This window comes from Lacerta agilis, chromosome 14 (assembly GCF_009819535.1).
Source record: "Lacerta agilis isolate rLacAgi1 chromosome 14, rLacAgi1.pri, whole genome shotgun sequence".
NCBI lineage: Eukaryota > Metazoa > Chordata > Lepidosauria > Squamata > Lacertidae > Lacerta > Lacerta agilis.
This window is the reverse complement of record NC_046325.1, coordinates 6,159,329-6,229,425: the sequence shown is the minus strand read 5'-3', so window position 1 is coordinate 6,229,425 and position 70,097 is coordinate 6,159,329. Positions and strand designations below refer to the sequence as shown.

Here is a 70,097-nt window from a genome sequence, read left to right as displayed (position 1 = left end):
AAGAACAGCTTACTTTATGAACGACTTGGATTAAGAACGCTGCAAACCTGGAAGTAGCTGTTTTGGTTTGTGAACTTTGCCTTGGAATTAGAACATGTTCTGCTTCTTGTTGAGTGTGTTCCATTTGTAAATTGAGTCTCCCGCTGCTATGGGAAAGCACGCCTTGGTTTAAGAACGCCTTGGTTTAAGAACGGACTCCCGAAACGGATTAAGTTCGTAAACCAAGGTACCACTGTAAATAAAATCTCCTTCTGTTTAGAGCCTTAGACCTTTGGCCTTCCGATTGTTCCCTGCTGAGTGAAATTAGCTTAGGTGGGGCTTACAGGAAATTTTTGAGCGGCCTGACTTCTTCTGCATCGCCGTGTCCTTTTTTCCTGTTCGCACTCAAGTCCCTCTCAATTGCTTCCTCTCCTGCACGCACACACTTTCCTTCGGATGCCGTCCTCCAGAATGCGTGTGTTTATGTGTTAATCTGGAGCAAGGAGGAACAGATTTATCACGTCGGCGACAGCCGGCGACATGCCTGTCCAGCTGCCTTGCAAGCCAAGCCTTGCGGCGTGTGCCTAAAGAGCAGCCCTTGAAGGCTCTAAGCACAGAATCATAGATTTCTAGAGTTGGAAGGGGTCCCAAGGGTCATCTAGCCCAACCCCCGGCAATGCAGGAATCACAGCTCAAGAACCCATGGCATGTGGCCATGTATGCCCGGTATTTATTTGAGAACAGGATGCTGGAACTAGACAGGCCTTTCTCTGAGAGCAGCTGAGGCAACTGGCAGAAATAGTAAGCCAGCCGTCCCAGATTCGATTCCATGTATTGCCAGTTGAAAGGATCCAGTAGCAGCGGAGGGAAATAAATAAATTTTTTTTTGCTTGAGGCCTTGGAGGGAGGGAGGTGCCTATAGGAAGTCCTGTGTTAACTCCACTTGTAGCCACCAGAGGCCCTTGCAGCCCTGACCCAAGTCTGAGGCTCAATGGCTGTTGGTTTGATGCTTGAAGGCCTAACATTTCACACTGTATTTTGCAGCGGTTTTCAAACAGTGTCCTGGGGTCCCTGGAAACATATCAGATTATTTTAAACGTGTTTGGCCTGGGGCATTTTGCTGGCCTGAGGCAAAGGACAAGATGGCTTCTCCCCACCCCCACGCCCGAAACCAACCCCAAATTCCATTACAGATTGGTAACTTCCTCTTCCTTGAACTGGGGGTCTCCTGCGCTTCGAGGGGATCTCGGACCTTCTCCCCGCAGGGACCACTAGAGAAGGATGGAAATTACTGAGGCCCGCTTGTCACAAAATGGTTTGACATAGCCAGTTTGCAATGACTGTCATCACTCTCTGCTAACACCTAATCCGTCTCTGGAAATCACTAAGTCCTTTGCGACAGCGTTTTCCTTGTGGCAAGGAGTTCCACAGCTCAGCTTTTCCTCAAGACAAGTACAGAAACTACTGTATTGTCTGTTCTGGAGGCATTGTGTCTCTCAGCCTCCCCAATTTAGGCAGAATTTGCTGTTCCAGAGTCTCCTAAGTAGAGAAGGTTTTTTTCTTTTTCCTCTTCCTATCCTCCCTCGTGTCTCTCATAGTAGATATTTTCTTTTTACCTATCTCTTGTGATTTCTTTTCACGCTAAACTTATATCTTCCTGTTCCCCTGCCCTCCACTCCCAAAACCCTCCTCTGCCAGATTATTTCATCCCTCTTCTCTGGAGGCAAGAAGTTTTGGAAAAACATCTGTGGCAGATCACTTCTGTGGTACCGGTATTTCTACTCCGCATTAAGGGCCAATCCCTTAATTTCCCCCCTTTTTTGTCCCGCTTCATTCCCTGGGAAAACCCGCTGTTTACTGCTGAATCGGAACAAGCGCCATTCTGCAGAAAACCTGATTGATGTTTCTTCTGATTTGCCCCTAAATCTTGCGTTTTTCAGGAAAAAGTGGCTGGTGGGAACCTCTTGAACCCGTGACTTGAAGCCTACCTGAGAATGAACCAGTTTTCCATTTAATTTAATTTAATTTAATTTAAGACATTGAGAGTTATGAGATCCCCATTCCCCTCCTAGAGCTGCAATATTCCCAGAGTGGTTTGACAATAAATCCCTCATGATGGAGAAATCTGAGAATTGTAGCTTTGTGAGGGGGAATAGGGGGTCTTTTAACAACCCTCAGCACCCTTAACAAACCACAGCTCCCGGAATTCTCTGGCAGACCCTCCAAGTGTCCCTATTTTCCAGGGACATCCCTGAATCAGAGAAGCCGACCCGGTTTGATTTGACCCCGGAATGTCCCGCTTTTCCTTAGGATGTCCCTGTTTTTATTGGAGAAGTGTTGGAGGGTATGGAGTTACCCAACCTCCAAGCTGTCTGAAGGCAATCTAGTACAGTGGAACCTCGGTTTTTGCATGTAATCCGAAACGTTCGAAAACCGAAAACTGAAAGCGGATGCCTCAATACAATAGGAAACTCAAAACGGAAGCCGCGTGGCACGTTCGGTTTCTGAAAATCGTTCAAAAACCGAAGCAGTTATTTCTGGGTTTTCAGTGTTTGAAAGCCAAAAGGTTCGTCAATGGAGACATTAAAAAGTGAGGTCCCACTGTATAGGGAAGTTTTTTTAAAAAAAAATTTAATGTCTTATTATGTTTATTATGTTTTTTATACATTTTGGAAGTTGCCCAGAGTGGCTGGGGCAAACCATCAAGTTATGTGGGGTAAAAGGTAAAGGTACCCCTGACCGTTAGGTCCAGTCACGGACGACTCTGTGGTTGTGGCGCTCATCTCGTTTTACTGGCCGAGGGAGCCAACGTTTGTCCGCACACAGCTTCCGGGTCATGTGGCCAGCATGACTAAGCCGCTTCTGGCGAACCAGAGCAGCGCATGGAAACGCCGTTTACCTTCCTGCTGGAGTGGTACCTATTTATCTACTTGCACTTATATGTGGGGTATAAATAGTAAAATTATCATGATGGAATGGGACGCCCCTATTTTCATCGGAGAAATGTCGTAACGGCTTCTCCCCTCTCCCTCCCATTCCCCTTTAAACACTTCAGGAGAGGAGTTTCGCAAACCCGGCCGGTTGCAATGAGCCTCGCCTGGGGGTGGGGGAGACCTCAACGGTGTGGAAAGAAGGAAGGTGTCGGGTAGGGGGCCATTGCACCTTCCAGGAGGGTTGCACTTCTACCGTGGGCCCTGTCTCGGACGGTCGGGGAGAGCTGGTTTTGAGGGTGGCGCTCTGTCTTTCCGCTTGGGGCTCCCTGTTCTAGCCTGGGTTGGAGGGGGGGACACCCTTGCGAGGTTGAGTTGGGGGGTGTTTGTAGCAGGATGGGGGAGCAGAGCAGCTTGTGGTTTGTGGCAGAGTTCCTTCTCCTTCTTGGTGGTGTAACAGGTTATTTCACAAGATGACGCAAGGCTTACCTTGAGGCCGGCTCCTTTGCACCCCTGCCTGGATGGGGACAGTGAGCGCTTTTGGGATTCGAGGAGCCGAACTCTTGGCGAAGAGGGTGCTGAGAAAACCCCAAATCCTGAATACCGGGGGCTTCCGCTAGGTGCAGGGGGGTCTCTTTTGAGATGCACGAGCCCAGGGGAGAGGCAGGGTGGCTAGCAACTTCGCTTCACCTCCATCCAGAAAGCTGCTCTCCAGAGGTTGTAACATCAACCACCGGCTTGTGCAACCCTTGCCTTTGTGTGTGTGTGTGTCTGAGAGAAAGAGAGAAAAATGAGCACAAATCAAGGGGCCCAGGATTCCCACAAGGCAAAGAAGAATCTTAAGCCAGCGGCCATCACCACACCACGAGGCATAGCGAGCTCTGTAAGCGACTGTCAACAAGTTTCAACCTGATGGCTCTTGAGTTTCAGGGTCGTAAGAGATAGGGAAAGCTTCTCTCCGTCCAGTTTCAACGCAAGAGATGAAGATGAGCCCTCACAGACCAGGAGCAAAGGCCTATCTAGTCCAGCCTCTGGCTGCTACGCAGCGGGGCCAACAAAATGCCTCTGGGGAACCCTTCGGAGCAGATTGTGAGAACACCCCCTTTCCTCCTGCTGCTATTCCAAGCACCGAGTGTCAGAGACAGACCTTGGTAGAATCATAGAATCATAGAGTTGGAAGAGACCACAAGGGCCATCCAGTCCAACCCCCTGCCAAGCAGGAAACGCCATCAAAGCATTCCTGACAGATGGCTGTCAAGCCTCCGCTTAAAGACCTCCAAAGAAGGAGACTCCACCACACTCCTTGGTAGCAAATTCCACAACAGCTCTCACTGTCAGGAAGTTCTTCCTAATGTTTAGGTGGAATCTTCTTTCTTGTAGTTTGAATCCATTGCTCCGTGTCCGCTTCTCTGGAGCAGCAGAAAACAACCTTTCACCCTCCTCTATATGACATCCTTTGATATGTTTGAACATGGCTATCATATCACCCCTTCACCTTCTCTTCTCCAGGCTAAACATACCCAGCTCCCTAAGCCGTTCCTCATAAGGCATTGTTTCCAGGCCTTTGACCATTTTGGTTGCCCTCCTCTGGACACATTCCAGCTTGTCAGTATCCTTCTTGAACTGTGGTGCCCAGAACTGGACACAGGATTCCAGGTGAGGTCTGACTAGAGTGGAATACAGTGGTACTATTACTTCCCTTGATCTAGATGCTATACTCCTATTGATGCAGCCCAGAATTGCATTGGCTTTTTTAGCTGCTGCATCACACTGTTGACTCATGTCAAGTTTGTGGTCTACCAAGATTCCTAGATCCTTTTCACATGTACTGCTCTCAAGCCGTACATGTGAAAAAGATCTAGGAGAGATCCTTGGTAATATGGCAACCCCCCCCCCCCAACCCAAAGCCATTAATCTGTTCAATCCTCTTCAAGCACCATGCTGTGGAAGCCATTTCCAAAGTCTGGCTATTTGCTGCGTGAAGGAGTTTATTTTATCCATCCTGCATTTTCCAACACTGAGATGCATTGGATCTCACCGAGTGTTGTGAGAATTGGAGAAAAACTTTTCTCTATGCAGTTTTTCGAGGGCATCCATAATTGTATAAAAAAATTATGTCGTGTCCCCTCTTAGTCGCCTTTTCCCTAAACGAAAAACCCCCAGATGCTGCAGCCTTTCCTCTTAATTATTTTGTTCCAGCCTCTTTGTTATTTTGCTCGCCCTTTTAGTCCAGTGGGCTTGAAAATAAGTTATGGGATTTATCAAATGCCCCAAAATAAACAGGGGGTCTAAAAGTGGGGTTCACTTTGAGCTTGAGGCCCTCTTGCAACTCCTCCCCTTCCCCCCCCTCCCCGATGCCACAAATTGGTTCTGTATAACCCAAGGAGAAGTCTAGGTTTCCACCAGGTGACAAAAAGAAATGGAGGGTCACGTTTTATAGGGAAAGCTTCGCCTACTTGATGCCCCCCCCTGATGTTTTGGACTATCCAGGCTGGAACTGAAGGGAGTTGTAATCTAGAGGGCACCAGGCAAAGGGAGAGGATGCAGCAAAGAGGGTGATCTGAGTTCGAATCCCGGCTCCAGGTTTGAAGGGGCTGTTACGAGGTGTGCCATTTGCACACAAGTCGGCCGTTCTCAGACATCCTGACACCCGTTTTAGGATTTTTAGACATGGAGACCTGGGCGTGTGCCCTGGCAATAGTGCTTTAAGGACTTATAGAGAAGTCGGACTACTCATTGAAATCAATGATCTCATATAACAGGGCTCTGAACTAGCAGCCTCCTCCGTCAGTGGGCCCTGGTGGGCGTACTTGGCAGCAGAGGGCAGCGGCACTCCAAGCTGCCCCATGTGGCTTAGCTCAGCCACCATTTTGATTTTATCACCGCACCCTGGAGCAGGGCTATGCCAGGAGCATCGTGGGAAATTAAAGCTGGGTTTGAAGTGGGTGGCCGAGTAGGCATAAGGAGTGGTCACAGCTGTGGGCCCTGGCAGTTGCCCAAGGATGCCAGCTGCCGGTGCCGTTCCTGCTGCTCCGCCCTGATCTTGTGAAGGATCTTGTGAAGGTCCCAGATCTTGCAAAAGTGGCTCGCTCTTGATTTAAAGTACTTTGCTACTGCAATTTCTGCATGGCAATTGAAGACTAGCTTGGCCTGGCCCTTGTGCTGAGTGCAGAGCAGGGGCCTCTTAGCCATAGAGGCTAGTGTGGCGTGGGGAACCACGGCACCACGTTCTGGAGGGCGCCAGGGAAGAGGCCTGGGGGCCACGTCGGCAGCTCGGTAAGGGCGGCAGCCTGCCCGCCACCAGGGAGATGGCAGGAGGAGGCGATTGGCGGCAGCTAGCCGGGCGCACAGCGATCAGCCCTCCCTCCCTCTGTCCGTCCCTTTCCGGTTGGTGTGCCCAGGAGGCGGGCGCGATCCCCGGCAGCACCCCTCCTCTCAGCACCGCAATTGGTCGCCGGAGCACTTCTCCAGCCTGCCGCTGCGCAGGACTGGAGGAGGGCACGGGGCGGCCGGGAAGGTGCCCGAGGGGTCCCCGTGGAAGGGATCCACGTGGAACGCCCCCGGGCGTGGGGGCACCGGAGGGATCCTTGCACCACGGCGTCAGATAGACTTAAGGCGGCCCTGGTGGAGAGAGTACTGGATTGAAAGTTTGCCGTGTATAAATTGGTCCTTGGGTTGTTGCCGACCCACGCACTCCAGCCTTACACCCTAATTATCTTCCCCACAGCAGCTCAGTGGTTTTGCATATGCTGCCCCAGTTTTGGTCCTTAGCATCTCTAGTGGAAAGAGCGCTGCACCTCTTCCATTAGCGTGGGAGCAGATGGGCCGTGGGTGCAATTCGCGGCGTAGGAAGCTGCCCCATTCCAAGTCAGACCATTGCCCTGTTTAGCTCAGAATTGTCTACATTCCACTGGCAATGGCTGCCCAGGGTCAAAGGCTGAGAAAAATACCTGGAGATGTCAGGGGTGGAATCTACACACACATATAAAAACCGTTCTGAAAAATGCTTTAAAAAAAAACGTTTTTTAAAAATGCATTGAATTTTCCATAAGGCTCGCCATCGCCATCTCGTGTCACATTGTATATTGCACTTGAAACAAACTTGAAACGTTTTATTTGCAGCTGTATGGCTGAGTCCAGAGACCGAAATGGAGGCAAAGTAGACGCTTTGCCAGTGAGCGAAGGATCGTCCCACATTTCCTCCTACAAGGACATAAGAAGTGTCTCCTGGATCAGGCCTGTGGCCCACCTAGTCCAGCATCCTGTTCTCCCAGTTGCCACCTAGATGCCTATGGGAAACCAGCAAGAGGGACCCGAGCAAGAAGCATTACTGCCGCCGACTGTCAAGGCAGAACATAGCCATCACAGCTAGTAGCCAAGCCTTTCTGCCCCATGAATTTGTCCAACTCTCTTTTCAAGCCACCAGCCCACATTGCTGGCCATCACTGCCTGGGTTGCCTAGTTTATGTGCTGCATGTTTACGTACTTCCATTTATCTGCCCTGAACCTTCCCGCGTTCAGCTTCATTGGATAGCCACAAGTTCTACAGTTACGAGAGAGGAAGAAAACCTTTTCTCTCATGCATCTTCTCTGTGCATTATTTTATCGGCTTCTATAATCTCACCTCTTTCTCAGATTTTCTCTGAGCTAAAAGGCCCCCCCAATACTGCAAACTTCCCTCAAAGGGGAGCCTCTTGATCATTTTGCTTGCCCTTTGCCGAACCTTTTTTCCAGTTGGGCTGTTGGTGCAGCTGACTACTGTACACAGGAATCTGTCTCACCCTTCTGGCGGTTCTCTCACCGTGAGAAGCAAAAATACAGGGAACCAGGCAGAGGGCCTTCTCGGTGGTGGCGCCCGTCCTGTGGAACGCCCGCCCATCAGATGTCAAGGAAATAAACAACTACCTGACATTTAGAAAATACCTGAAGGCAGCCCTGTTTAGGGAAGTTTTTAATGTTTGATGTTTTATCGTGTTTATAAATATTCTGTTGGTAACCGCCCAGAGTGGCCGGGGAATCCCGGCCAGATCTTTTTTTCTGGGGGGGGATGCAGAAGTACGCATACCCCTAAACATTTTGTGAATCTAAGTTTGGCCTCATTGAGGGGCAGTATTTCAAGATGAGTTGGAAAATGAAAGTAGCCCTAAACCAGGGGTGGCCAACTCCCAAGAGACTGTGATCTACTTGCAGAGTTAAAAACTGGCAGTGATCTACCCCTTTTGGGGGGGTTCAGGTCAAAGTTGTTGAGCTTTTTTGGGGAGGAGGGAAGCTTTTCTTAGGGGAGCCAAAATTGTTGAGCTTCTTTGGGGGAGCCAGTGATCTACCAGTGATCTACCACAGGTGTCCAGTGATCTACCTGGTGGGCGTGCCTGCCCTAAACTTTTATTTTTTAGGGGGAAAAGCACTGATTACCACCCCAAGTCAGACCGTTGGCCTGTTTAGCTCAGCACTGGCTGCGATGACCAGCAATTGCTTCCCAGGGTCTTGAGCCAAGAAATGTACCCGGAGAAGCCTACAGACTTCTGCATGCAAAGCAGATGTTCTGCCCCGGAGCTACAGCCCTCCCCCAATTCCCTCCTGTGCAACGAAACGACACATCACTCAAGCAAGCGTGTGCCACGAGAGATCCTTTTATTTACACACTCAAAATTGCACCCACCTACCCCAGCCTCTCGATTTAAAGCACCGCCACCTCCTTCCTTGCTCCCCACCCCACCCCCCGGCCGGCTTCAGCTACAGCCCCCGAGCCCTTTGATAAGGCCGGCCGCCTCCGGCATCTGGCGGAAAATGTCACGGAGGGTCTCTGTCTCCTGCACCAGCTGCTCCACCCGGCTGCGCAGCCTCTCGTTCTCGCCCAGGAGCTCCACCATGCGCTGCTGCGTCTCCAGCACCCGGCGCTTGGCCTTGTCGCGGCTCTTGCGCACGGCGATGTTGTTGCGCTCGCGGCGTAGCCGGTACTCCAGGCTGTCTTTGTTGACTGATTTCTTCCCCTTGGGGGTGCAGGGCGGGGACGGGCTGCAAGGGGGGCCCTGTGGAGACACAGAGGGAAGAGCAGGAAGGGCCAGGAGTCAGAGGTTTTATTTGCTTCGTACTCAAAGGGGGGGGGGGACTTAATCAAGTTTGCACGTTTCCGAAACAGCTTGTAAAAGCGAAACGTGACCATCCTTTGGCACTCTCTGAATTTTGCAATGCAGTTCTCCAGGCAATCAGTGTTTACAAAAATGCATGTTAGGGGTAAGGTAATAATCTGTATTAGCAAAAGAGACAAAAAATATAAAAAAATGTATTATATTGGGGAAATCTCTTGCAAAAGGTGTATGGTAGTCAAAACTGCATACAAAACGTGTTTGCTAGGAGGAAATCGCACTAAAACGCCAGTGAATTTTCACGAGGAGTCTTGCTGAAATCTCACACTGTCGCAGAGATGCAAAGAATGGAATTTAATATTGGAAAAAGCAAGAAACCAAGAAAATTGAAATGGATAGATCCTTCCATGGGTTAGGGACAATAGCACAAGCCTCTCTCTCTCTCTCTGTCTCTCTCTCTCTGTCTGTGTGTGTGTGTGTGTGTGAGAGAGAGAGAGAGAGAGAGAGAGAGAGCACATTGGGCCTCAAAACCCACAGCTGGCCAATACTTTTATGAAACCAAATTGTCACGAAAGTGTAGCCTGTTTTAAAACAGTATGAAAATTAATACTTGTTACTGTAAACGGATCATTCAGATATCACTAATAGCTCATTTAAATCAGATTTTAATAATGATGATGATTAATTTATTTGATTTCCCCCCGAAATGGATAAATCCGGGTTAATTGGGGGAAAGATACAGGTTGGCATTTTAATGCCGACAACGTGGGTGGACACTGCGAAACATTTGCCTGTAAGAGCCATCACCCATCCCAGAATATGCACCTGGCTAGAAACGCCCTCCGTGCCAAGATGGAGATTGCCGGCTGTAGGAGGGCCCTCCCAGATGCTCCAGATATCGGCTCCACACCCTTGGATTCTGGGATAAGCAGCGGCAGCTGGTGACCATTGAAACTGGTGGGGCCGTAAGTGGGACCACAGCCAATGGCAGGCAGAGGCACAGCAGATTCTAGTTTCGTCCCCACCTTCCTGCCTGCCGAGCTCTGCAAAGATAACCCTAAGAAGGAGGAAGCTGGCAGGCAGGGCCACTCCTTGGAATGGGTGCATGCAAGAATCAAAGAAATAATCAAATAAATAGCAATAAAATAAGAAGGGGAACAAGGTGGGGCTGGCTGAGGTTGGTGGGGCTGTGCCTCCAGGTGCCCTTATGGGCCCAGCCCTGCTCTAGAGCTACCCATCTCATAGAATCCTAGAATTGTAGAGTTGGTAGGGAGCCCCCAGGGTCACCCAGTCCAACCCCCTGCAAGGCAGGAACCTGGTGCCCCATCCAATCTGAAACCAAACCGGACCCTGCTTAGCTTTCGTACTTGTGCTGGCAGTTTTAATGCTGCACCACCACGAAACCTTGTTTCTGAGAAAGTCTGTGCTCGTAACACAGATCCTTGGTTTAGGTTAAAAGAAGTCAGGAAGTCACTGTGATATACGCATTCTTCCATGTATCTGGAATCCATAGCTGTCAACTTTTCCCTTTTCTTGCGAGGAATCCTATTCGGAATAAGGGAATTTCCCTTTTAAAAAGGGAAAAGTTGACAGCTATGCTGGAATCTCTCAGGTTTTTAATATCCTGTTTGCAGTGTCTTTTAATGGTTGCATTAAATAGTCCTGCAGGTTTTTTTTGTAATATTCTGCTGGTGGCTCATGTGGTCCCTGTGTTTTGCCTAATTTCGCCCGTTCGATCGCTTGTTCCATCATAGGTCCTTGGTTCTCTGCACATCATCTCACAAAATCATCTCTCGTTCACTTGCAGTCATGGAAAGGGCCCTTTAATGGAGCTGTTGAAGGAGGTATACACACACACACACACACACACACACACACACACCTCTGTTAAGCTCACCTCCTTCCCCCTTTTTCTTGGTGTATGTAGGCTATAGCTTATATCATGCATTTATCCCAGTGTTGCAGAGACAGCATTCACAAGGGCTGACGAGGGACAGTGGGGTCCCGGATTAAGAGGGCAGGCATGTCAGGTTTTAGGAACGGAGGCAAACACTTCAGGACTGAGCCCTATAGTTCCAGATAGAAAGGAACTGGGATCCAAAAAGAACCCATTTTTGTCCCCTCTCTTGGCTCCCTTGAAACCTCTTCTTGAAACCCACCTTTTCTGTGCATCCTTTGGCAAAACAGGGCCTTGTCCAGGGCCAGCAAACATGGTGCAGATCTCCAGACCTTGTTTAACTGCATCATCCCTGACTGTTGGGGCTGATGGGGGGCAGGAGCCCAGCAACAGCTGGAGGGCACAACATGGGTTACCCCTTTCTCTTGCCCATGTGCCCGGTCCCTGCTGTAACTAAACCTAAGTATTTGCAAGTGACCTAACTGCATCTTCTTCCCATCTCCCACTGTCTCTCCACTTCCTTCCCCCTCTTCTGCTCTCGCCTGTGCATCAGGTTATAGATTTAAGCCCCAAAAGGGACAGGCTTGCCCCCCCTTTTTTTCTTTTTTACTCTCTAAAGCACTTTCAATAACAATAGTTAACAGTAATAAATACTTGAAGAAGATTGAGGTTTGGGGGGATAGGGTGGCGGAAGGAGCTGTGCCAGTGCGGACAGGGTGTCAGGTTTTGGAGTCACGAGGAGCTCAGAACCTAAGAAGAGCTTGCAGGATCAGGCCAGTGGCCCAGCAAGCCCAGCATCCTGTTCTCACAGGGGCCGACCAGGGGACTGTAGGAACCTCGCAAGTAGGATTTGAGCACCGGATCACTCTCACCTTCCTGTGGCTTCCAGCGACTGGCATTCAGAAGCATCTCCGCCTCCAACAACAACAGGGTGAGTAGCCACCAATAACCTCCAAAGGGGGTCACCATTTTTTAAAATTTGGTTATAGAGTGAGAAAGTCTCCAAGCTGGGTGAGGGTGAAAGCAAAGCTGGGAACAGGGGGAACCGTGCTTCTCCTCCTTACCTTGAGGACTCTCAGCGCTTGTCCAGCCCGCATGCCAGGCTGAGTGAGGGCCACTTGGGCGCAGTGGGCTGGCGAGAAGTGCATGGGGCTGTAGGGGTGGCGCCCGCCTGCGCGACCGGCCTCGCCCCCTCGTGGCTCCTCCTTGACAGCGACCGGCCGCGGGTCGAAGGGACCGAGGACCTTGCGCTCCCCTCCGTAAGACAAGTAGGGGTATGGCTCCCCAGGGAAGAAATTGGAGAAGGGGGTGCTTGGCTTGGGCCCTCTCTGCCCGGCCCCTTGCAGCAGCTCCGAGAGCAGCTGCTCGTCTCCAATGTAGGAGGCCAGCTCCGACTCACAGAGGGGGCCCAGGTCTGTGCCGCTGGGCCTGGCAGGGGGCATCTCCAGGGCCTGGTATTGCCGCTGCTCGCTGCCCTCAAAATACCCTCCTTGGGACATGGCACCAAGTTGAAATCTCAAATTCTGTGACTTCTCTCCTCTGTGTTTTCCGGGTCTGCTAGCGGCCCCAATGCACTCGTTCCTTGCCTTCCTATATTTCAATGGCTCCTCTCCCAGTTTCTTCAGAATTATTATTATTATTAGTTGTTGTTGTTCTTTATGTTGCTTGAGGGTCCCTTCCTCTCCAGCTGATTCTTTGGTTTCCTTCTTTGACACCGATTTGCCCTCCTTGGCTTTTAAAATATTTTGCTCTGTCGTACCTCCTTTTCTCGGAATGTCCAGTTTTCTTCCTTCTTGGTTTCCCCCCTCTACCTTTTCTTTCCGTCACTGTCACATTCCTCCTCTCATCTCTGCTCCTTTCCCCCCTCTGTGCACTGTTCCCTCTTTCTGCGGGTCTGCAGCTTCTTCCCTCTTTCTCTCCGTCTTCTTCCTTCCCTCCTTCGTCTCCCTCCCCCTTCCTTCCTCTTTTTTTCTGAGGTGAACCCCTGCTCCTGCAAAAGAGCAATTCACCTCATCCACCCTGGCAACCTCTCTCCCATGATCCTCATCCACTCCAGGAGGGTCTTCACATTACTGTCATGCAACGTTAATGTGTGATCCTGGGGGCACTTTTCCTCCCCCCCCCCCGCCCCAGCCATAAGCTGTACCCTGCCTCACTCGAACACCACCTATCACCACTTGGGATTGAATCTGTGACCTTCTGCATGCAACAATACAAGTTTTAGAAGACATTTATGAGGAACGGCTTAGGGAGCTGGGTATGTTTAGCCTGGAGAAGAGAAGGTTAAGGGGTGACATGATAGCCATGTTCAAATATATCAAAGGATGTCATATAGAGGAGGGAGAAAGGTTGTTTTCTGCTGCTCCAGAGAAGCGGACACGGGGCAATGGATTCAAACTACAAGAAAGAAGATTCCACCTAAACATTAGGAAGAACTTCCTGACAGTGAGAGCTGTTCGACAGTGGAATTTGCTGCCAAGGAGTGTGGTGGAGTCTCCTTCTTTGGAGGTCTTTAAGCGGAGGCTTGACAGCCATCTGTCAGGAATGCTTTGATGGTGTTTCCTGCTTGGCAGGGGGTTGGACTGGATGGCCCTTGTGGTCTCTTCCAACTCTATGACTCTATGATTCTATCTGAAGGCAGCCCTGTATCAGGAGGTTTTTAATGTTTGATGTTTTATTATATGTGTTGGAAGCTGCCCAGAATGATGGCTGGGGCAACCCAGCAAGATGGGTGGGGTATAAATAATAAAACTATCATCATAATCACTTATTAATTATTATTATTATTATTATTATTATTATCATTATTATTAAGGCAGGTGCTCTACCACTGAGTTATGGAGAGGGCTGAGGAACCTGTGTCCAATCTGGATGTTGCTGAACTTCGGCTCCCATTGCCCCATTGGATGGTAAATGACAGAATTAAATCAAAGAAAGAAATGGGGGGGCACACATGCACAACAGTGTGAAAGTTCTGTTGCAGTTTTGCCAGCGTTTGCACTGGGGGGGGGGGCCTTGCTTCAGGAAGCCCCCCCCCCCCGCCACCTACCGGGACCATATTGAAATTTGCAAAAGCTTGCCGTAGTTTTCCTCTGCGGTGTCTCTGAACACCAGCAGGTGGGGCCCTGAGGCCAGTGATGCAACTGCACTGAGATATGGAGCAATGGAAAGAAAACAAACAAACAAACAAAAGTAGTTGCTTTTGAGGTTGAAAGGGAAGGCTTGCCTTAGAAGCCTTTGGCGGTGTGCCCGCCCACCTGGTGTGTAGAGCTCTTACTAAAGGATGCTTTGGCAGAGACCTCCCAATTAATTTGGTAATGGCCTCCAAAAGTTCCTCCTGCCAGAGGCCCAGGTTGCCCTTGCATAGAAAGTTGTCCAAATCACTTCACTCTGCAGTGAAAGAACCAGCCTCTTTTATAATTGCCACTGCACCATCTAGATCACCATAAGGAAACAAGGGGTAGGGAGATATGGGGATAGACTTCCCGTGTCAGGGAAGACTTAACTTTCACCTGTTTTGTTTCCCTTTCTTATATATTATAGATTGTTTTTCCTTTGGTAACTTTGATGGTGTGTGTGTGTGTGTGTATTCTCCCCCTGCCCTCCATTGCATCCATAGAACCTTGTGAGGTTACCTTAAGATGAGAGTGGCTGGCCCCAAATCAGTCAATGAGCCTTGTAGCTGAGTGGATTCGAACCAGCCACACATTTAAAACACCATGACACCGCTTTAACCATTGTGGCTTCCCCTAGGACTCATGGGAACTGCAGTTGGTTAGGGACGTTCAGAACTCTGAAAATTGTTCCAGTTACAGGTAGGTAGCAGTGTTGGTCTGCCATAGTCAAAACAAAATAAAATAAAATAATTCCTTCCAGGTAGCACCTTAGAGACCAACTAAGTTAGTTCTTGGTATGAGCTTTCGTGTGCACGAAAGCTCATACCAAGAACTAACTTAGTTGGTCTCTAAGGTGCTACTGGAAGGAATTTTTTATTTTATTCTGAAAATTGTAGCCCTGTGAGGGGCATAGAAGCCTTGTCACAACTGTCTCAGCACCTTTAACAAACTACAGTTCCCAAGATTCTTTGTGTGGGAGGGGGGAAAGAAACAAGACTGTTGGGTGGCTTGGCTGTACTCTATAAACATAAGGTGCAGATGTGACCTGAGCCTCCCCAGCTGACACGCACTCTAACCACAGGGGCAAATCAGACCTTTCCCTCCTGTTGTTAGGGGTAAAGCGAACTCTCTTGCTCATCTGACCACCTTCAGTGGTCCTTTGGGGGCTTGGAACCCTGTCAGTCCAGCTGGCTCCAACAGCAACAGGACACAATATTATTCAGGATTGTGCAAACCCCAAAAGCTCTGAAGTGGCATTTCTAAACTGGGTGAATGGGCAGTGTTGTCTTTAGAACTCAGCAGGGAGGAGGATGGGGGCAAAACTATTGAGTTGGCTCTGCCTTTCATTGGCTCTGGCTCCACCTGCCATTGGTCTTTCTGCCTCCGATGCTACCAGGCACCACTGAGACCTGTCAAGGCCTGTTTCCATCCCAGTGAAATATAACTGCTATGTTCTGTTGCCACTACTGTACATCAGGAACCAAGTTGCTGGAGGAGGGTGGCATACTACATGCCCAGCTTACGGGCTTTCTGGGGGTAGATGTCCAATGCGTGAAACTAGGCACACCTTCAATTAAATCTAGTGGGACTCTTCTCATGTTCTTGGAGGACAGGGGTAATTTGTAGATGTGAGGGCAACTCCTGTCCCAATAGCGAAAGTCTTTATGCCTTACCTTCTCACATTGCGGTGCAGGAATTAACCTTTAAACCTGCCTTTCCTCACTCTGTAAGGTCTCTCCGATACTCCTGAGTCAGTTTCTACCAGCATGCTGTGCCAATGAAAATGTTACATCGCCTTCTGGCCAACGTGTTCTGTAAATGGAGGTTTATCTTTCAAAATTTCATTGAGTGGAAAGACTGGCATAGTGCAATACTTGTCAAGGTGGTAGCCCAAGTTCGCTAATCTCTGTGTAGCAATTCCACTGGGAAAGCAAGAGTTAGCACAATGGATGGTGTGTAGAAAGCAGTATTTTACACATCCTAGAATCCAGCATTTAAGGCAACAGGGATGGCAAGTTTAGCTTAATTTATTACATCAAAAAAAGAGAGAGAAAGAGAAAGAGAAAGAGAGAAAAGTGAAAAATACAAGGACACAAAAACCATGGGAGAGGATCGTCTCCCACGAAATGAGGTTCAAACTCAAAGAGAATATTCCCAACAATATAAGGCAACAATAACGAAGGAGCCCCTTCCAGCAGGGTGCGCCGGGGATGTGGGTGTGGGGTCGTTGGCTGTGAGGAGAGCTCCCATCTTTTCCAGCTCCAGCAGGGGGCACTGCTGGTGGGGAGTGGTGTATGTGGGTACTCCAGCCCCAGCAGTGGTTTAGTGCAGGAAACTGGGTGAGGCACTAGTGAGGCATTCCCAGCTATTCCAGTCCCAGCGTGTGGTGCTGTTGGGAGCAAGAAGAGAGCTTTAGCTTTGTAGGGAGCTCCCATTTACTTCAGCGCCCCCAAAGGGTATTGTGCAACCTGTCACTGGCTGCTTCTTCTACCCCCAGCCACCAAGAAGGCTCAGTTCTGAGGATACTTCGAGTCTTCAGTTCCACACATTGGCTCCAGCTGTTCTTTGGTCTCTTTGCTGAGGTTGGTTTTAGGTTTCCCTGAATCCATTTCAGGGTACACAACAACACAAAGCTTCTGTCCTAGCCGAGTCACTACCTCTGCAAGAAAATAAGAGTAAGCGGGTGAGCTTTAAGATAGGAGGAGAAAACCCACAGCGTCATTTTTCAAAATGGAATTTCAAAAAATTCCCACCCAATTATCTGCCCATGACTCACCAACAAATGTGTGGAAGGCAGGTGGTTTGTGCTGCCAATGCACACCTAGGTAGTAGACTGGGACACCCGTCAGCATGATGGCTAGACCAATCCCACACACCACAGGTTCTGACCATAAGCTGAACACCAACAGGAAGGCCCAGAACAGCAGGTAGATTATGGGGAAGAACAGGCTCACCTGGGGAGGAAAGAGATGGGTTGGATCTGGGCAGGAGCATCAGGAAGTGGCATGCAAGGGAAAAGGCTGGGAGAACAGAGGTTTCTCTATTAAGAACAAAGCTAGCAGAGGTGGGATGAATCCTAGCCCAGTGGTAGAGGACATGCCTTGCATGCAGAAGGTCCCAAGGTCAGCCTCCAGTACCTCTAGCAATGAGGATCTGCTGCTGCTAGTCAAAATAGGCCAAAAGTGGACCCACACTCCCAAGACACCCACCAATTTTGTTAGCAGTGGTGGTGCCACGGGGGAATTCTTTGCTGAGTGCTCCAGAAACAAGAAGTGGTAGTCTGCTCTGCTCCAATGTCTCCCAGACCCTCAGCCTTTGCCCTCACTCAGGAAGCACTCAGGTTCTGGATTACGTTCCTGGGTCATATACGATCCTGTGGCCCTTCAGATGCTCTTAAAAGACTCCAGCTCCCATCAGCTCTAGCTAGCAAGGCCAATGGCCAGGAATATTGGGAATGTTCAGCAACAACTGGAGGACTACAGGTTCTGGCATAAAGGTTTGATTCAGCTGGAAACAGGAAATTTAAAACCATGTGTTTTAAATCAGTGGTGTGACTATGATTCAGCTCAATCCATCCTGTGTGGTTCCAAGGGAAGACAACACTGGTGTGAGAAGGTGACAGGGGCTGACACAAATAGAGCAGCAGAAATGTGATGGCAGGCGTCTTACCTTGATGGGACGGTGTCGGTGAGGTTCCCGCCAGCGCAGCACAACTTGCCCAGCCACAGTCACTCCATAGAACAGGTAGTTGATGAAGCCCACATAATTGATCAGGGTATATATATCACTTGTTACTAGCATAAGCAATGTTGAAAGACACTGCCAGAGACAGACAAAAGGAGAGAGAAAATGCAATTATATTGTTTTCAGAGAAATTGCCCAAGGCACTTGGTCTGCCAAACTGACAGCACCTGCCGGCTAATCCCATCAATTCCCAGGAAAATGCCCCTGCCAGGTTCTTCAGTCACTGGCGATTCTAACTCTGTACTGGCAGACACTTTCTCCTCATCCTTCACTGATGCATCAACCGTCCCCCTCCCAACTTTTTTTTTTTTTTTTGATGACTCACAGTGAAAAGTAGGGCAGGTATGGGAGTGCAGCGTTGCACGTGGATCATAGCCAATACGCTGGGCAGGTGGCCTTCCCGGGCTCCAGCAAAAAATAGTCTGTGAATGTTGGAGAGAGAACATGGTAAATGCAAGCAATGTGCTGCAATATTATTTACTTAACTTTGATCAGCACTGAGGAAGGAAGCTGGCTCCACACTGTGAACAGGACTTACTAATGAAAAGAACCTGGGGAAGAATGGGGAAGGGCCAACTTATTTCCCCAGTCCTAATATAGGTGTTAAAGTAGAGCTGAATTAGAGAGGTAGCACTATGAAGACGTGGGTGAGCAATGCAGTTGTGTGTGGAAGGGGAACCGCTGCTATAATGGAACTTGATAGCTGAGGATTTCAGCAGATGGAACCTGTAAATGAGAATACCTCACTGAATGTCTGCAGAAGGCAGTGGGTTGTGTCCACTGGTGCATGTCGGAATACGTTTCACGGATCCGCCATGGATTCATAATTATTTGGTTATTTTATAAGTTTTTCGAGGTCTATTTTTGGTATAATTGCGCGTAAAAGCGAAAGTGAAAGCATGAATGAATAGTGTGGTTCACTTATGAGATTAATCCGCCTTTATTTTGTAGATCCGGTCATGTTCAAAGTTGTTAATGAGCGTTAAACTTGCTTCCCGCCTTTTTGGAGGGCAGCAACAGTGATTTTATTGGTTAAAGTACTAATGATGATGTCACGTTTGTTCCCTAATAAAAGGCAGAGGCACCCCGCTTAGGCAGGAGGAGTAGCACGAGACCGCACGTTCTTCTTATGTTCTTTTAGTTGGGTTTTAGTTGAAGTCAAGTTTAGTTTAAGGGACTAGGAGCGGGCTGGACGGGTTGGATGGGTTTTTCTTTAGTTAGAGTTAGATCGCGGAAGATCATTCGGTTTTAGTTTTAGTTAGGTTTTCTTTTAGGTTAGCCTAGGGTTAGGCCCGCGGAAGATATTTCGGTTTTAGTTTATTTAGTTAGCCTCGCGGAAGATTGGGCGCGCAGGGTCTTTAAGCTTAGGGGAACTTAGCTTAGGGGACGAGCCTATGCGGGTTCTGCCGAAGCCACTAAAGATACAACCGGTGTCTGTCTTCCTTTGGGGTTAAAGGGGGGAGTAAAGTAAAAATTTTAATTTCTTTAATTTGGTCCGCCTATTCAGAGTCAGGGTATATATTTATTTTCACGAGGCAACTGTTCATTAAAGAAGGCAATTAGGAACTCACACTTCATCGGAGTCGTCAATTGGCTTACTCATCATCCTTCAGACTGTGAGGCTTGGCCGGCGACCGTGCTCAAAAGCACGCGGAACGCTGGCCGCTTTCCCCGCAACTGGTACCTCGTGCATAACCAGTCTAAGGCCGTGCACGAGGAGCTCCAGCAACCAAACCCCGACAAGTGGTGCCCTCTCTGAGGCAAAGCGCGGTTGAAAATCGCTTCCACAAAGACTCCGGTTAAAGGCAACATATCGGAAGTGGCTCGGAAACAGACATTGAGAGGTGAGGTATAACGGCCCGGTTTATCCAGGATTTCGCTGCAGTAGCGCGAATCCACCGCTTGCCCAAAGTAGTGTAAATAGAAGTCGCACGCGTATATTTTGCCCCAAGGGGTCCCCGGGTAGAGCGGCAAGGAGTTTAGTGTAAGCCTACGGGCAGAGTAAGGTCTTCCCTAAAGCCTACGGGTGGGAAGGGTTCTGGCAAAAGCCTACGGGTGCCAGGGTCTGGCAAAAGCCTACGGGTGCCAGGGTTTTCGGTCAAAGCCTACGGGTAGGGCCGGTGTCTCCCGAAAAAGCCTACGGGTGGGAGGGAAAGGTTTTCTGGCTAAAGCCTACGGGTGCCAGGTTTTTCGGTCAAAGCCTACGGGTAGGGCCGGTAGCCCCTAGTAGAAGCCCACGGGTGGGGGCGGAGGTTTTCTGGCTAAAGCCTACGGGTGCCAGGTTTTTCGGTTAAAGCCTACGGGTAGAACCGGTGTCCCCTAGTAGAAGCCTACGGGTGGGGGAGGAAAAGTTTTGGAAAAGTGTTTAAAAAAATGGGCTCCTCACTCTCAACTGCTCAAGTAAAATTTTGTGAAGATTTATTGTACCTTTTGAAAGAAATGGTCACCCTGTCTCTGAATCAGAAGTAGAGCTTTTAGTTAAAACCATTGGGGAAATTTGTCCCTGGGTCCCTAAGGAGGGAACGAAAGATTTAGCCTCATGGGAAAGGATCGGGTTAGAATTTATGGCCAACCCGAAAATCGGAATTCCTGTACAATTAGTATGGAGCAAAGTAAGAAACTGCTTTCAACAAATCGCTCCAAGAAATGTTTTGCTTAATGGAACAGTGAATTTAGGAAATACTGCTTTTAATAGTGCCCCTGTGCTGCCGCTTGCGGTTGTGCCATTTTCGGCCCCCTCGCAGCAGCCAGTTCAGGCCCCGTTGTCGTACACGCACTCGCCCTTGTCCAATTTGTCGTTGCCAGATTCATTGCCGCCTGTGCCGGTGCAGCAGACGCCGTCGGCCTTTCAAGCCCCGCCGCGGACTGCCCCACCGCCAGTCGCTCAGCAGTCATCGCAGGCCTTTTACCAGCCAGCGATTTCAAGTCAGCAGCAGCCGCGGACCTCGCTCCAAGCAACGGTCCCGCTTCCTCCATCGCAAGCCGCGCTTTTGCCAGCGATCCAGCAGCAGCAGCAGCAAGCAGCCTTTTTGCCAGCAAACCCTGCTGCCCTGCAGGCCGCGCTCAAGCCAGCAGCTCCAGTTTTGCAGCAAGCTGATTTCCAATCAACAGCAATCCAAGCTTCAATGCAAGCAGCACAACAGCAATTTACCAACCCTTCAGCACCTCCAATGCCAATGCAGATTCCAAGACAAGAGCAAAGCCAAACAATGATGATCCAGATGCCAGGACTTGCAGTACAGAGCCAACAACCTTATGCTCCAACTTCAAGTCAGCCATCTTGTCTTCATCCAACTTCAAGTCAGCCATCTTGTCTTCATCCAACTTCAAGTCAGCCATCTTGTCTTCATAGTCAGCCATCTTCAAGGCATCCAGATGTCAAAGACTCTTTAGCACCATCTAGTGGCTCATCATTTGGAAAGCATCAAGAAGATTTAAACTCACTGATGCCACCTACAGACCCTACAGCAATGCAGCCCATCTGCAGAACCCAAGCTTTGGAAGCAGCTTTGGGACAAATAGACTTTAGTGCTGATCCAATGCACATCTTTCCAGTGATTCGTGCCAATGGAGGACAACCTGCAAGATATCAAGCCATTCCTTTCGAGACACTACGTGAACTGCGAAAAGCCATACGCGAAAATGGACTTCAAGCTCCTTATACTAGAAGTTTACTTGAAGGACTGTCCACTAGTAGACTTCTGCCATCTGATTGGAAGTTGATTCTTCGCACCTTCCTGTCGCCTACAGATGCTCTTCTGTGCCTTCAAGAGTGGAAAGAAGTAGCAGCCAGACGTGCAACGCCACTTGCCACAGAAGATATGCTCACAGGATCAGGACATTACTCCAATCTCAATCAACAGCTAGCCATACCTGATGCTGCACTTGTCACCATAGCAGACATTGTAGTCAAAGCTTGGCGCAGACTACCCAATCGCACAGATGCTAGCTCAGTATCAGGATTCGCTGCAGTTAGGCAAGGTCCAAAAGAACCTTATGGGGACTTCGTGGATCGCCTGATTGTTGCAGTGGAACGCCAGATAGAAGATCGTCATGCCAGAAACATGCTGACAAAACAACTTGCCTTTGAAAATGCCAATGATGACTGCAAGAATGCCCTAACAGCAGTTGCAGCTCGTCCAGATGCCACATTGACTGAGATGCTACGCGTCTGCCAGAATGTCGGTACCCACTCCTACAAAGCACAGCTCTTGGCAGCTGCGGTACAGATGCCACGTCAAGACAGCTCTACGCCAGTCAAGAAGTGCTATGGGTGTGGAGGCGATGGGCATTTCCGGTCGCAGTGCACAACAACGCCAAGGCCTTCTGCCAAGCCGCCAGAGAGATGTCCCATCTGTCAGAAAGGATTTCATTGGGCGAATGATTGTCGCTTGAATCCACAAAACACATCACCTACCTCATCTCCAGTTCAGGGAAACGGTTCTGCGGGCCGCGCCCCGGCCCCGGTAAAACAATAGGGTGCAAGTTCAAGAACATCATGAAGGTCAACCATCCCAGAAAGGTGAACAACGCTACTCCTTATCCAGGTCATCAGGAAAAAAGAGTGATCCAGAGAGATATCCACTCTTCAGATGTCCAGAGAAAAGATGTGACCTCATCAAGCATTCAGGTTCCAGAGGTTTCATCATCTGCCTTACCTATTCAAAGGGTTCCAGTAGAGAACACAGCATTCAGTTCACCTTCTGCTGACCGCCCTTCAGTTCCTGCTGATGTTGATCCTGCTTCACAGCAAGCAATCACAGTCAAGCCTCTGATCGCAGAATTGCCTTCAACGTTGAGAAGACATCCTACTGAGGTCAACCTTGCAGCACCTGAGCTTTATTCATCTTCAAATCAAGGTCAATCTGTCATTGAAGGACATTTGCCCTTGATGAAACAGCAGTGTTCAAGTTGCAACCCAGCTGATGATCACTTTCCATGTGGCCAAAGAATGCAAGTGAGTGGGCCAGCTCCCTCTTGTGGAAGCTTAAGCATCACTCCAGTTAACAATGTCCACACCTTTGTGTCACCTCCAGCTTTTAAGCTCAGCCAGCCACAATCAAATAATTATCATGGACAACAACTTCAACTGCCTTGTGTCAAAGAAGAAGTTCCATCCTGCCACTTTGATGCACGACTGACTGAATGCCAGCAGGTTCAACAGCATCAGCAACTTTTACCAACAGAGGAACCTCAAGTTTGCCAACTCAACGCCAAGCAGCTTCAGAGTTGCCAACTTCAGCAGTGCAAAAAACCCGAAGCCAAAAAGATATCTTCAAACACTGCCAACGAAGAACAAGAAGAATCTTCTGTCCCAGGTATACCACTCTTCTTAACAGAGGACTGTTACTTTTCAAATCCATGGTTTGCTCAGCAATTGCCAACATCCATTCGTGGTCCATTCCCAGACACTTCGATTTGCCTTATCCTGCCTAGGATGGATCGCCTCCCTGCCACAGTCACACTGACTGCAGGCCTAGTTCGAATCACAGATTCATCGCAGTTGCTGATTCCAGGATTTTCAACTGTTCCTTGTGTCCTGACAAAAGGTTTGGAAATTGCCAGACTCTATTTGCTTACTTCTACGCCTACAGCTCCTGTAGACTCTTTGCCTCCTCAGGCAGCAATGGCGCTAATCAAGATTACAGAAGAACGCCCTCATCTCGTCTTAGAAATGGGTGGACGAAAGATCAAGGGTCTTCTTGATACAGGCGCAGATGTCACAGTGATCGCCAGAAAGGATTGGCCTGACCAGTGGGCAACGACTGTCACCCAGGAAGTCTTCGGAGTCGGAGGTTTCGAACCCGCCCACCAGAGCGTGCATCCGATTACCTTCCAGTCAGACTCAGGCTCCATGGTGCAGCTCCGTCCACTTGTTATGGATGTGCCTATCACCCTTTGGGGTAGAGACTTATTGTCTAAAGCAAGAACTGTTGTCCATACACATTTTTGATGTGGGCCTTTGCATCAGCGCCAGTACATGCTCTTCCACTCACATGGAAGGAAGGACCCCCTGTATGGGTCGACCAATGGGCGCTGACGTCAGAAAAGCTCGCTGCAGCAGAGGCCCTAATCAAAGAGCTGCTACACCGGAATCACATGCAACTCTTTACTCTCCATCAGTACCTCATGGATAAAGCTCCACAGTCATTGACTTTAGAGTGTTCCCTTGATAGTCTTCAAACTGTCCCTTGCAGAAAACCTATTGCAAAGTTCTCCTGGAGAATTTCACTGCTTGGTAAGGTGAATTCTCCTGTCTACAAGTTCTGTTCAGCAGCATCTTCAAGCACTCTCACGCCGTTGAAACTTTCCTTTGTCTCAGTGATCCAATCGTCAACCATGGGACGCTCCTTGCTATGTTCCGTGCTGTCTTTTGCATGGGCATTCTGTTGGCTGGTTTTGAATGGTACTCACCGTGCCTACAGATTGCTGCCATCACTTCTTGCAGCATACCTGTTTCCAACCAAAACCGCAAACCCTTTTCACCTGCTTTCTGTTGCTCTCTACCTGGTTGCAAATATGCTCCGCATCTCCCCAGGTATTCTTCTGGAGTATCTTTTCCTGCATCAACCAAGAACTCTACTACAGGCTCTTCAGGCAGTTCCTCCTTGTGCTCAGAAGTACTGTCTTCCGCAAGGAACTCTTCACCTGAAGATCAAGTCATGTAACCCTGCGTGGTACTTACCAGCCTGCATCTTCAACGACAACCCCTTGTTGCTTAATCTTCTCAGCGGAGGACTGTCCCTACTTCTGCGGAAAGAACCCCTATTTCCCACACCTGTTTGTGTGCTCAACTCCATTCTTCACTCAAGAAACACGCTGGTCAAACTTTGCGTGAAATTCGATACTCCCTTTTCATCACAAGCCGTGATGTCTAACTCTGGTTGTTAGCTATTCGCTAACTTCTCAACTTCCTGTCAAATGCAGCAACTCTTCAACTATCCTCAACCTATGCCTTTTGTTTGCCTCTGGGCAGCCCCTTGGTTCCTGGCTGCCTAGATTTGTTCCAGTTATTCTCATACCTGCATTCACTAGCAGATCACCTTGATTTGCTTGCTTAACCTCCTTTCTTCTACAGGTATCGTTGTTTCTTCAGAGCTCGATGTTTCAGTACTTTCCTGAGCCCCATGAACTTTTCCTGAGTTCCAGGACTATTTCTTCTACATGGTCATGTGTAGTCGGAGAAGAAGACGACCGGCAACTCATTCATCGTCTTCATCCTCCTCTCCAACACCATTTTGCAGTTCTAAATCTGTCTTGTACTTTATATTGTACTTGTAAAATTGCATATTTACCTTTGTATGCTTCTTGAAATATCCGCCTCGCATGTTACATGTGTTTTCCATATAGCTTGGTAATTAATGATATGGATGTTTATATATATGAAACTTTTCTGAAATAGTTTCCATTTAGAGCGTCACAATTTTGATGATATGGAAATGTTTATGTAAGGTCAAAGCATTGTCTTTGTGCAGTTCTAGTCATAGACATATTCATGCATATATGTTTTATTTCAGTAATCCTAAATCTCCACGTTGTGCTTGCAAAAGTTGTAGTTTAAAATGTGGTAACATTTATATGCCTTATTTGAAATATTTCCTTTGGTCAAAGAATTGGTCATTCTCGGATTTGTTCAAGATATATATGTCAAGTCTGGTGGCGTCCTACCCTTTTGGTACCCCTATTTACTTTAAAGATTCCCCCTCTATATGCTACCTTTGGCAGTAAACCAGGTTCCCAGCTTTTCCCTTCACCTTGTTTCCTGCTGTTAATGGGAGACCCTTATGTAGCTGGTTTAATTCCAATTTCGTTTCGCTGGAAACCCTTGCGTAGATGGTTTAAATCCTCATCCTGGCTGGGACACCTTTATATAGGTAGCTTAAATCCCCTCTAGTGGCGCAAACCACTTGTACTTAGGTGCCTTAAATCCCCTTTCTGGAATCGGACCCTAGTTCCCCGTTACCTGTGGTCGCTGTGGTAAGTCCAGAATCTGTCTTCCTGAAAGTTCCCTCGATTCTGTAGCCTCAGTGCCACACACCTTTTATGTTTCCTTATCCATTTTCCTCAGTTTTCCAAATAAAAATTAAAAAAATGGGGGAGGGGTCTGGGTAGGCCATGTAGCCCCAGCTCTAGTTATACTTTAATTTTGGGTCCCGGATCGGGACCTCTCTTATGTTTGGGCAGTCGTTATCCGTTATTTTTAATTTTGGACCTGTATCAGGTCCTCTCTTGTGTTTGGGGAGTAATTTGTTGTTTTACGCTGCACGCGAAAGTATATATGCTTATGAGGTGATTTGTTGTGTTACACTACGTATTGAAGTATTTATATATGCCTAAAAGGTTTACAGTGTATCGGATCGATCATTTTTTATGTTCGGCTAGTGGTTTGTTATTTTCATGATTTTATTGCTACATTATTGTACAAGTATTTCCTCCTATGAGGGGGATGGATGTTGATGGTGTTGCTAGTGTTTATATCACAGTCTTGATGTGGACACTGCCAGCACTGTTGACGCTTTGCCTTTTCATGTCAAGGTTTATATCGAAGCAAATGGTAATGTTTATGTCAGATAAATGCTTATGATATCTCTAACCTTCCTTTTTTATATAACTAAATCAAAAATAATTTAATTTAAAACAAAAAAAGAAAGATGATATGTCGGAATACGTTTCACGGATCCGCCATGGATTCATAATTATTTGGTTATTTTATAAGTTTTTCGAGGTCTATTTTTGGTATAATTGCGCGTAAAAGCGAAAGTGAAAGCATGAATGAATAGTGTGGTTCACTTATGAGATTAATCCGCCTTTATTTTGTAGATCCGGTCATGTTCAAAGTTGTTAATGAGCGTTAAACTTGCTTCCCGCCTTTTTGGAGGGCAGCAACAGTGATTTTATTGGTTAAAGTACTAATGATGATGTCACGTTTGTTCCCTAATAAAAGGCAGAGGCACCCCGCTTAGGCAGGAGGAGTAGCACGAGACCGCACGTTCTTCTTATGTTCTTTTAGTTGGGTTTTAGTTGAAGTCAAGTTTAGTTTAAGGGACTAGGAGCGGGCTGGACGGGTTGGATGGGTTTTTCTTTAGTTAGAGTTAGATCGCGGAAGATCATTCGGTTTTAGTTTTAGTTAGGTTTTCTTTTAGGTTAGCCTAGGGTTAGGCCCGCGGAAGATATTTCGGTTTTAGTTTATTTAGTTAGCCTCGCGGAAGATTGGGCGCGCAGGGTCTTTAAGCTTAGGGGAACTTAGCTTAGGGGACGAGCCTATGCGGGTTCTGCCGAAGCCACTAAAGATACAACCGGTGTCTGTCTTCCTTTGGGGTTAAAGGGGGGAGTAAAGTAAAAATTTTAATTTCTTTAATTTGGTCCGCCTATTCAGAGTCAGGGTATATATTTATTTTCACGAGGCAACTGTTCATTAAAGAAGGCAATTAGGAACTCACACTTCATCGGAGTCGTCAATTGGCTTACTCATCATCCTTCAGACTGTGAGGCTTGGCCGGCGACCGTGCTCAAAAGCACGCGGAACGCTGGCCGCTTTCCCCGCAACTGGTACCTCGTGCATAACCAGTCTAAGGCCGTGCACGAGGAGCTCCAGCAACCAAACCCCGACAGGTGCAATGGGATTTGTGGTTCCTCTCCTCCTCCCATCCCACCCAAAATCTGCTCCAGAGGGTACACAATCCTTCAGAGCTGAATTTGAAGGTGCACCAGGGTGCTGCATGAGACAGGAGAGGAAGCTTCATTGCACATACAAATGTCTGTTGTGCCAGCAGAGCTGCAGCATTTGGGGTATGTACTCCCATGTTTACTCACCTAGAGGAAGTGAAAAGTGATCCATTTACTCCTCCAAAAGTGGAAAGGGCAACAGAGATGGGCATTATCCAAGCCATGACTCCTAACAGTTTCTCTCCAAATGTCTGTGAGGAAGGGAGCAGGAAGAGAGCACGTGGTTAGGGGCATTGTATTTGGAAACAAGGGGAAGGTGAATTTACACAATGATGTAGATGGGGCCTCACCACTGCGACAGCATTGGAGGCCAACAACTCCTGGGGCGACATGGCAGTGACATAGGCCACATTGGCGAAGACATAGACGAAGGTGACCAGGGGAATGGAGATGAAGATGGCTCGAGGCAGGTTCCTGTGAGGAAAAACAATTACAGTCGTGCCTTGGATCTCAAACGCCTTGGCTCCCAAACAAATCGGCTCCCGAATGATCGAAACCCAGAAGTGAGTGTTCCAGTTTTCGAACAATTTTCAGAAGCCAAACATCCAGCGTGGCTTCTGCAGCTTCTGATTGGCTGCAGGATGCTCCTGCAGCCAATCGGGAGCCGCACCTTGCTTTTTGAATGGTTCCGAGAGTCGAACAGACTCCCGGAACACATTCTGTTGGAGAACCAAGGTTCGACTGTAGAGTGGAAGAGAGGAATAAGAGTCAACGTGGGTCTCATTCTCCTGTTATCACCACCAAGGGGGACGCTAACTCACTTGTAAGGGTCAACCAGCTCTTCAGTGACATAGTTGAGGAAGTTCCAGCCCCCATAGGCAAAAGAGCCCTGTAAGAAGGATAGGGCCACCAATCCCACATCTGGTGTCTGGAAAAATTCAAAAGCATGTTTCGGCTCCAGCCAGAAATATTCACCTGCACAAAGGAAATATTGAAATACAAAAGGGTTCTTTAAACAAAACAGGTGGGCTGTTCTCCCTCCCTTTCCCTGGGTCAGCTAATTCTCCCCTTCTCTGATACAGACTGGGACAGGAAACTATGGAAGCCAATCCACTCTCTAAATCAGCTTACTAAGGAATGTTGATAACCCTGAATTTAAAACACTGCAGCTTGTTCTCCTTGGGGTGTGTGTGTGTGCATGTGGGGTGGGTGAGGGGAGGCAAATACAGTGTGTTGGAGAGAATCCTGTCCCTTCTTTGTCTGACCAGGTTGCGCCTCACCTTTGCAGATCTGTACGACTCCCATAACAATGATAAGTCCCAATGCTAGCAGTTTCCCTGCCGTGAAGATATCCTGGACACGTGTGGCCCAACGCACGCTGGCACAGTTCACCCAAGTCAGCAGTACTGTGGAGAAGCAGGAAAGTCAGTGAGGGTAGGGACTGTCAACATTCCTCTTCTGGCCCAAATCTCTCAGTCAAGGCCAGTTTCATGACTGTGGGACACAACACTGGAGCAAGATAATGCTGGGAGCAATGTGTTTCGTTAGGGGCAAATTCAGATGCAGCACTGGCACTTTCCAGGAACAAACAAGGACAGCTTTCCGGTTCAGAGCAGCTACAGCCTTCCTTGGTTTTTGACTGAGATTGTGATTATGGCCTGGGTTATATTCTGTAAATATCTCGTGATATCACCGCCTCTCATAATAAAATAAGGGCACAAATATATTCTGCTGCTACAACTGTTTAAGGGTGAAGCTATTCAGAAAGAACAATTTATGATCAGCGGACAAGTGATCACAGATACTATTTCCTGGGCTGTCCCTTATTATTTGAAGGGGACCAAGATACATGACCCACCCCTCAGGATTGTAATCTGGGGTTAAGTCTCTGCCCAGCAGTATATGGGAAGGAAAAAACCACAGTTCCTATAAATATTCCTGGAAGTTTGAGGGAATGAAAAAACAAACAGATGAGGGAGGTGGAGGTGGTGACCTATTTGGCACCCAGCCTGACTGCATCAAAACATCCCGTCAGCACAAACAGCCCCTGGCCCCTGGTAACCTAACACCACACAAACAGGGTTTACAGACAGGCAGGCAGATAGATAGATAGAAACCCTTACCCCCCTAAACCTTCCAGTGCTTACCCACCACAGCAAACAGGAATGACAAATCAGATCTTCCTTTTATCCTGCCTAAATTCATCACACAATCCATCACACTTCCACACTCCCCACGATATATACACAAAACTTTAACAATAGCCAAAATGTAGAGGCAAGCTATCACACATACAAATGGTCTTATAAAAGGCTGCAGTTGCAACAAAGAATTATTTGGATAACTATGTGCAGGAATAATCACTTGCAGATACATTAACCTAACATCCATGTAGTGGACAAATGGGGAACCTGTGGGGCCCTCCAGATGTTGCTGGACTACAGGTCCCAGCATCCCTGACTAATGACTATGCAGGCTGCAGGGGCTGATAGGAGTTGGAGTCCAATGGCATCAGGAGGGCCACTGGCTTTCCCATTTGCCATTCATGATATAGCATATCAATACTCAGACTCAGCAATACCACCAAGGCATAACTGTATGCCCACATTTACTCTCTGGTTTACACAAAGAAGCAGTACTTTTTCAAAACATGAAAAACTACCCTAGCACAGGAGCTTAATGCTTTGTTTGCAGTGCAGGGAGAAAAGAAACTTGACATCTAGGGTCACATACATACACACACTCTCTTTCATGACAACTCTTTTTTAACTTGGCAACAATTCCACCACAAGTTGACATTAAAGTTTGAAAAAAAATTAAACAACTTTGAGGAGTGAGGTACCTGTTCTCCAGATACATAGTCTGTTTACATTATGCATCAACACCCATTATGCATCAACACCCATTTACTTTGCTATGCAGAGTATAAATGTAATAAATAATAATAGCAATGATAGGCCAAGAGAAGGCTCAGCAGCCCACACTGAGAATCCTTAATGGTTGCTCTACCCTAACATCATGCATGAATACATGCATGTAGATATATGGCAAGGAAACAAATGTTGCATTGTTTATGTTTCTCTTGACATTCTTCAGATTGTCAGATACAGGGGTGGAGGAAGGGAGGTGTGGTGGGGGCGATCCGCCCTGGGTGTCACCACTGGGGGGGGGGTTGACAAAATGCTGGGCGGCACTCACCATGGGGCCTGCAGTGTGCCCGAGCCACGCTTCTCTCCTGGGAGTGACGCGGTGGCTTGGGCGCGCGCAGGCTCTATGCTGCCCCAAACCATCTGCCAGCCACCTCCCCCTCAGCTGTAGGGCAGCTGAGTGAGAGGAGGCAGGCAGACTCCTTGGAGGCCTCCCAGGTGCAGGGCACGCACACTGCCCCAGGCGCCCAATCAGCTTGCTCTGCCGCTGGTGAGAGGTAAATAGGTATCTCATTCGTGCTCTGACCAATGTCCTCTCCTTGCTTTTTTCTTTGGAGGGTGGGAGGGAAGGAAGAGAGAGTTAACAGGACCCCCAAAACACAACAGACCAAGAGGAAGTGGAAATTTCTCTGCTTACTCTGCATCCCTTTGCACAATAAGTTCAAGTCCAAAAGGCTCAAAACAGGAAGCCTGGAGGCAGCATAACAGAAAACCAGTCTGGGGCTGGGGAGAGGAGAGCAGTGTGTGCGCGCATTTGTGTGTGTGTGTGCATTTTAAGGCTGTTTAACATGGGTCGGCAACATGTGGCCCATGGGCTGGATGCGGCCCACAAAGACCGTTTTACTGGCCCACGAGCCGCCCCCAAACCAAGATGCCCGCTCAGTGAGTCCCCCGCGTGCTGCGCTAAACCAGCATGGCATGGGGACTCACAGAGTGGCACCGGAAATCGTGTCTGCGCACACGCAGATACCAGAAATCACATCTGCACACGTCCAGACGCCGGAAATTGCTTTTGCGCATGCACGATTTTTGGTGTCTAGGCATGTGCAGAAGTGATTTCCAGCACCGCGGACATGCGCAGAAATGATTTCCAGCATTGTGCTGCGCCAGTCCGGCCCACAGACTATATCCGTGGGAGTGATCCGGACCATGGCCGGTAAACTGCTGACTCCTGGTTTAACACATGAAATTTATCTATAAAACAGAGATTCTCGACATAGGAGATTATGTGGAGGCTGGCTAGCCATCTGTCATGGATGCTTTAGTTGATATTCCTGCATTGCAGGGTGTTAAGACTAGATGGCCCTTGGGGACCCTTCTAACTATGATTCTGTTATGTGACGTAGTTATGTGCTGCATACAAGTTGGAAACCAATATGACTGCCTTTAAACTATATGTTAATCACCCTGAAGAAGCAAGAGTATTTAACAAGAGAGTGATGTGTGTTAAGAGGTAAGTAGTGCACATTTATTGCCCTTGGATATATACTTTAAACAACTTTATTTCATCAGGAACATATTCCATAAACTTCAAGGGGGGTTGTCTATAGGAGGGATTACAGTGACAGTGAAGTTATGTGGTCAATTACGTATGAATGGAGGGTGAAGGTAGTGAGGATGAGAGTCTCATCTCCTTTCCAGGATAAAGTTGGGTCACAGAGACTGTAGAACTGTTTCTGCAGATCCCCAAAAGAGGATGTCAGATCAAGAGCTAGATTTGGTTCGAAGATCCCAATAATAGATTAGGGTTGCCTAAGGTTTCGGAAAGGGATCTTAGGAGGAGCCCAGGAATAACTCCAGGATGAATGGGTGGATCTGAGTGTAGGATTTCTATGGGGAAATATGTTGTGGTTTTGTGTGGGGAGTAGTAGTGTCAAACTGGTACCGGAATGAATATTTCAGGGGTGGGAGGCGGGAGAGCTGGCTTCACAATATTACAAGAACATATGTTACTGCCTTATGTTCCAACTCAAGAGTCAAAACTCCTGGAAGTTCCCTTGTTTCTCAGTATCTCTGGCACTCAGCAGGAGTGGATTAAGGTCAGTGAGTCTCCAATTCCATGGGATCCTTTCAGATACAGAATCTCAGAGCTGATGCTGGAGCCAGAGGGTGTGGCTCAGATCTCTTGCTATTTTTTTAGCACACACTGTCCCAGGGGCTAATCAAAACCAGCCACCCTATTCCTGACCTCAAAATAGATCCAGTGCTTCGTTCAGAGAGGTCAGAGACCAGTAATGCCACTTCCATGGCATCTCTGTGTCCTCCTTTAAAGTACCAACAAATTTACCCAGGCCAGTTTGTGGCTACCAAGCTGGGACTGGTACAGGAAAACAACATTCTGGCCTGTTCTAGGCTGCTTGCTTACGTCAGTCAGCACTGGAGATACTAAACAGAAACCATAGTACACGAGATAAAGCGGATTAAGTCTTGCTTCACAAGGCTCTGGTGACACTGCCCAATTCCAGTCTCGCAATGATTACCTCTAGTCATCAGCCATAGCCCTCTCTCTCATCAGTTTTCCTGCTAAATATTACCACTGGCTATTCTGAACCACCAGTATTATCTCTGTTTGATTGATTGAATTAATTTATGAATTACTTCACACAAAGCGTCCTGAAGTGATTTAACAATAAAAACATCAACATATAAAATGAAATTTCTAGGCAAATATAGATAAAGGCTGGGATAAAAATCTTCACTTGAAAGGCATGCTGGAAGAGAAACAAGACTTGAATCCTTCAACTGTAATTGACAGTCCAATGTTATCTGTTTCCGCAATCCCTCCAGTCTGGTTGTTGTTCTTTACTAATTCCACAGCCTTTGCATTCCAGTATTCGATTTCAAAATTTGGCCAAAAGGCCTATTAGTAAGCAGCTCCTCTTTGTTGAGGTCTGGAGGCATAGATTTTTCTTCTTCCCTGCCTCTCTTTCATATGCACATATAATCTCTCCCTTTTTAGCTGACTCAGCTGCTGAGTAACTGGCTTTAACTCGATGGATAAACTCTTGCTGAGCTGCTGCAGCTGGCTTGCATAAGCGCCTCAGCCAAATCCCCTCCCTGGCTGGTGCTTGTCTTTCCCCACCCCCACCCCTGCCCTGGAGCTAGAAAGGAACGAAACTAGTTCAGGCCTGATTTTTCCAGCAACTGATGTCCTAAAGTAACCCCAGGGAGAATTACCCCTCCTAAATGTCTTTGAGTTCATGGGGAACACAGCTGCCCACTCCCCACTGATTAAGATTGGGGCAACTGTGCAGACATCCAAGACAGGACAGGTGGGGGGAGCCTGTAGACAGACAGACAGAAATGGCTTAAAGCTTTGGTGAGAAGAATCTCCTGACATTTGGGCATTCCTTATACCTCCTGTGTTCCTCACTCTGAACCTTCTAACCTTTCTGCTCCTGTCTTGTACTCATTGCATGTGGGGTCCTGTTAGAGTGGGGGGGGGCACACACACCATACATTTAAAGCACACACACACACTCCAAGAATCCTGAGCACTGCACCCCCTCACAGAGCTACATGTCCCAGCACCCTTAGCAAACTATATTTTCCAGAATTATTTGGAGGAGAAATTCCAATGCTACTTACACAGCCTCTGCTACAGCTGTGGGTAAGGAGCTCTATTTCAGATTAGCAGGATGCAAGATGCACACCAAAGGACGCTCAACATTAAATTGCAAAAAGTACCCTATTTTAAGAACGTTTATTGTCATTATTTGTATTTTATAGCTCACAGTACCTAGAACACAGGTCAAATAGTGATACACCTTTCCAAAAGAGTGAAAGAATTTGTTCTTTTGGCATGTAGGCCAAATGCACATTATTCCACACATTTGTACCCACTCCAACTCCAAAGAGCTCAGAGTGGCTTACATAGATGTGAGTTAACCTGTTTTATTCTTACAACAACCTTGCAAAGTAAACTAGGTGTGAGAGAGGGACTGGCCCAAGGTCACCCAGTAAATTTAGTGGGCCAAACAGAGATGCAAACTTATATCTTTCTGGTCCAAGTATAACAGCCTAGCTTCAACATCACACTGGATATCGTAATAATTACTAAATGTGTAGAAATGGTGAGTTGGCCAAAGCTATACATGCCTCCAAGGAATAACTACACAAGGTTTGAAACTCTTGAGGGAGAATATGCTGTTGGCTAGATCTATTGTAACATAACTCTAGGGTCTTTGAGTAGATAAAAAGTGCTTCCAGAATGTCACTATTTTGGGGTGTGATTCAGTCACATACCAGCAAATTCAAGTTGTTAAATCATAATTGATGGCGGGGGTTGCAGTAAGGAAAGTGATGGGGAAATGCACTGGAAACTGTGTGATAACTCTTGTCTTGGCACAATGTCATCTAACCTCCCTGCAAGGAACTTATAAACTGCTGCTTCAGTCAATCTGAATCAGCCCAATATTCATGGCTAAAGGATGGTAGTGGGCTCAGTACTTACAAAGGCAGACCCCAGCGAGCAGTCGCAATCCGGTTTCTGGGGGAAGGCAGGTGGGGAAGAGTGGCTGCAGTACGTAGTTTGAGAAAGTGAGGGCAATAACAGCCTGGTTGGTGGGGTAGATCACCAGGACAGCAATCCATAACCGCAGGAACCTTGAGAGAAATATTCAAGTGTGAAAGAGTTGGACAATCTGCCTCTCAAAACTCATCCCCTCCTACTTTTAATCCTGCTCCACTTCCCCATCACATCCCCAGCCACCTACTTACATCCTTATTTCCTCTTTCCTCACTTACCCAGCCAGTCCCCCAAATATGTCCTTGACATAGGAATAGTCGCCTCCAGATTTGGGGATGGTGACTCCCAATTCTGCATAGCACAGAGCCCCCACGGCTGTGATAAGACCCGTTACAATCCACACAATTAGTGCCAGTCCTACTGAGCCTGCATTCTCCAACACACCCTTTGGGGATACAAAGATCCCTGATCCAATGATGTTACCTGGAGAAGAAACAAAGGGGTACAGAGAGATTAGAAATCATAGAGGGAAATGGTGAGAGGGGAGACACTCTCTAGTGCAAAAGCCCTCCAGGTGCCATTGGACTTCAACTCCAGCCAGCATGACCAATGATTAGGGATTTTGGGAACTGGAATGCTGCAACTTCCAGAGGGCCACAGGCTAGCTACTGCTGCTCTAGTGCAACAAACATTGTAGTTACCAGTATCTATATGAGTTTGCAGAGTCTAAGATACTGGCCCGAGAAGTGGAATTACCCTCTGTGTCTAATAAGAAAGGTTAACTTAGGGTGACATTTAAATGTCAGCTTCTTCATATATCACCAACTGGAAAATACACTACCTCTTGTACTAATCAAATTCTCTGTCTGGTAAGAAGAAATAGAAATATCCATGTTTGGGTTATAAAACTTTTCAGAATGGAAATTGTTTATACCACTTTGTTATTTAACTTATTTTCTATTTCTATAACACCAAAGATGATATGATATAATATAATATAATATAATATAATATAATATAATAATAATATACCCAATTTTTAAGGTGAGGAGGAAAGTCTCAGTCTGATCTTCCAGTCCTGAACTTCCAGTCTGAACTTTCAGAAGTTCAAGACTTCCAGTCCTATTTAAAGTCAACTCACGTTGACTTAACATAAGAATAATAGAAACAAGCACTTAATTCTTAGCAAATAGGTTTAGTACTGGGAGGTTAACCATCTATTTTCCCCCCTACAGGTGGCCTGATTGCACACGTATGCCAAGTACTTGCAGATCACGTCTCCTGTGTCTGGGGAAGCCAGGACTGTATGCTTAGCAGCAACTAGCCTATCTGTGATTCCAAACCTTCCATTTTTTGCTTTGATTCAACATGCTGAATCTGTATTGCAGAAATGGCCCCATGGCCAAAGCAGGGAGGTTAGCACTTTTAAAAGCAAACTTCTGGCCCTATAATTGCAACTGTGGCTTCAATGCGTATAGAGGACATTGTGTGCAAGGGATGATCATCTATAACCTGGGAGATGTTCCAAAGGCATCACTGGGGATCTCAGTGTGGCACATTTCTCTTTGTGAAAAAGAGCTTTAAAATTATCAAATAGGGAAAAAAAATCACTGGAATATTCATCCAGATAAACCAGCTCTTTCCTCCCATATACACCTACCTATTATTTATGCATTTGTCCCTGTCACTACACTGAATACCTCAAGAATGTGCACTGTTCAGCTTTCCATCCTTGTGGACACATTCTGGCTCTATTCCCATCACAGAATCATTCCACTATTTTTCATTAAGAAAATTAAAACTCTGCAGCTGTGAATTGAAGCCAAAGGGCTAGGCGGAGGTATGGCTGAAAGTACCAGCCGCAGGGTAGGGTTTGGCTGCATTGCAACAGGCCAGTGGAAGTGACAGGGGCCAGAGAATTATACACAAAACTTGAGAAGATGGTGCAGGGGGTGGCTAAGGGAAGAAAGAGGGATGAGGGAAAGGCTTGAAAGTGGCTTGAATATGTGGAAAGAAATACAGGAGGAACTGGTTATGTGTCGTGCTTTGGGAAAGTGGAAAATCACCCTAAGGTGGGCTTTAATGATCCTCCTGATCAAGAAGGAACCAAAGAAACAGGGTAAGGAATACTGAAAAGTGCGGATAGATGACAATTTGCCATCCTAGGGTGCAGAGATGGAGAGAGAGCATAGAGCAGTGCAGTACACTGTGGAATGAGGGGCAGAGGCAGTGGTAGGAGAGCTCAATAAGTAGTACAATTTGGGTATTAGTGAGGCTTAGACATGTAGGGAAACAAGGGTTTTCTCTCTTTCAAAGCGCTTCCTCGTCCTCGTCCTCCTCTGTTTGTTCAGCGGTCTCCTGGCACCTGCTGAAACAAAGCCATCTGGAATGAAACTGATGGGAGTTGGAACAAACATGCTCCAAGAGCCACGTTCCAGCTGCACTGGAGTGGAAAACAAACTCCAGTAACTAACTGTTTGGGGAACTGTAAAGGTACGATCTGCTCCTGCATGGCTCTGCTGGCAGCCTTTAAATCAGAAGTCCCCTAGGCCATGGAACCCTACATACAGTAATTTTATTTGTATGCCGCCTTTCTGCGGTTCAAACCATGCTCACGGCAGCTTACATGAAAAAAAATACATAACTAAAGTAGTTGTAAACAATAAAACAAACATAAAAATACATAACCAAACTGAAAAAATTCCACATAAATTACAAGATACAAAAAACCAAAAGCAACCATCTCCACAACAAAAAACCCCAAACCACACTGCAGCCCAAGAGTCTTAAGTTGCATCTCCGTATGAGGCAGGGACAACTGGAGGACTTCATTGCTTGTCCAGCTCAGAGAGCCAGCTACTTTGGCAAGGGGCAGTTCAGAGAAATCTTGCCCGCCATGAATTTGCAACCCCATCCGGCACAAAGCAGCTGTGTAGGCTCCCATTCTTGCTTGTTCCTGAGATCCATCTCCTTCTGGGCCATGACAGCAGTACATACAAGCATTCCACACCCACTGCTGAGATGCTAATGTTTTTAGGGTTGTATATATTTAACAGCGATTGCGTGTGTCCCAAAACATAGAAGGGCTTAGGGTGGAGTACCACAGCAAAATGAGCTGGGAATTGGCCAGGAATCTGGTTATCTCAATGGAGAATGAAACAGGCTGGGGTTAAGAGGAATTCAGTTGGTGGTGCTGGAACTGCTTCAGGGAGGGGAAGACTAGCTGTAATCAGATTGGTGATGTGAACTGACAGCTCAAAGGTATTTATAGAAAGGAGGGAAAGAAAGACAAACAGAAAAAAGAAACTGTGGCCAAAATTAGAAAGGAGCATAAATAAATAAAGAGAAGGAATGTTTTCATCCCTCATTCTGGTAACTGCAGAATATGAGGCACAAGCCTCCTAGCCGAGTTGGGGCATGGTGCTAATCACTGTTACAGGAAAGACAGAAGATCCAAGGCCAAGATAGAGGGTAGGAGCAGGACCTCTGCTTTCTGGGTGATAGGGGAGAATGAATATCACCCAATGTTAGACCAATATGAGAAGATAGTATTGTTCAGTTCAGGGCAAACAGGGAAAATAACATCCCACCAGAGTCCCCACTCACCCACTATAATGCCACATGCGCTCATCAGCCCAATCTCTTTCTTGAGTGCAACACCACCTCCTTCTGGTTTTTCAGGGCTATCTGAACCCTTCTCGGAACCACCTCGATGACGTGCTCCATCCTCCATATTGTTGAACTAGTCAGCACCAGCACTATGGGTTAGAGGTTGTGGACGGGTCTCCTAGAACTGGAATGACTCTGGAATTCACTCTCTGTCTGCTGGTCCAGTTACAGGCTTGAATCTTGTGAAAACGGACTTCTGCAAACTTTCCAGCTCCAAATTATACCTGTTCCCAGTCTTGCTCTGCCAGTCCACTTTGGGGGTCTCTGTCTGAAATCTTTAGAGTCAAGATGTCCCAGTCTGTGCTTCAGATGATGGCCAGATCTGCTGTCTCTCTTCTAGAAGGAAATTAGTTGTATCTTCTTCCTCTGATTAGAAACTTCCTTTCCAATACCAGAAAATGCTGGATTTGCTTTGGTTTTGGCACCCACCTTGTTAGACCTGAGGTTAGGTCTCTCATCAGCTTTGATCTGGATGTCGGCAGCTAGATTTTCTTTGGTTCTGATATCAAACTGACCCTCTCTCACATGCAGTAAGTACTAGATATATTACGCTCCAAATCACAGGTGCAGATGATGTGGGATTCCTCTCTCACGTCGTTGTTGCCGTTTCTTCTTTTGTAGTTTGCCCTGAAGGGAAGGAGGAGAACCGCACAACAGTGCTGGGGAAACCGACTGGTTTGATCTTGTTTGTGCAGCTCCCACACAGCCACTACCACAGTTTTATTCTGATCAGTGGCGCTTGTTCTAAAAAGATTTTCCTAGATCTTCTTTGTGGCTCAGTTTGTACAGGGATCGCTCTAGGTGCCAGGGTAGTTTCTCATTACAGCGTTTCTCTCGCTTTGATTATTGATTCGCCGGTTTTGCTGTCCCAGCTGAGCTTCTCTCCCCGCCAGGTCTCTCGGCTTCTCATTCCTTCTCGAAGACCAGCTCTCGCGCTTCTCCGCTCTGCATTTGTTTTTCTCCCTCTTGAGTTTCTTTCCCCTGCTCTTGTGCTGAACCAGCCGCTGCCGGTCCTGGGGCGAGGCGGGGGGAGATAATTATTCACTCCAGGAGAGGCAGAGACAGACTCCTCCTCCCTCTCGCCTTACCTCTCCGCTTAAAACTCATCCACGGAAGCTGGTCGTGTTGTCGCTTTGGGATCTCGCTCGCCTTCCTATGCAACTGACTCTCGTTAAGCCTTGTTCGGTCTCGTCTTCTGATAGTATCAAAGATGCCCCGTCCGCTGTTGCAGGGGGTGGGGAACGCGCATTAGTCTGCATGAGCCTAACCCGCGAGACACCAGCTCGTTACCTGAGCAGATTGATCCTCCATAATCTGCGACCCCTGTGGAAACGTATCTGATCGCTCTCATCTGTTTGTGGTAACACCACAACTGGAATCTAGTCCCAACAACTCTTCTACATGATCCCGTATCGTCGTAGGACCACGTGACATAGGTCCTCAGGTTAACGGGTGCATTTCATTTCAGAAAGAAATTACCAACTATTTCAATGCACAATTTTAAAGAATTCTCACTATACATAAAGGTGTTCGCTGTATTGTACTGCGATTCCTCTTTCTACACCCTCTTCCAAGTATCTTTTTCTCCATGTAAGCTTTTAGGTCACAGATCAAACTTAACTTTGCTGCATTGTTTTATTGTGCATTATATTATTTGCGTGTTTTATTACTATGACCCCACCCTGGAATCATTGGAGGAAGGGCAGGGTTTAAGTTTTAAAAATAAAGCTTTCCTTTAGTTAACCCCAATACTTTTCTGGTTACCACCAATACTTTAAGCACGCAAAGCCAAGTTTACATGCTGCTGGATTTCCTCACAAAACTCGTACCCAATCCAGCGCTTTACCAATCTCTTCTTTTCCTCCTCCACCCCTGCAACTGTGGCTCCCTCTTGTTACTTTTCAGGCTGCAAGAACATCAGTTTAGGTTCATCTCCCCCCACCCCCCAGTCTTGTAAAGTACCCTGTGCTGACATTCACTGCAAGCCTTTCGGTAAGGGCACATACTGACAAAATTGTTCTTTGCAAATAATAGTGATGTTTCCGGAAACGGGTTTCTCAGCCTCTGCCATTCGTTGTGGTGATGCTTCAGTTTATCTGTTTATTGCTCAATAGCGTCTATTACAATAACGATCTTAATCTTTCTCCCTAATCATCTTGGTGTGGGTGTGTGCACCGCCAATATACTGTAATCCCCTTTTTAAAAGTGGCACGAGTGCCGATTTTGCTCGATGATGGACGTGTTTTTGGAAGCCCCTCAACTTCCAGACCTGGAAAATCAGAAGAGAGACTTGGCAACAGAAAAAAAAGGACCAGAATGACAGGATTTTGTATGCCCCCACTTTTCCTGTGTACTATTCCTCTTCCTTCTTCCCCCGCACCTTCTGTTCAGTGTCCCCACTTCCCCTTGCTTGGCACATTTCTCCCTCTGCTATCTCTGCTGATCTCGCACGTTCTCCTGCAATGTGGGGGTGAAGTCCAGCCTTTGGGGAGCACCCTTGACTCTTTTTTATCGTCATCTCAGCAGGAACAGGCTAGAGCAAAGGTCAGGGCTGGGAAGGAGAGAAGATAACAGCAGAGAATGAGAAAAAGCAGGGTGTGGGGACGGCAGGGGTAGTGTCTGGCGACTCAGCAGCAGCAGCAGCAACTGCACGACAATCCATTAGAGTTGTGGGTTAAGGCAGTCACATGAACGAAAGAAAAAGGGGAATAACAAGATCAAAGTGGAACTGACATGAAGCAAAACTGCAGTAAACATCTCATGACTAATACCTTCCCTCCACATCCCCAATCTCGAAATTTAACTAGGATTCAACTGCTCCCTATAGTTTGAGGGTGCTTCTGGATCCAGTTCCATTGGAGACTCAGTGGCTAGAAGTGCATTTTAGCAACTGTGGCTGGCATGGCGTAAATAAATAAAAATATTTAACTAACTGACCAACTGCGTTGCAGATAGCTCGGGTTTGCCCCCTCCGCACAACATGATGCCTGCCCCCCTAAAATAAATCCTGGCTACCCCCATGGTGCCTGGTTCGAGAGCTACGGTCATTCCTGGGCCGAGAGGCCTTGCCACTGAAGTTCACGCATTGGTTATTTCAAGACTGGATTACTGCAATGTGTTCTATGTGGGGCTTCCCTTGTGCTTGATTCGGAAGCTGCAGCTGGTGCAGAATGCTGCAGCGCAGTTGCTGACAGGGGCAAGGCCTTCTCAACATATAGCACCTGCACTCAAGAGATCAGCGCTGGCTACCAATTTGCTACTGAGCCAAGCTCAAGGCATATTCATATTAGCATATAAAGCCCTGAATAACTTGGGACCAGTTTATCTCCAAGATCATACCCTACATGCATCTACTTGGCCGCTTCAATCGGCAGAATTGGCACTGCCACAGGTGCCACATAATCCCCATTCCACATTTGTAAAAACTCAATTGTTTAGTATGGCAGTGACACTTTGGAACTCCCTGCCAATTGACATCAAGCAGGCGCCTTCCCTGTACTCTTTTTCAGTGCCTGCTAAAAACATTCCCGTTTAGACACACCTACCCAGATGCTTAGAAAGTTTAAGTAATTTTAATTTGTTTTACTATTTTAATTTATGTATGTTTTAAAGTAGGGTTGTGAATTCGTCTTCATTTTACCAGATTACCTTTTTGTAAACTGATTTGAGGGTTGTTGTGTTTTTTTTAAAAAACAATCAAGTGGTGTATTAATTTTATGAAATAAAATCCATCTTGGCCTTGCTGGTTCTGCCTCCTTCTGGTATCAGTTTAAAAGGACCACACCTCCACATATTAGGATCCCACACCCTCCATATTTAGGTTCTCGTCCCCATTCTAGGCTCCTCCTGCATCTACGGCCCTCAAAAGCCATTTTATCCCCTTATTGCTCCTCACTTCCTGGAGAGTATTTTGGCAGGTTTCTTTCATTAAGCAGCAGGAGGCGATTCCAGCAGCACAGCTTCCTGAGGCAAAGAAAAAGCAGGTTGGAAATGCTTGGACCTGCTGGATCTCCCTGTTCTGCTTACTGACAAGTATCTACCATTTTCCCTACAGCTGCCCAAGGACAGATCCAAGGAGCCAGCGAGGATCCACAACCCCTGCCAAAACCTCTTCGCTTTTTCTCATCAACAAGGCATTCCAAAATCACCCACTGAGCTGGCGGGCGGACACACACTCACCCACCCATGGAAATTAATGGGCACAAGTTGTTAATGGTTTTCAGCGGGTCAACTCTTGAGTAATACTTAAATTGAATCCCACCGACTTTTACCGTACCTCAAGAACTCCCTGCCCGTCCCCGCCAACTCTCAGAGGCCACTTTCAGATTCCCCAACCTCTCTCCTATGCCTCCATTCCGTTTTCTTAGTTTTCACATCCCCCTTCAAGCCCCTTCCTCACCCACCCCACCCTGCCATTTTTATACGCCTGCTTCTCTCTCCAGAGCCACAACGCCGCCCTCCATCTGCGCCCCTCCCCCCTCCTCCTTAATCCCCTTCAGTCCTCGCGCCGGACTCCCTCCTCCCGCGCAACCCGTTTCCCGCCTTTTTTAACGGACGTTTTTCGCTCAGCGCCGAGAAAAGGGCGGGAAACAGGCAGGGGGCGGGGGGTTGGGAATTTGCCTTGCCTATCGGCGTGTGAAGCAACCCTGCCTTAAATTATAAATTTGAGAATTTTATACAGTAGCTGACCTTTCAGACGGCAATCGCTGTATGAAAAACAGGCGGGTTAGAAGAGTGGGGGTAGAAAGAAAAGAGGTATTGAAGGAGCTGTTCTGATGCAAATCCTTTTTATTAGTGTGGGTGTGGGAGACCCTGGTCCCTGACCCTCCTTCACTTAGAAATTTTGGGAAAGCCGCTTTCCAAATGTGGATTCCTTCAGCACTTCCTTTAAGTCATGTTCTTCCTTTGTTGCTCTCAATAGGAATTTGCCTCCAGCTGTCTCTGGATGGCAGGGACAGTCCCTGTTTTCTAGTACATGTCCCTGATACCATAGTCCCTGCTTTCAGACAATTGTCCCTTTTAGTCCATTTTAGGAGACACAACACACTCACCGTGCCTTAAAAGACATACTAATCTATTGTGTGCATAAACAGATGGATCCTCCTAAATTCATTTGATTTTTGTGTGCAGGCCACATAAAAACACCCTCAAACCATTTTCAACATCCTTTTCCAGGGACTGCATCATAAAAGCACAGACCTAAATGCACCTAAGGTGCTTCCATGGCGCAGAAACATTAATCCAAGATACAGATCCTGCCACCAAATCGCCACTCATATCTGTATCCATGGACTTGCACAGTAAAAAATAATGGATCAAACACACCAGGTTGTAAGTGTGTGAAAACATGTATATTTTGGATTTCACCCTCCAAAATCTACCATCCAATCACACTCTTCAGATTGAACAGTAAAATATAATGGTCTCAGCACACTGGCACTTCAGTGTGGTGCAAAAAATGAAACTGGATCCACACTGTTGCACCTTAAGGTACCTCAAATCCACTGTCAAATCCTAACCTTGCATTCAGGTCCACGGGCTACATTGTAAAAGTCATAGACCCAGTGTTTGTTGGCATCCATCTGACGCAGGAGAGAGTGGAGGAGCATGCCTTTTGGGGTGAAGTAAAAAACTGTAGAAAGACTGAAGCACCTGCTGTGGCTGTAGAGATTGATATGCCAGTGGTGCAAAAACACCACCACCACCACCATGGTTATGAGGCACAGAGACCCATCGATCTGCTCATGAATTTTGCAGGCCACAGTGGTGAACTTTGGTAATATGGTGCCCTGACTGAGGCCAAAATTTGGTGCTCCCTAATGGATATTCTAAATTACTGATCTTCTCGATTTTGTGTCCCCTGGCTCAGTACCCTGTACGGGGCAACTGCCCAAACCCCCCTAAATATGGTGCTGAGGCCAGAAAAAGCTGCTGCTTAATCATGATTTACACCAATGCAAACAAATTACACCATAAAAATTATAGATCTGGTTGCCTCTGCTGCAGCACCACTGGACAGAAACATCAGTATGACAATACAGATGTGAACTGTCATTTAAAAGCAGGACGATAGTGTTGCTGTTTAAAAAGCAACAACCATGAGGATCTGCACCTCAGATTCACATTTCTGTCTTATGGTGGTGGCCACAAAGTACTGGACTCTTGACTAAGAGTGCAGCAGAACTGCATCTCGTAATATTTTCTTCTTTACTGCTACAGTTTTAAATCCTGTGATTTTCTGAACCTGCTATTCAAAGGGAAGGGATTAAGTTTAACTATTCCATTGAAATCAATGGGTCTTAAATGTGCCATGTACTGGTAAAATTTGACATATCCTTTTGATACACCTTTCTTAACAGAAGCTGAGGGAGGACCTCTGCCTCACCTGTCCTCCTTGCAACATGGACTGGTTTCATTGCAATCAGTGCTTTATCCAGGACACATCTGACTATTATGTCACCAGCTGTGGACACATATTTTGCAAAAAATGTGCTGGTACAGGTAAGAGTAACAGCGTGATGATTATACCATGTCTGGGATGCAACATTCAGTCACCGATGCTGCCTTCCTACACACACCCTCAGAAGACGACTAGGTAGTGAACTTTCCTATGAGTTTCTTGCATCCTGCACATGAAAACATATTGCTCATGTTTTGATTCGTCAGCCGTACAATAGAACTTGACTGATCAAAAGCCAGCAGTCAGAAATACTAAAATTTTCAAATCTGCTTTTTAAAGACCATCTAATGCAAGGGTAGCCAACATGGTACCCTCCATATATTGCTGGATTCTCAACTCCCATGGTCATGGATGGTGGGAGTTGGGAGTCCGATGACATTTGGAACTCACTATATAGGTCACCTCTGATCTAACAAATTTGAAAATTGGTTCATAATTATAGAGGATTGACCCACCTTGTGATATAAGAACTTTTATATTATTTATAATAAATTTCCACATATTACTCTAATACCTTTTGCATTTTAATCCTGACAGATAAATGCCCATCATGTGGAACCAGCTGCAAATATTTGTTTCTCAATAATAATGTAAGTTGTAGTTTCTCTAAAGCAGAATCTAATATTCTCCTTTGTTTCCATGGACTTTCTGAAACACTGATGTTCTAGTTCAGGGGTCAGCAAACTTTTTCAGCAGGGGGCCGGTCCACTGTCCCTCAGACCTTGTGGGGGGCCAGACTATATTTGGGGGGGGGGAAATATGAACGCATTCCTATGCCCCACAAATAACCCAGAGATGCATTTTAAATAAAAGCACACATTCTACTCATGTAAAAACACCAGGCAGGCCCCACAAATAACCCCGAGATGCATTTTAAATAAAAGGACACATTCTACTCATGTAAAAACACGCTGATTCCCGGACCGTCCGTGGGCCTTAGTCTGGGGACCCCTGTTCTAGTTGTACCACATCCATTTTGGCTAATGTATGGAGTTCTTTTTATGAAGCAGAGAAAGAAATATTGAGCAGAATTACCACCTTCACCACCAGAGAGATCCAGGGCTGCTAGCTCTTCCTATCTGAGGATGCGGTTATGTTTACGAAGTGGCTCTTTTTAAAAAAATGCAACCTGACCCTCAAACAATTTGCTAGGGTCATATGGCCCATGATTAATGGCTTACATCCATGTATGGAGCCCAAAAGAATAAAGGCTTTCCCAAGAAAGTGGGAGCATTAAGTATACACAAGGCTTTCTTATAAGGCTAAAACGTTACAAGTCCATGCTTAAAAGCTCTATGTCCAAGTGTTAGTTATTTTTGCCCTGAAGCTTTCCTTTCCCTGTGAAAACCCACTTTTTATTGCTCAATTGGAGCTAACATCAATTCAGGTTTTCTGTAGAAACAGTAAAGTGGCCATTTGTTTTGCTGTGAAAACATGCATGTGTGTGCAGCAGGGCCAGGGAATGAGTGCATTCACACTTAGCCATGGTTTGTACAGGGGATTTGAACACCAGTCTCTTAAATACAATAAAGGTAAAGGGACCCCGACTGTTAGGTCCAGTTGCGGACGACTCTCGGGTTGCTGCGCTCATCTTGCTTTACTGGCCCAGGGAGCTGACATTTGTCCGCAGTTTCTCTGGGTCATGTGGCCAGCATGACTAAGCCGCTTCTGGCGAAACCAGAACAGCGCACAGAAATGCCGTTTACCTTCCCGCCAGAGCGGTACCTATTTATCTACTTGCACTTTGATGCGCTTTCGAACTGCTAGGTTGGCAGGAGCAGGGACCAAGCAACAGGAGCTCACCCCATCGCGGGGATTTGAACCACCGACCTTCTGATTGGCAAGCCCTAGGCTCAGTGGTTTAGACCACAGCACCATCTGCATCCCATTACCAGCTGATTAAACCTAGAATATCTCAGTTTGCTTTGCCTCTTTGGAAGATAAAGAGTTTGGGACTTATCTTGTCCTCTTTGTGTTTCTGATCTACAGATGAAAGAAGATGAAAAAAAGTTTTTCAAAAGCCCTGTTGAAACTGCTCTCAACTATATCACCCATCTATCTCAGGTAAGAATGACATACCCTGTGAGCATTGTCTCATAGGTCCTAAAATGCTGGTGACAGTCAAGAAACATGGAGTGAATTTGTGGAATTGTGGGTCTTTGATAAAAAGCAGGTTAGCTTAAAGATAGTGTATGCTGAAAATGTATTCAGAAGTATGTTTAAGGGGTCCTTCCTGCAAACAAGGAAGAAACCAAAATTGCTTCAGGCAACCTGTTTATTGAGCATTGATCTCATTTGTTTGCGCAAAGTTTTCAGGGAGGTTCTGTGAAATTGGCTGCATAATGAACATTCATTCCAATTTGTTTGTAGGGAGGTTATACCAAGCAAATATCGCTCACTTTCCGTACATGTTATATCACTTTCCTTATCCCTCAAAAGCTTGTTATTTAAAAATAGGCTTGTGTTAAGTAAACTAAACACTGAGCAACCTGGATTTGCTAATGCTGTATGCGGCTGAATCGTAGCCACAAAATAGCAAGTCTGGAAGCAGCTGTAGCAGCTTAATTTCCTAGCCTAATAAACAAAGAATATGATTTGAAAAGAAGTTACATTTCACCCCATTTCCAATGGCTTGGGGCTATGGGGGTGGGGTTAAATACAAGGTCATTTATAGGACTAGTTAATAGCCAATCTGGGGAAGGGTTAATAATAATAGTGGTCCTCTTTGCCAACTTGGCTAATTAATTACTATAACAAATCTAGATAAAAGAGCCATATAAATATGCAGACCAACTAGTTAATAATCAGATAGGATTTCAGCAGAATCAGCAGCACCTGAACATTAAAATCTGCCAGGATTGCCATTTTATGTATATCTCACAAGCCTTGGTAATTATGGACCAGCTCCCTCCCCTGAGCAAGATACTACTTCTCATTGGTGGATATTACTGTAGTGGCAATAATAAAGGTATTTATTTATTTGGGAAATGTGTATATATCACACCTTCAACAACAAAGTTCCTAAGGTAGTCTACAAGTATTTAAAAAAATAACAAAAGCAATTTCTTCATTTACCCCAGTCTACTCTGATTGGTAGACATTGAACCTGTGTCTTGTGGTGGCTGGTGCCCATTGAGAATGGCAGGGCAGCAGGCAAAGAGGTGCACCATAGGTGGAACCTAAGACAGACAGAGCCCACCAATTCTGGTTTTGTTCCTATATTTCTCCGTCAAGTTGTACAAGGGTAAAACTGAGTCCAAGGAGGAGGAAGCTGACAGCCAGTACCACTCACAGGGCTGGTTGTAAGGAGGTAGACAAGTGGGGACTAACTGGGGGCAGACTGAGGTGAGTGGGTCACTGTCCCATTTACCCTGTGACCATCTATATGTAAGGCAAATGCTGTACCACTGCACTATGCCACTTGCTTCCCGTCTAGTATGTTCCCTAGAGTTGAAAGGACCCATAATCCATTTTTGATCTCCTGAAGCGTTACAGTCCCCAAATTTGACTAGGAGAGCAAATAATAATAATAATAATAATAATAATAATTTTACCCTGCCCATCTGACTGGGTTGCAGACTGGGTTTCAATCTTTTTTGTTTCTCTTCCTAGGTGTGCATGTTCCAGAAGGGCCAGATGGAACTTTTAGTTTCTTTCTACAAACGCAATGCTTCAAAAGCAGAGGGAGCTCTTCAGGAAGCTCACCAGAAGCTAACTATCCAGGAAAAGCAGGTTGTGTTCCCATGAACTAAGGCAAACAGTGTTAGTTGTAGCTGCAGGATTTAGTAGAGCCATCATGAGGAAGATCATCAAAGTGTTGAACTAGGACTGCAGAAACCTAAGTTCAAATCTCTGTTTAGTCCTGAGACTCACTTGGTGATCTTGGGCCAGTCATTATCTCCCAGTATAACCTATTCCCCCTCCTGAAAACATTATCAAGAAGGTTCATATGAAATATTCTTGAATTCTCATTTAATTTGTAAGAAGCTCTTTTATTATTGATGGCAGGGTCCTGGTAAGGGGTGGAGCGGGCTCCTGCATTAACATTATTCACATAAAGCAACCAATTGGGGATAAATATGTATACTGATATTTTAAAAGGACTTCATATTCCTATTCCATTAGTACTAGACATTATAACATGTTAATGTGAAATGGAACTATTGGTCTGCATGACCCCACAGACATAAATCCCACATCTCTCTGCTAAAATGTTGCCGCCTAAAGCGTCAACAGTATAACTGGAAGAATACTAAGGCAATGTAATATAATTAGTCAGACCACCTATCTTCCATTTCTTTCCCCCTATTCTCCTTGGCTTAGGAATTTGGAGGCGATACGGAGAGAGAACAGGGAACTGAAGAAAAAGTGTAACAACATGAAGGTAGGAGCCGTTTGCTGGAAACAAATCACATTTTTTGTGATTGAGTTCCAGATACCATCTGCTGGTAGAAACAAGTTCTGCTCCTCCATGCCTTTGTCAATTTTGGGATGGGAAAAGTGAATCAACCTCCCTGCAGTTTCCTTATATTTGCATTTGGGTCCTGCAAACCCACCCTTTTCTCTCAACAGGCTTTTCCAAGACACCGCCACAGTAGCAGGTCAGTGTGTTAGTTCTGCCTTCTTGGAACATTTGCCAGGAGTTGCAGCACATAAAATGTAGACAGCAATATATCTGTGGCAAAATGATAGAGCTGAGTTTGAGGCCACAGGGCAGAAAAAACATCTGGGGCACAGTCACATGCCTTTGACCCTGACTGAACAAAATTCATTTCAATTTGCTGCAGAAACAGCACTCCAAGGCCAGTCGGTGTCACACACCCATCACCCAGAGGTAGGTAGAAAGATGGGGCCTCTGTAGGCATTCGTCAATGCCCTTGAGCAAATGTTCACATTACAGTGTATCTGTTTGTGTATGAGCATGTGAATGCATGTGCTCTGGCCCTGAACACAAAGCAATAAGTGGCTACTTACCTATCTTAAAAATGCATTTGCACATGTACACACATGCAATCCAACATGTTTCCCTGAGAGGGATGGACAGGCACAAACATATGCTCTAATATTTCTCTATAAAATCAGGGTAAAGGTTTACACATGTCTTTTTGGCCCTTGAAGATGAATATTTATTACCTTCCTTATAATGACTCAGACCAACATGTTTTCTCTAGCACAGTATGTTGTTACTGTCTACAGTAACCTATTTCATATTTTGCAGTTACACCACAACCTATTTCCCAGCACTCCAGTGAGGTAGTCAGGTAGGTGAATCAGGAAATCCATATTCTTTGGTTGCAGGTGTGAGGCATTGTTATAAAAACAACAGCAAAAATGTAGGAGTTTGCTCACAACTCCAGAGGAATTTCAGTTTATTTTTTCCTCTTTAAGTAAAACAAAATTCCAACTCTAAACTTAGTACACTTCATGCTATCATCCCTCCTCTGTCCAGTAGCCTATCATCAAAAATTGAATTCTAGTTTAGGAATCTAGACCTCTTAGTAGAGGCAATGCATAGATATTATCTGTCTGTTTGCCTATCTAGCCTTCCCACCAGTGACTCCTGGACTTTTTGTGTCTCTATTCTCCATAGTCGCTCATCTTCCATGGATGCCATCTCTTCCAGAATCAGCCAGCTATCAAACTGGCAAGTGAGTCTCCACCACTTCTGTCCTTTACCTAGAAAAGGAAAAGATAAGATGGATATGTTGTTTTTGATCTTCAAAAACTCAGTGACACAGAGAATTCTGAGAACCAGGAGCCATTGATATAATATGCCCATGAAAAGAGAAGCCTTGTCCTCGTCACACACTGTTTTATGTTATCAAGGCTTAGTGCTCAGTACTTAATACATTGCCATGGCAAAAGAACTATTCTCCTGTTGCCAACGACTCACCAAGGCAATAACTGCAACAAGGTCAGTGGGAGCTGTTAATATCATCTGTCTGATAAGGCCTATGGGACACATAAATAACAAGTGCAGATTGAATTGTAATGTAAAATTTAGAATTAAGGTGTTTATAATGTTGTTGCCTTATTTTACCATGTAAAAACTTTTCTAGATAATATTAAAAAGCTGAGATTTCTCACTTATACCCAGCATGTCACAGGATCCACTAGGATGACCCCAGCTGACTCTATAAATGGTAAGAAATAGCTTCAGATAAAAGGTAAAAAGGTAAAGGGACCCCTGACCATCAGGTCCAGTCGTGTCCGACTCTGGGGTTGCGGCGCTCATCTCGCTCTATAGGCCAAGGGAGCCGGCGTTTGTCCGCAGACAGCTTCCAGGTCATGTGGCCAGCATGACAAAGCCACTTCTGGCGAACCAGAGCAGCACACAGAAACACCGTTTACCTTCCCGCTGGAGCGGTCCCTATTTATCTACTTGCACTTTGACGTGCTTTCGAACTGCTAGGTGGGCAGGAGCTGGGACCGAGCAACGGGAGCTCACCCCGTGGCAGGGATTCGAACTGCCGACCTTCTGATCAGCAAGCCCTAGACTCTGCGGTTTAACCCACAGCGCCACCTGGGTCCCTCTCAGATAAAAGGTAGGGGAACACAAAATTTGGCAAAGGAAATTCAACTAGACAATAAGAGATTGGGGTGGGGGGGAAAGAATTCAAGGAACACACCACTAAAATCATTAAGACCAACACTAAAATATTTTTTATATACATTAGAAGCAGGAAACTAGGGAGGCAGTTAGACCTGTGGATGATAAAGGAGTCCAAGGTGTGCTAAAGGAGGAAGAGGAGATTGCAGACAAGCTGAATGAATGCTTTCATTGCACAAGACATAGGGCAGGTCACTATGTCTGAACTAATTTTCTCAGGAAGAGAGCCTGAGGAACAAAGGGAAATAGTGGTGACAAGAGACAAAGTCCTAGGCTATACTGACAAATTAAAAACAAATTTACTTATCATATCCAAATGGCATCCATTCAAGAATTCTTAAAGAACTCAAAGGTGAAACTGCTTTTCTTTTATTGGAAATATGTAACTTGTCTGTAAGATCAGCCCCCACACTGGAGGACTGGAAAATGGCCAATGTAACACCAATTTTTAAAAGGGGGATCCAAGGAGATCTAGGAGAGTACAGCCCAGTTAGCTTAATGTCAGTTGTAGGAAAGCTGGTGGAGAGCATTATGAAGAATTGCCAAACATAAAAAGACTTGCTGAATAAAAACTAGCATGTTTGCTACAAGTGTAATACTTGTCCCATTAACATTTTGCAGTTCTTTGAGAGTGTCAAACATAGTGCCAAACACTTTTAAAACATTCCTCATCAAAAATTCCTGAGTATGATTACCAACCATGGGATAAGAGGACAGATCCTCACTTATATCAGTAACTAGCTAAAGAGGAAGCAGAGAGTAGGAATAAATAGAATTTTTGTAACACAATATATTATTACAATACTGGTCATCAAGAATTGGTATTAGTACCTTTGCTTTTTAACCTGTGCAGAAATGATCTGGAATAAGGGATGAGCAGTGAGATGCCCATGAGGCCAAATTGTACAGGATAGTAAGAAAAGGGGTGATATATCCAATACAATTATACAAATCTATGGTGCAACCATACTTAAGAATACTGTGCACAGTTCTGGTAACACACCTTTAAAAATATATTGTAGAACAGGAAAAGTTTTAAGAAAAAGGTATTGAATATCATCAAGGGACTGAAGCAACTCCTTTATGAGGAAAATCTACTACATTGGCGGAGGGGGGTTAGTTTAGAGAAATTGTGAATAAGGTGGAAGGACAAGAGTGAAGTGTCTAAAATTATGCATGGTATGGAGAAGCTGCATAGAGTTTGTCTCCTCATAATACTAGAAGCCAATAGATTTTTTTATAATGAATTTGGCAAATGAAAGGAAGTTCTTAGTCACACATGGGGTCACGAAGAGTCGGACACGACTAATCAACTAAACAACAACTTAGTCACACAGCACATAATTTAACTCTGGAATTTGCTACCAGATGAAGTTGTAACGGTCAGCACCTTGGATGGCTTTAATGTGTTTTAGACAAATTCATGAAGCATAAGACTATTGAAGGCTGCTAGTGGCATATACCTCCAGTATCAGAAATAGTATACCTCAGAATCCCAGACTCTGTTCTTATGAATGCTGTATATGTTTTGACTACAAATAATACAAAAGACCAAAAGGTGGCAATGGAAGACCAGGAATAGGAGAATGCAGGATTCAGCCTCCTCCGAAGCTTATTCAATGTCCAAGAGGGGAAATTGTCCCCTCTTTTAAATGGGCAGATACATTATTGTATCTAAGAAAAGTAAAGTCCTACATGCTTACCTTTGTTCTTCTCCCGTCACCTTTCCACAGACTCTCCCATAGTCACTTGAGGCATAATACTTTGTTCTATTTTGCAGCTACTCCTTCTCCAGGTTCCACTCAAAGTTTATTCTTCAGGTGAGTTCCAGGGTGAGGGATGGTATTCCCTCCAGGATACTATTATCACATGACCATAAAAAGGCCATGGCACTAGTATTACTTGCCACAGTAACTTGCATTTCTCATCACCATTCATCTCAATTTCTTTCAGGGCGTCTCCTGCCTTTTCTCACACTTCCAGCATGAATGTCAACTCACACACCCCTATGGTGAGGCAAAATCAAAGTGCTAGGCAGCAACAAGAAACCCCATGCTTCAACCTCAACATCTTCTCTGGTGAGAAAGTACCCTGCTGCTAACAGACACACCTTTTATTCTTCCATATTCCCTCCAGTACTCAACAATGCTATCATTGTACACTATAGTTCACTGTAGTAATGATTACAATGCAAGCTGCAGTCTAAGGGTTGGGGTGACATACACCACTCAGACTCAGAATCCCACCATATGTTTTCCAGTGATCAATTCTCTTTTGGCTTTAACCCACAGATCAGACAGAGGGGGTTTCTATCCCAGAACATCGTAGCATTGAGAGACTACGGCCTATACAGGTGAGGAGCAGTCTGTGAAATGAGTATGGACTGGGTAAAGCTTACTGTATCATTGGAGCATTTTGAACAACTGCTTTTCTTTATGTCTTCTCAGCTGAGATTCACCCCTCGCTCCTTTCACTGCAGGTAAGTGGTAACCTGTTTAGTTCACCATCCTCTCCCAGAGGCATACCTAGGCCCACTTGTGCCCTTGGCATGGAGATGTATCAGTGCCTCTGAAGCTGGGAGAAACCATGGACTAGAAACTCAAAAAGTTGCATTTCTAACAGCACCACAGGCTGAATGGGGAGGGAGCCCTCGCTCAGAGCAACAGAGGAACAGCCTGGGGAGTGCATGGATGGGCAGGTGCGCTCCTAGCCACTCCAAGCCAGAATGGAGAGGTGCGGTTTTTGTTGCACTCCTGAGCCTGTTCCCTTAGCAGGGGCCAACCCCTAGATATGCCCCTGCTCCCACCAGGAATTAGGGCTGTGCCCCCACAACACGTTATTTGTGGGCACCTTTGGGCACTCCCATTTGGGTTTAATTTGAAGAGGGTTGCCTTTATTTTTTGCTTGTGTTTTTTTTGTTTTGGGCTGTATTTTGCCCACTTTTTTGGGATCAGGGTTCAAAGCCTCTAGGCCAAAAAAAGTTGGGGACTCCCTGAGTTAGGTGACCACAAGGGCTCGTAAAAGAGAGCTTTAAAAGATCATGAATATAATCAAAACCCAATTTCTGTTGAAGGAGTTGCAACACAGGAAATTATGATTCCTAATATAAATTAAGATAGCTTTTAGAAAAAAAAACCTTCTAAACTTCAGCATGCTTGCACAGAACATTAAGAAAGCAATATAAAGAAAGCAGCACTTTGCCGCAGAGACATGAAGTTTTGCAAAACTTAATTTTTTAAAGCTAAATGTGTGTGTATATATAGAGGGGGGGCCTAATACAAGGTTTTGAACTTTTGGGATTTGCAGTATCAAGTATTCTGTCAGTTCCTCCTCCTGCTGAGCCAAGCCAGGTACTTGATCTGCATAAGACACAAACTCCTGCCTAAGCCCGATATTGTGCTGTAGATACAACCACAAACAGAAAAGTTTTGTTGAACATAACTGATAAGCTGCATTTGTAACTAAAGTGTGAACCCTACAGTATGCAACTAGCTCATTTTATTTTCTCACAGGGATTCATCTAACAGCCAAGCCCACTAACAAAAATAGGGAGGACAAAAGCAACTCTCTGCTTACCAATCTCAACATGGGCAAGATGGTATTTCCTGTCCCTGCATAAACTCTGCTGAATTTTTGGGGCCTTGGTGAAAAGCCATCCACTAAAAGTATTCTCTCTCTCTCTCTCTCATAACATAATATATAGTTTCAGGAGATCTAACATGTGATAGACTTAAGTGGTATAATATATATTTGCAGGGTCTCTTGTTGAAGGAAAGGTGATCAAAGGCAGACTTAGTAGGCTTATTTCAAGGCTCAGTGTTACTAGGCTATGACAATTTCTAGCAGACTCTATTGCAACTTATTAAGCAGTTCGTAGATCATAAAATAAACTTGCCAAAATTGAAATCAGATTCAATTGTTGAGAAGACAGCAAGTATTTTTGAAGTTCTCAGCTGCAATTTAGCCACTGGTAACTCAATGGAAAAGTTCCTTCTTTTTTATTCCAGTTGCATAGAATATAGGACTACTTTCTCCATACTGTATAACCAAAATTGCTTTCCAGAGTAAGGATGTGACAAGTATTCCTTTGAAAGATAAAAAGCTGTATTTTTATCATTATTATTAAAGAAAAGACTAATTATCAAGAGAATCCCTCAGTTGTGGCTATTTGAACTAAATCCACACCTCAGTCTATTTTATTTATCTTCTTCAATATCACACAAGTTTGTACAGTCCCATGTTCCACCTTCTCTCTGTGTGTGCAATTGACCAGCTTATACCAATATTTTTAGTTTTTCTTGCAGGGGGAAGAGATGTTGCTTTTTCAGCCACTCTGTAAAAATGCTTGAAACAGTGATTTAATAAATGGGTTATTTTTTAATGCAGATTAGTATCACTATGTACAATCTTCTGCCTACTCATCACTCCATAAATATCAGAATCCATCTTCCCCATAACCCCTTGTAAATGATCTAGGGCCAGTTCTGAGAGTTTACAGCAGCTTTAGATTCCTTAGATTCTGGGGCGGGGAGCAGGGTAGGAAACACATTCCTGTTTCAGGGACGGTATTGGCTTTGTGAATGGAACAAAGATGGCATACAAACAGCAATGCTTCCTCCATTTCTTCCATAAAGGAGATGGTCTCTACATCATACCTCACTTTCATGCAAGCTGCAGTGGAAAGTGGTGGCTTTCAGTTCATAGCCGTATACCATCTAGTTCAAAATGGATATATGACTGTGGATATGTGACCAAAGTGAAAACTGATGGATCAAGGCACCAGTAAAGGGAGAGTGAACACAGAAATGAATAAAAAAGGGTGATGACATTCACCTAACGAGCTCAGTCGGTAGAGCGTGAGGCTCTTACCCATGAGACCCATGGATCGCAGGGTCATGGGGTTGAGGCCCAAGTTGGGCAAAAGATTCCTGCACTGCAGGGGGTTGGACTAGATGATGCTTGTGGTCCTTTCTAACTCTACAATTCTATTATTCTAAGATCATCAAGAGTAGAAGAAAAGTTAGAAGCTTTACAAAGAAGAGGCAATAAAAATGCAAGGAGAATGAAACGGAAGACAACTGAGATTAAGGCACAAAGTCATCATCTTTGATGGCAACGGCCAAAAATCAAATATTTATAACTAATTTTGGGCCACAATTTTAAAAATGAAAAACAAAATCCCATAAGTAAACAAGCGGGGGGGGGGGAGCCAAGGAAGGGTAGGTTAGAGCTAAAAGCATGGAAGAGCTTAGTCTAAATTACATTTTTTTTAATGTGTTATGTCAGTAAAGGGACTTTGATTTGTAAAGCCAAAAGAATTGTTTCTTCATTGTATTTCCTAGGCTGCTGCTTCACTTAGCAGAATGAAATAGGATTGATACATGGGAGAGTAGCGAGATGTTACATATTTTTTGGATGGAATTTGAAAAAAGACATTGTTCCGTAAGTGAAGGTACAGAGAGTCATAAGCCATGTCATTGTGCCAGTGAGGAAAACACTGACAGAAGCAGGAGTCAAAGAATTAGTTGGAAGCAGTGAGACAAGGCAGAATCAACATGGTTCTCTCATCCCAGATATCCCCTTTAAAATGAGGAAACGTAGCAGCTTTAGAACTCATGAACAGCAAGAAGAAAAAATGCATCAGGATTCTAGAAGGAAACAATTTGGACTCTATGAGCACAACACAAAGGCTGCAATTTGAAAGTTCGATAAAGAAATTTATAGGTCCAGCACACTACTGAATGGGCTCATTCTATGGATTCTGGAGAAAGGGTGTGCGAAGCCCCCTATGCTACACCTTTTTAACTCTGATTAAACACATCACTGCATGGTATAAATTTATTTTACTTCAATTCTAAAACTCGGGGGGGACGGGACACATAAATATGCTGGAACAGAAAAGGGGACCAAATTCAGTGTTTTGGAACCATGGCTAAGGGCAGGAATTTGACAGAACCTCATAACACATTTGCTAGTTGCATCTTGATCCCTCCCCCAGACCTATCTCAGAAGTCCAAAATCACTAGCATCCATCCAACATTCACACAAGAGCCCTAGGCAACCCAGTCTTCATCGTCGTCCTCCTCCTCGTCCTCATTATCATCATCTTCCTCATAGTCTTCATCTTCTACTTTTATCATAGCAGCTGCCACCTCCTCATCTACTTCGTCCTCATCCCCCAAGCATACCTCTACCTCGCATGGTGCTGGTGAGTGTGAATTGAAATACTTCAGCACCTGCTCAGCCTCCATGCCAGACTCATGGCACAGTGCCGACAAGTCGTTTTCCTGCAGCTGCAGGTGGCTTGCACGATACCGTTTCAGTGGGCTTATGTCTGGATGGTGAGCATGCAGTGGGTGAGAAGGTATTGAGGAGACAGGCTCTGGATTCTGTCCTGCATTGTCCCGAAACCATTTCAGCTGGCCATGTTTGAGGGCATAGCGAGTGTCTCCAAACCACTGGATGATCTCTGCTCGTGGTAACCCAGTGATCTTCTCCAGCTGGTGATAATCCTCTCTCCTGGCCCACTGACGACGAAGGAAGAAGGACTTTAACATATCCAGTTGTTCCTTTGTTTTTCGCCTAGGTTTGCGAAGAATGTCCGAGAGGTAACCTGAAGCCTGCTGCTGGTCCCCCACAGGGCACTGATAGTTCTGAAGGCTGTGTGACTCAACAATGGCTGTAGCTGTAGAGGATGATGGAGTAGCTTTGGTGGAAGAGACCGCTGGAAGAATCAATGGGTGATGCCCACCATTCACTGCAGGGGTGACAGGTTCAGCCGGCTGCAGGGATGCTTTGGTGAGACCCCAGGTCATAGGATGAGAGTTATGGAAATTGCGGTCCAAGCTGGTGGTTGTGGTTGTAGGTAGATAAGAACTAGAAAGGATTTCTTTGGTATTGTGAAGCTGCACGGAGGTTCCTGAAGGTTCACAGTTCTCCTGAACTTTGTTATGGTGGGACAAGACATTCCCCTTCAATTCCCAAATGTCCTGAGTGATTCTCCCAAGTTCCCTCATTCCTTGGGCTGTGGTGAAGTGGCTTAAGGGAGTTATGGAAGACTGCTGGTTCGGTGGATATTTAGTGGAATGGTGAACAGAGGTAGGAACCGGTTGGTGATATTCCTGACTCTTACAAGTTTGGTGCCAGGGGTCATCATCATTCCTGGCAAGCAGGCAGCTAAAGTGAAGCTGGTCCTGATGGTAAATGAGGCGAGCTCGAGTCTCTTCAATTTCCTCTGCACTCCAACTGATGCCACAGCGTAGGCGCTGTGCCATGAACCAGGCCTTGACCTTTTCCATGTGGAGGCCATGACGGAGGCAGAGCAAGGCCAGATCAGAGAGGCTGGGGTATGGAAAATAGCTGAAAGTTTGTAGCAGATGCTGGTTGCCATCAAGGTCGCTTGTCTGTGCTGCCTGTGTCCACACCAACTGGAGGTCCTCGGAGATTGGTGGTAGGCAGATCAAACCGGGAGGTGAGCCAAGGCAGCCAGTGGCATCCTTGTTGGGGGGCATGACTGCTATCGTCTACAAGAAGTCTTCTATCTCCGGGGATCAGCTTCTGTCCCTCAAAACAGCTAGAACCAAAGAGTAAAGGAAGAATATGGGTCAAAAGAAGAAGAGGGAAAAAATAACATTAGAGGAAGAGGGGACAGGAGAGAGGAAACAATGAGGAAATTGTAGTGTTCACTTCCAGGTGAAGAAAAGAAATATTCCTGTATATAGCAAGCCACCATGTCTGGGAGAAGAGTTCTAACCTAGCCTTCTTTATGTGCAGAGAATTGGTCATGGTGGTGTGGGGTGATAGAAAAGCATTTACAGTGGTACCTCAGTTTAAGAACAGTCCTGTTTACGAATGATTCGGTTTATGAATTCCGCAAAACCGGAAGTAGTGTCCCAGTTTGCGAACTTTACCTCAGTCTAAGAACGAAATCCGAACAGTGGATGGGCACCGGCGGCGGGAGGCCTCATTAGGGAAAGTGTGCCTCGGTTTAAGAATGGTTTAGGTTTAAGAACGGACTTCCGGAACGGATTAAGTTCGTAAACCAAGGTACCACTGTAGTTATCATTAGAGGTCCCACCTGCAATCCAAAGTGCTACAGCCTAGACATAGGCTCACTGCTTTAGAGTCACGGGTCTGTTTTACTGATGCAGACCAACACAGCCTCCCTTCTAGATAACATTTAGCAAGTAAATGTTTTGGCCTGCTTCAGAAGTAACTTATCAGCCCCCAAACAAGCTGCATGCCATTGCACTCATTTCAGACCCCTTCCCTCCCCTCACGCTCCCAGATTTGCTGCCAATATTGAGGCTTATTTAAACCAGTTTTCCATACATCCAAACTGGCAAACATATTTAATTTCCTTCTTATTAAGCAAGATATGAAGCCAGAATTAGATCTCGTTTGAGACTAGGAAAACACATGTGGGGTCTGCAATAAAATGTTAGTGTGCAATTCCGTCGCTCAGGAGTCCAGCTGCTCTATCCCCCTCCCATCAGTTCTCTGCCTCCGCTACCCTGCCCCAAACATCCAACCAGCAATTCTATGGCCACTGAATATGTCCAGTCTTCATTTGGGTGTTTGGGTGTGTTTCTGTTTTAGGCATTTTCCTCTTACTTTTTTTGTCCTTCTGCAAACCTTTGGGTCCCCCAAAGCCTGCTGATGCCCCTCAAAACAGGGTTTCCCAAACATCTGAGTTCTTTTACCCCTTGATAAGCTTATAAAGTTGTCATCGACAAGTGAAACAATGTTTTGTTTTTTTAAATCAATATATAATAAACAAGAACCGCCTATCACCATTCCTAGGAATCATAAAATATAAAAAATAAGGAATAATGTATTGTTGAATCATCTTATTAAGTACTGAGGTCCCTCATAGGCAAGGAAGGTATCCTCTGTACATTCCCATGCATTTTATTTCTGATACTCCTAGTTCTTGATTAAATTTTCAAACAATACACAGAAATTTTATTTTCCACTCCTAGTCCTCTTCAGTGTTCAAAACTCCCATTGTTCTAGGCTCATTTTGCAACAGGGAATTTCATTAGTGCAAGCAGTTTCTGAGCTAAGCGCTCAGTTCAGCGCCTAAGATTTCAGATTAAAACTGCAGAGAGTTTTCTTCCTCCCCACTTCCAGCTACGCTCTGGAGAAGAGACCCTCTTAAGAATATTAAGGGGGTGGGCAGGGGAAAGACTAGACCATGTGAAAGATGAACGCAATATTTTAGGTGCAGTTCATTCACTTTCAGCTTTGTATTCTAGTTATAAAAAAGCACACCTATACATTCAGTTGTTGTGCCCATAACCTAGGTTTAGGGTGCCGTTTAGCTCCTAGCTTTCATACCTCAGTTTATAACACTGGTCCTCTTCTGGTATGGGCTAGCTACATTTCAGCCCCCTTTCGACTCTGAGGTCTGTATTCACTCCCTGCACAGTTCCACCAACCTGGGGTGTGGGGAGCTATATTAGCCATCACTTTGGGAAACTGCTCTAGATAAACAGTTTCAACACTCTGTGCATCTGTTTAGTTCCATTATATATGTTCTAGAATTGTTCACTTGGGACTCCAATTTCCGCATTTACCTTCTGCTATTTCACGTGTTCCCTCATATTCATCCAAATCTTTTAAACTGCAAGCCTCTGGGGAGCCTGTTATGTATTTCAGCATACAATGATTTACACACACACAGGGGTGTGTGTGTGGGGGGGGTGTCTGTATATGTCTGTACACGCACACAGCACTGATCGGCTAGACTGAAATTCCAGTTTTTCTCTAATAGTTCTAGAAAGCAGATGGCCTTTAATTAAATAGGATAATGAAGCAACAATGGAGCAATGAATGCCAATTTCCAAAGGCACCAGAAGATTAAATGCCCCAAGTGTCAGCATTAACAGAAAGTAAATCACAAATCCATCAAAAGCAGACCGCACTCTCCAAGGTTTTGCAACTAGCCATGTAAACATCATAGTACTAGCTCCCCAGATCCGCTTCATCTGATCTTTTAAGGAGGGGAGGAATTTTGCAGAATATAATATGTGTCTGTGTATAACTATTCTCCAGGTACTCAGACATAAGCATCCCCAAAGGAAGACCGTTTATCCAACAGATATCCTGAGATTTCACAGTACCACCCCCTTTTGCCAGCAACCTACTTTAACTTCAACATTTCCCTTTCCAGCACTGCCTAACCTTCCCTCTTGCTTTTCCTCCCTAGGTCAAAATCCCCTCCCATCTCCCCAAGCCTGAATTCTCTCCTCTATACTCACTTTTCTCCCTTGACTCCTCCCCCACTTCAGGACTTTCCTTCCTTCTTTCTCTTCCCTGCTCCCTGCAGTGCACGCTGGGAAACAGAGGGAAGAAGGCGGGGTTTCTCAATCCCCAGGAAGCTGGCCCTTTAAGGGGAGCCAGACACTTTGGGTCCTCTATCCTAACTTGCATTTACTCAGGTCTTTTTATTTTATTTAAGGAGTGCTTTTCTTAACCTTTTTCATTTTCTCCATCAGCTTCTGCTGATGTGCTCCCATTAAGTTGCCCCAAACTCCCCACCCCTTTAAAAAAATAGCCTAACCCTAGTGTTTATACACTGAAAATAAATAAAATTTATTATAAAAAAAAAGATTTAAGAACTTTAAACCCATCTTGTTTTCAAGAGAAAGTTAATGTTGTTAACAAATTCTGACTCGCAACAATGATTTTTAAAAACTCATAAAAATATAGCCATCTAGTGAAAAGCTGGGGGATTAAGTGAAAGAAATAAATGTGGATGAATTTGTCCACCTGTACTCAGAGCCAAGACCCGTCCCACCTCTGCCACCTGCTCACTGCATAGCCCTTGGCCAAGTCCCTCTCCCTCTTTCAACCTCAGCTCCCCACATCCAGCTCCAGCACCCAGCAAGGTCCACAGGAGTTCGGAGACCCACTGTAGAATGGGAATGGCATAGCAAGGGCAAACAGAACAGCAACTGTATGGAATTCTGTGTGTGAAATGGTTCTACAGAACTGATGAGTTAACATTCATCCAGTTCATCCCTCTCACTGGCTCCTTAATCCCAATATCTGGTGGCTGTCTGTGTTACTGAGTATACCCAGTGACAAGAAAAAGGTGCTGTGCAGCCAAATCCCAAATGACCGGGGGTGGGTAGCCAATGTGTCCTTCATATGTTGTTGGACTACAGTTCCCATCACGATTGGCCTTTGGCCATGCTAGCAGGAGCTCATGGGAGCTGTAGTGTAAGAACACCCAAAGGGCACCATGTTGGCAGCCCTGCTGGACCAGATTGGCATTAGGTTCCCCAGATACCTATGGGAAGCCCACAAGCAGGGCATGAGTGCAGTCCACTCTTCGGCTCATTTCCATCCCCAGCAAATGGATTTCAGAGGCAGACTGCCTCCAATACTGCACACAGCCATCTCAACAGCATTCTGCTCAACCAATTTGTTTTAACTGAGTGTAGGTATTGTTCAGACGTTCAGCGCCACTGAATTAAATGGGGCTTACTCCCAAGTAAGTGTGCATAAGACTGAAACCTTAGCATGTGTTATAAGAATTCAAAGGTCTGAAATATAGAATAAATGTTCATAAATGTACAAGGCAAACACATAAGTATATAAACCACATGTCCGAAATAGTACAGGAGAACAATCCTGAAGCCATTTTGACTCTCCCAAATTGACCTCAAATATTGCTCTGCAAGGAGGAAGGAAATGGGGAAAGCTTTCCAATTGTCTTTTCATTGTAGGGGGTTACACCTCCCTTTTCAAATACAGTCTGGCAAGTCAAAATAAATAAAAAATTGTCCAGTAGCACCTTAGAGACCAACCAAGTTTGTTCTGGGTATAATGCACACGAAAGCTTATACCCAGAACAAACTTAGTTGGTCTCTAAGGTGCTACTGGACAATTTTTTATTTCGACTGCGACAGACCAACACAGCTACCTACCTGAATCTAGAGTCTGGCAAGTATCTGTTATCAATATGCATAAGAGATTCAGGAACTAAGTATTTACCATCTCAAAGGAATGGCCAGGCTACCCAGAAAATACAACCAAGTAAGGCACTATCAGGTATCCTGGCAGACAGCAAATTTCTGAAGGAGACCGCCTCCTTCTATAATGTATGTATGATTTTTGGGGGGGGGGAGTCCTTGGGCTACAGGGTGGGCAATTTCAAAAGTCTATACAGTGGTACCTTGGTTTACAAACTTAATCCATTCCGGAAGTCTGTTCTTAAACCAAAGCCGTTCTTAAACCAAGGCACGCTTTCCCTAATGAGGCCTCCCGCCGCTGTAAACTCCTTGGGGCAGGGACCTGTCTTGTTACTGTTATAAACAAAAACCTGCCCTTGTTCCCTTATGGGGTACACAAGAGCCCTTGTAAAGTCCTTTGCAGGTTCTCCATCGGTAGGATTAAAAAACAGGCCAACCAGAGAATAATTAGAAGCAAAGAAGCTAGTAAGCTTGATCTTTATTCTGTTGCAACAGGGTTGACCTCCCCACACACAGAAGAGCGGGGGGGGGGGACCCAGAGCCATGCATGCAAGCACTTATAAAGACATTTCAAAAATCCCCCCTTGGGGTCCAGCCCCACCCCCAGAAACATCACACATACATCACAGAAGGGGTGTAGCCCAAGACCACCACCCCAGATACCTCATGCCTACATCACCAAAAAGGCAGTCTCCAACAAATTTCAACAGAAATCTGTGACATTTGTTTTCCTCCTGCTTGTCAATTTATATGATAATGTCTTATCTGATTGCCTTTCCTGGGTAGCCAGGCCATTCCTTTGAGATGGTAATCACTCAACCCCTCCTTCCTTGCAGAGACCCATTTGGTAAACATTTGGTCAGTTCTGAGAGTCAAAATGGTGTCAGGACTGTCTGCCTCAGACATGTGGCCTTGTTTGCTTGGTACATTAATAAAAATTATTATATATACATAAAAGACCTTAATTTCTTACAACATTACTCTGTAAGGGCCCAGTCCTGCCACCTGCAATGGTTTGCTTCTTCACTGCATTCCCTGCAGAGAACACCCTGGCAAAGCAGCACCCAGCAAGACTGAAGTCTGCCTCCCTAGACTCTATAGTCAAAACAAAATAAAAAATAGAGAGTCCCTAGACTCTAGTCCCTGTCCATTAGCTTGTGTCACTTGGTAGTTGGGGGGGAACCACAGGCCAACCTGGACCATCTGGGCGGGGGGGGGGGCAGGACTGTAAAACTTCAGGCACATCACTGCTGACACACCCCTATACTGTCTCCCACCCATTTCACCCCCAAATCCTTTCTCAGCATCTTTCAGTCCTCCCCACTTGCCCCCCCCCACACTCTGTCCCTATCCCATACCCCTGACTACCTGCTTTAACTACAGTCCCACACAATTGTGAGCATGCCTTACCCTCTCCTCCTCTCTACTCTGCCAGTTCTCTCTCCCCCAGGGCTCCCACTTTGCCCAGGCACGCTTCCCAGAACAAGCAAGGAAGGAAACCGGAAGACGGCTGTTTTATTTTTCTCCCCACCTTCCTTACTCCACCGCAATATTGTCTTATTATAGCAGTTTGGGGGAAGAGATGGTAAACAAAAGAGAAAGGAGGAGGAGGGATGGACAGGCCGAAAGTGGTGGAGGGGTGGGGCGAGTGGCGGAAGAGAAAGGGATGAGAGGAGACGGGAAACGGTGGAAAGGGGGAATATTTTTGCATTTGGAAGACGAGAGAGCGAGCAATCTAAAGAAAGAGGAGAGCAGAAAAGAGGAACAGAGTTCCCGGGAGAAAAGCCAGGAAGAGGAAAAGGAGGGATGTAGCACTCAGGCTAGCAAAAGAGGAGGCAATGAAGGAAAGGCTCAGTAGAGGAGGGATCGCAGCAGGCCGAGGCGGAGCGGGAGAGGGGAGGGCGCAGCTGAGGCTCCTGCCGACCACGGCCACTCACTCACCCTCCAGGGCCTGCTCCGGCTCTTCTTCCCCCTTGCATTCGGCTTCCGCCCGCTTGGGGAGCCGGCTTGGGGAGCCGGCGGGGATCGAGGAGGTTGGGCTGGGCAGCCGTGCGGGCCGGGGACCTGCCATTGGCTGGAAGAGGCAGCCGGGCAGCAAAGCCGGACTCCTGGGATCTCCAAGCAGAGCGAGACAAGCAAGCAGCGAGGCGCCCAAACAGCAGGACTCCTGGGTTCCACTCAGGACGTTCGTCTGTTTGAATAACAACCAAGGTTCAAGCCACACCCCCTTACCTGAAAACCCAGCCCCTTCGCCCCAGATGTGTGGGAATGGTTCTTTACTCTGAACGTGCTCAGAAGCACCTTTGCGCCCCCCTTTCATTGTGGCTTCAGGCGTTCCAGAATGCTCAGGGCTGCTCTGTGTCCGATGGGGAGGGACTGCGATTTTAATATCTTTGTATGTGGAGGCTTGTGTGTGTGTGATTGTGAATAAGTCGAAATAATATTAAATAATTGCGAGCACGAGAAAGCTTCTGCTTCCCCCCCCCCCCGGCCATTGGGAAGGTATGGGACCACATTAGGGTAGAGATCTGAAGCTTGGCTCTGTGGTGGGATTTTGTTCAAAACTCAGGAGGGTATTCAACTAAGTTTTATTCAGAGCTGACCTACAGAAAAGAATTAACATGACAAACATTGCTCCATTAATTTCAGTGGACCCACACCCTGAATAAAACTTGAGTTGATTAGTTCGTTAACAGTCCAGCTGGGATTTGGTGACCTTTCTGGTCATCATATGTCTTGTACATAAACCATTACTCTACACTGGCTTTATAGTTGTTTTTGCTGTGCCTCATTAGTAAAACAGGGGTTGTTGATCTTCCATCTCCACTCAACTTCCTCTTTACTCTTTGATCCTATCTTTGGACAACTGCCTTGCAGAAAGCATGTTCATAATGTCAAGTGTAATAAACAAAACCTGCCCTTATTCCCTTATGGGGTACATAAGAGCCCTTGTAGAGTCCTTTGTAGGTTCTCCATCGGTAGGAGTAAATAACAGAGGCCAACCAGAGAATATTGAGAAGCAAAGCTAGTAAGTTTGATCTTTATTGAACTGCTGCAACAGGGTCCTTCCTCTCATGCAGGAGAAAAAAGAAGGAAGCTAGAACAAAGGCCTGCCTTCCCTTATATAGACATTTAAAATTGCCCACCCTGGAGTCCCAGACCACCCCCAGAAGCATCATACATACATCACAGAGGAGGGCGGTCTATAACAGAAATCTGAGTACCTTGTTTTCCCCTACCTGCCAGGCTACCTGATAATGCCTTCTCTGGTAATGTCTCGCAATTGCTTTGAGATGGTTTCACTTTTATTCCCGGGACAATGGGAAAGTTCCTTCACCCCCTCCTTCCTTGCAGAGAAATATTTTGTCAGTTTGGGAGTCAAAAATGGCTTCAGGGCTGCACGTGTCTGCTTGGTACATTGATGAACAGTTGTTATGTATATAACACCTTAATTTGTTTATTTCAGAAGGGAAAGACATTCTGCACATGCTCAGAGGCACCATTAAAAATACATTATATGTGAGGGATAAACTCTGGTAAGGCAGATATGCACAGCCTTTGGCCCGGCTGACGTGACTGAACTGCACCTCCTGTCATCCCTGGCCCATCAGCTATGCTTGCATGCCCTTAGATGCTGATGAGAATCTAGAGGTTCCCCACACGTAAGCAGAGAGATGGCTGCAGGAATTCCTACACCAAATAAATATGCAGAGTTTACGGCACTGGTGATCTGGGTCCTTGCAGAAGGGACAGGGGTGGCCCGTCCTGTTTTGCCACCTGAAGCAAAATTTGGGGAAGGTACCGACTACACCCTTGCTGCCCCCACCAGAGCCTCGCTTACCAGGGTCGTGCAGCTGTGGCTTCCAGTGAGATCTCGTAAGAGCCACGAGTGGAGACCTCCACGAGATCTCACTGGAACCCGCCGCAGATGCTTCTCCTCGCTTTGGCAGGGCATCCCTGAGAAGGGATGGGTGCTTGTGAGGGTCAGTCATGTTGTTGCAATGTGAACATTGAGTGAAGCTAAAGTGTTTGGTCTCATGTCTTGAGTTAGCACATCCCCCCAATGTGTGGATGTCCTAAGATAAGGATGCCAGGTTCACTGGGTTACCATAGCAACACCAGCAAGCTAGAGCACATGTCTTGCTGACTCTGAATTTGTGAGTCGGAGGAAGAGGCTGTGGGTTTTACACAGCATGGTGATGTTAGTGGATCTCTCCATACATATGCACCTTTACTTCAAGGACCAGAAGAACTGTATATAGTAGACAGTAGTATTTAGTTTTGCCTCATATCAGACCTCACCTGGAATACTGTGTCCAGTTCTGGGCACCACAGTTCAAGAAGGATACTGACAAGCTGGAACGTGTCCAGAAGAGGGCAACCAAAATGGTCCAAGGCCTGGAAACGATGCCTTATGAGGAACGGCTTAGGGAGCTGGGTATGTTTAGCCTGGAGAAGAGAAGGTGAAGGGGTGATATGATAGCCATGTTCAAATATATCAAAGGATGTCATATAGAGGAGGGTGAAAGGTTGTTTTCTGCTGCTCCAGAGAAGCGGACACGGGGCAATGGATTCAAACTACAAGAAAGAAGATTCCACCTAAACATTAGGAAGAACTTCCTGACAGTGAGAGCTGTTCGGCATTGGAATTTGCTACCAAGGAGTGTGGTGGAGTCTCCTTCTTTGGAGGTCTTTAAGCAGAGGCTTGACAGCCATCTGTCAGGAATGCTTTGATGGTGTTTCCTGCTTGGCAGAGGGTTGGACTGGATGGCCCTTGTGGTCTCTTCCAACTCTATGATTCTATGAGACAGTAAACACTTTGAACTGTGTGGGAGAGGAGTTTCCCCCTTAACCGGGGACTCTGGAAGAAGCAGTTCTGCTGGGGAAAAGGAATTTTCCGAAGACTCGGATGGAGCTCTGCATATTCTGCTGATGGACAACACTGTTTGAGGTGTGGCGAACGACCAACTGGCTTCCACAAGTCACCAACAAGTCAGAATGGCTCAGCCCTCTTGCTGAAGAGCAGGAGGACTCCAGGATCTCCTCTGGAAACATAAGGTCCACTATAGTACCAATGAAACTTTGGGGAGCTGTCAAATGGGAGTTTGGCGCAGAGTGTCATCCGAATGCTCCTGGCATATCTCTGCATTGCATCTGAAGCCGGAGAGGCTGTGAAGGTATCAGAACCGGTGTCTGGAAGCAGTGATGGAGGCCAATAAACTTGAGACCTCTGGGTGGTGTTGCACTCCCTCAGAAGAAACAAGCTCAGAGTCTGGGGGTGCTGCCAGATTGCAACTTGTCATCAGAGTCTCAAGAGGCTACTGTGGCTAGGAATGCTCAGGCCCAGTTTAGGCTGCCTCACCAGCCACCTCCGTTCCTGGTCTTGTTTGTTCATGATCTGGTGACCTCCCGCCTGGACCGCTGCAGTGTGCTGTATGTGGGGCTTCCCTTGGAGACAGACCAGAGGATGCAGCTAGTGAGCAGCTAGGCTGAAAAGTGGGGCAGCCTTGATGCTGTTTTCCTGTGTTCCCCCCAGGAAAGCTAGTTTCTGGTCATTTCTTATTATCCAGGTCATTATAACTTTGTCATCCCCATAATAAGCTGTATGTAAGTTGTTGTTGTTCAGTCGTTCAGTCGTGTCTGACTCTTCGTGACCCCATGGACCAGAGCACGCCAGGCATGCCTATCCTTCACTGCCTCTCGCAGTTTGGCCAAACTCATGTTAGTAGCTTCGAGAACACTGTCCAACCATCTCATCCTCTGTCGTCCCCTTCTCCTTGTGCCCTCCATCTTTCCCGACATCAGGGTCTTTTCTAGGGAGTCTTCTCTTCTCATGAGGTGGCCAAAGTACTGGAGCCTCAACTTCAGGATCTGTCCTTCCAGTGAGCACTCAGGGCTGATTTCTTTGAGAATGGATAGGTTTGATCTTCTTGCAGTCCATGGGACTCTCAAGAGTCTCCTCCAGCACCAGAATTCAAAAGCATCAATTCTTCGGCGATCGGCCTTCTTGATGGTCCAGCTCTCACTTCCGTACATTACTACTGGGAAAACCATAGCTTTAACTATACGGACCTTTGTCGGCAAGGTGATGTCTTTGCTTTTTAAGATGCTGTCTAGGTTTGTCATTGCTTTTCTCCCAAGAAGCAGGCATCTTCTAATTTCGTGACTGCTGTCACCATCTGCAGTGATCATGGAACCCAAGAAAGTGAAATCTCTCACTGCCTCCATTTCATCCCCTTCTATTTGCCAGGAGGTGATGGGACCAGTGGCCATGATCTTAGTTTTTTTGATGTTGAGCTTCAGACCATATTTTGCGCTATGTAAGTATGTAAGTAGAACAACCAATTAATAAGGACCGCAATACCTCAACGACTGCCTCTTTCCATATGAACCTACCCAGACCCTGAGATACCTTCCGGGGCCCTCCTTCGTGTGCCTCCTCCTTGAGAGGTCCATAGGGTGGCAACACGAGAACAAGGCCTTCTCTGCAGTGGCTCCCCAACTATGGAATGCTCTCCCCAAGGAAGTTCGCCTGCCACCTTCATTATACACCTTTAGGCACCA

At 46.2% G+C, this 70,097-nt stretch overlaps 4 protein-coding genes across 6 annotated transcripts; 1 reads left to right on the top strand and 3 right to left on the bottom strand.

Moving 5' to 3' along the window:
• Positions 1-8,638: 8,638 nt before the first annotated feature.
• On the bottom strand, positions 8,639-12,527 carry CEBPE (CCAAT enhancer binding protein epsilon). The gene is made up of 2 exons (XM_033169272.1): positions 11,957-12,527; positions 8,639-8,938 (listed from the first exon to the last, which is right to left on the bottom strand). Exons 1-2 carry the CDS (start codon positions 12,389-12,391, stop codon positions 8,639-8,641), a joined length of 735 nt encoding a protein of 244 aa, XP_033025163.1. The 5' UTR covers positions 12,392-12,527.
• Positions 12,528-16,264: 3,737 nt separating this feature from the next.
• On the bottom strand, positions 16,265-39,817 carry SLC7A8 (solute carrier family 7 member 8). Its single transcript, XM_033169265.1, has 11 exons — positions 38,420-39,817; positions 35,092-35,296; positions 34,799-34,950; positions 28,699-28,824; positions 28,240-28,393; positions 27,769-27,892; positions 27,566-27,669; positions 18,078-18,174; positions 17,678-17,827; positions 16,785-16,962; positions 16,265-16,667 (listed from the first exon to the last, which is right to left on the bottom strand). Exons 1-11 carry the CDS (start codon positions 38,544-38,546, stop codon positions 16,519-16,521), a joined length of 1,566 nt encoding a protein of 521 aa, XP_033025156.1. The 5' UTR covers positions 38,547-39,817; the 3' UTR covers positions 16,265-16,518.
• Positions 39,818-43,164: 3,347 nt separating this feature from the next.
• RNF212B (ring finger protein 212B) lies at positions 43,165-54,803 on the top strand. The gene is made up of 15 exons (XM_033170305.1): positions 43,165-43,237; positions 44,842-44,983; positions 45,480-45,532; positions 46,932-47,006; positions 48,555-48,670; positions 49,266-49,326; positions 49,707-49,776; positions 50,161-50,203; positions 50,533-50,705; positions 51,002-51,085; positions 53,333-53,372; positions 53,506-53,630; positions 53,844-53,905; positions 54,000-54,031; positions 54,716-54,803. The coding sequence occupies exons 1-15, from the start codon at positions 43,193-43,195 to the stop codon at positions 54,789-54,791; spliced, it is 1,197 nt and encodes a 398-aa protein (XP_033026196.1). The 5' UTR covers positions 43,165-43,192; the 3' UTR covers positions 54,792-54,803.
• A 2,449-nt stretch (positions 54,804-57,252) lies between these two features.
• On the bottom strand, positions 57,253-65,682 carry HOMEZ (homeobox and leucine zipper encoding). Of its 3 annotated transcripts, none has more exons than XM_033169266.1 (2): positions 65,475-65,682; positions 57,253-59,125 (listed from the first exon to the last, which is right to left on the bottom strand). In XM_033169266.1, the coding sequence occupies exon 2, from the start codon at positions 59,061-59,063 to the stop codon at positions 57,606-57,608; it is 1,458 nt and encodes a 485-aa protein (XP_033025157.1). In that variant the 5' UTR covers positions 59,064-59,125; positions 65,475-65,682; the 3' UTR covers positions 57,253-57,605. The 3 variants fall into 3 exon arrangements, with proteins under 3 accessions (XP_033025157.1, XP_033025158.1, XP_033025159.1); XM_033169267.1 differs by lacking the exon at positions 65,475-65,682 and adding an exon at positions 61,815-61,917; XM_033169268.1 differs by lacking the exon at positions 65,475-65,682 and adding an exon at positions 61,701-61,760.
• Positions 65,683-70,097: the final 4,415 nt, after the last annotated feature.

Excerpts from the sequence above, each read along its gene's own strand:
- CEBPE (XM_033169272.1), bottom strand. The coding sequence starts at position 12,391 with ATGTCCCAAGGAGGGTATTTTGAGGGCAGCGAGCAGCGGCAATACCAG. Across the intron at positions 8,939-11,956 it reads AAGCGCTGAGAGTCCTCAAG|GGCCCCCCTTGCAGCCCGTC; the intron begins GTAAGGAGGAGA and ends GTGTCTCCACAG.
- SLC7A8 (XM_033169265.1), bottom strand. The coding sequence starts at position 38,546 with ATGGAGGATGGAGCACGTCATCGAGGTGGTTCCGAGAAGGGTTCAGAT. Across the intron at positions 34,951-35,091 it reads ATATTTGGGGGACTGGCTGG|GTTCCTGCGGTTATGGATTG; the intron begins GTAAGTGAGGAA and ends ATTTCTCTCAAG. Across the intron at positions 18,175-27,565 it reads TCACTTTTCACTTCCTCTAG|ACTATTTTTTGCTGGAGCCC; the intron begins GTGAGTAAACAT and ends CAACATTCACAG.
- RNF212B (XM_033170305.1), top strand. The coding sequence starts at position 43,193 with ATGAAAAACAGGCGGGTTAGAAGAGTGGGGGTAGAAAGAAAAGAG. Across the intron at positions 53,373-53,505 it reads ACTCAAAGTTTATTCTTCAG|GGCGTCTCCTGCCTTTTCTC; the intron begins GTGAGTTCCAGG and ends AATTTCTTTCAG. Across the intron at positions 53,906-53,999 it reads AGAGACTACGGCCTATACAG|CTGAGATTCACCCCTCGCTC; the intron begins GTGAGGAGCAGT and ends ATGTCTTCTCAG.
- HOMEZ (XM_033169266.1), bottom strand. The coding sequence starts at position 59,063 with ATGCCCCCCAACAAGGATGCCACTGGCTGCCTTGGCTCACCTCCCGGT.